The 72,089-nt window shown below is 38.3% G+C and overlaps 5 protein-coding genes across 8 annotated transcripts; 2 read left to right on the plus strand and 3 right to left on the minus strand.

Moving 5' to 3' along the window:
- Positions 1-431: 431 nt before the first annotated feature.
- Positions 432-3,963, minus strand: LOC139742163 (uncharacterized). The gene is made up of 2 exons (XM_071652732.1): positions 3,822-3,963; positions 432-1,836 (listed from the first exon to the last, which is right to left on the minus strand). The coding sequence occupies exons 1-2, from the start codon at positions 3,961-3,963 to the stop codon at positions 1,241-1,243; spliced, it is 738 nt and encodes a 245-aa protein (XP_071508833.1). The 3' UTR covers positions 432-1,240.
- Positions 3,964-10,565: 6,602 nt separating this feature from the next.
- LOC139742164 (protein C19orf12 homolog) lies at positions 10,566-34,673 on the plus strand. Of its 4 annotated transcripts, none has more exons than XM_071652735.1 (4): positions 10,566-11,079; positions 21,472-21,591; positions 28,607-28,700; positions 34,180-34,673. In XM_071652735.1, the coding sequence occupies exons 2-4, from the start codon at positions 21,526-21,528 to the stop codon at positions 34,464-34,466; spliced, it is 447 nt and encodes a 148-aa protein (XP_071508836.1). In that variant the 5' UTR covers positions 10,566-11,079; positions 21,472-21,525; the 3' UTR covers positions 34,467-34,673. The 4 variants fall into 4 exon arrangements, with proteins under 4 accessions (XP_071508836.1, XP_071508834.1, XP_071508835.1 ...); XM_071652733.1 differs by lacking the exon at positions 10,566-11,079 and adding an exon at positions 20,012-20,161 and having other exon boundaries at positions 21,468-21,591; XM_071652734.1 differs by lacking the exon at positions 10,566-11,079 and adding an exon at positions 20,012-20,161.
- A 10,787-nt stretch (positions 34,674-45,460) lies between these two features.
- LOC139742140 (uncharacterized) lies at positions 45,461-46,021 on the minus strand. Its single transcript, XM_071652707.1, has one exon. The coding sequence runs from the start codon at positions 46,019-46,021 to the stop codon at positions 45,461-45,463; it is 561 nt and encodes a 186-aa protein (XP_071508808.1).
- Positions 46,022-47,935: 1,914 nt separating this feature from the next.
- LOC139742165 (protein D2-like) lies at positions 47,936-54,396 on the plus strand. The gene is made up of 3 exons (XM_071652737.1): positions 47,936-48,086; positions 52,877-53,081; positions 53,952-54,396. The coding sequence occupies exons 1-3, from the start codon at positions 47,958-47,960 to the stop codon at positions 54,161-54,163; spliced, it is 546 nt and encodes a 181-aa protein (XP_071508838.1). The 5' UTR covers positions 47,936-47,957; the 3' UTR covers positions 54,164-54,396.
- A 7,186-nt stretch (positions 54,397-61,582) lies between these two features.
- LOC139742141 (trace amine-associated receptor 9-like) lies at positions 61,583-62,770 on the minus strand. Its single transcript, XM_071652708.1, has one exon. The coding sequence runs from the start codon at positions 62,768-62,770 to the stop codon at positions 61,583-61,585; it is 1,188 nt and encodes a 395-aa protein (XP_071508809.1).
- Positions 62,771-72,089: the final 9,319 nt, after the last annotated feature.

A 72,089-nucleotide genomic window follows, 5' to 3' on the forward strand; every position in this document is an offset into this window, starting at 1 on the left:
CACAAGTCTGGGGAAAACTAAGGTGCACACAAACACTCACGCACATTCCCAACACAAATTTTCTCTCCCAAACAAAAGATCTGAGAGTGTACTTCAGACGCGGTCAGTATTAATCCATGTGTACAGGTGTATGCCTATCTGAAATATGCAGCATTTTGAGATCATTCACAGAAAGACGTATCATTCCTATTAAATTCAGTTAAAAATCTGCGGGCAAGCCACCAGTGAGCCTTCTTTAACCCGATGAGGATGGGCTGATTTGGCTAAAACACGTATGTCCCATAGACACCTGTCGGAGTACATTCAGGACTCGTCCTCAATGGGTTAAAAGAACTACTACTGGTGCCTTTCGATATTTGCAGAGGAGGTGACTGTGAGGAGTGTTTAAGAATCACAGTGTAGCCAACACTTTCACTCTCCAGATTAGAAAATAAATATTCTGTGGCCTGTGGCCATGCGGGATGGACATTCTTAGAATAAAAATGAGCAGTAGTACATGATCTCTTCTTACTCTTTTCCATCTGCAGCACAGCAGGTACACACGTACCATGGAAAGAAAGGCAGCACGTCCATTACGAAACTTTCTGCCAACCATGGGGACAGAATTATTTTTCATGGGGTTGCCTCTAATAATCAACTTTAAGTGTCAGGCTTGAACAGAAACGTCCTTGAATGTACTCTGCTCTAGGAGAAGGGACTGTGTTCCTCATGCTATGCTTTTGGATTGTTGTCCATACACAAATGATGGACATAAGCTATTAAATTTCATACCTGTGAGATATTCATATACACTGTTATATGCGTGGGCCGCTTCATTATTAGTATTATTTTTTAAATTCCGCACTGATCACATAACCAGGTGATCTTCATGAAAGTTATTTCAAGAATGAACACATGTCCCAGTTTGTGTCTGGTGTAACAGCAGGTCTGAATAATCATGCAATCACCAAAATTTACTATTTTTTTTGTTATGTTTTAATACTTATTCTCTGTTTTTGTGTGTGTGGACAAACATATAATCCACACAGTTTTTTTTTTTATTTCCTAAAATATTCACCAACAATTTTAGGTAAGACTCTTATACATTTGATATTGAAGTTTCTCTATCATAAATATATCTACAAATATGAATAAAAGAGACCAAAAAAAATCTGCTCTATTAAAAAAAGCATGACTATACTATAAAATTGATATCTAGCTATAAGAGGTGCTCGTGCCGTGCAAGCGACCAGTGCGTGCATCAACGGGGCTGCTTGTAGATGGCGCCAGAGTGGCGTCCACTGCTGAGGGAGTTGTGCCGGTAGTGACGGCGGGAAGAGGCACTCTGTTGGTGGTGCGCCTTGTTGTGGCGCTCCAGCTTGCTGCGGCTCACCAGGCGCTGCTGGTGCCGCCTGGCCTGCTGCTGTTCCTGCATGGCGGCCGCATTGGCCGACTGCTCTATGCCAACACGGGCCGCCACCGCAGCTGCGCGTCGCGGAGGCTTGGCATTGCGCACCCGCAGGTTGTGGGAGCGTTTGGCAACAGTTCTGGTGGGTTTCGGCCGTTGGTTGTGGTGGTGGTGGTGGTGGTGCAGCTGCCTCCTGATGACAACACCTCGTTGACTGGGCTGGTGGTAGACCGACATACTGGGGTGCTCTATAAGGAGATCCTCCATGGGGCTAGTCGCCAGCTGTTGGGGAGAGTGACCCCCCGCAGTGAAGCACGGGGGTGGGGTGATGAACCAGCTCTCCTCCATTCGATGGGGCTTGCTGGGTATCGGCTGGGGGCGGGATTGGAAGCCATCTTTGGCCCCTGCCCTCCTTGGAGACCTTCGGGGACTAGGAGAATCACCCTCATCTGCATCACACATGAAAGAAAGGAGGCAGGGGATACTTCAATGTATGATCACAGAGGTACAAATCTGCTCTCTGGGATGTTCTACGGTAAGTTCAATTTTATGAGTGGCCCACATCCCTACAAGCTTGTCGTTCACGTGGGCCCCTCTTTTCCAATAATTCAATGATTTTAAACGATAAGTTTCACACATGTATGTTATTATACTGCTGTAATATTGTTTGATTGTTTTTGTTGAAATTGTATCAAAAAACAAAAATGCGATATTGGAAATAAAATCTGAATTGAAGAGTGAAGAGTGGAGCACTTCCATGTAAGTGTTGTGAAAGATAAAATGCGGGATGTCAAAACAAGATCATACCCAATTACAGGAAAGGTCAAAACTTAAAAAGCTAAATCTTTTGAAAAATACCAGATATAATGCTCTCCCCTTTTCAAATCACATAGGCCTATTTACATTTTTGCATTCTTTGTGATCACAAGACCTATACAGGGGCCGCAGAACATTTTTTCAGTGGTCAAGGTCATTGGTGCGCATCAAACCCCCCCCCCCCCAATTTTTTTTTCTGTTATTTTTTTGACATGCCAAAGTGTGTGTGTGTGTACAGGGGGGATGGGGGGCGCTGCAGCCCTTGATATAGAGCATCCCTTTGAGAAGCTTTCCAAATGAACCAAATAAAATTGGCTTCGGCTGCCTAGTATACTGTATACGCCGAATATTTCGCGAGGTTTTTATTTTCGCGAATTTCGCAAGTCGGGTGCTATTCGCGAAATTAAAGACACACGAAAATATTGACTCTGATCGCGTGTACATTTCTTCGTTCAGTACAGGACTCCACGATCGCGAATTTAAGCACTCGCAAAACTGTCGGGAATTCCCAATGCGAAATATATGGCATATACAGTATATAGCAGATAAAGTTGATATATTGTACGAAGAAATATGATGGGAAATGTGTACTTAAGGCAGCTTTTGACAAAATATTCCCCTGGAAAATTTGTTCAAATCAGGTTCCTTCTCATGGAATATTTGAATGCAGTTTTGTGAAAAAGTGTTGTCACAGCTTCATACCAGAAGCGATACAAAAAGTATTTTCTATGACTGATCTGTAGTTGCTTATATACTTCAGGGTTTACTTGTAATGAGTTGAGCAGTTAATTGCTTACCTATTATAGTCTTAGTTTCATTTTCATTTCATTTATTTCATTTCCAACAACATTTTCATACACAAAATAGCACAACATCAATACAATGTAGTAACAAAGAAAAATATGTGACGTTAACAATACTACGCATTACGAATGGAAATGAAAACTGAATTAAAACTAAAGTTGCAGGAAACGGAGGAGACATGCTAAAAAGCTAAGCTTGTATTTTGCAGTCTCCTCGTGGACAAAAAGACTAAATAACATCAAAAGTAATTAGCTAGACATAAAAGGTGCACAACACATACAGACCTATACAAACAAACAAACAAACAAACAGACGGACAAACAAACACAAGCAACCTCTCTTATAAAGAGAAAGAGAGAGAAAAAGAAAACAGGGAAGGAAAAAGAGGAAAAGAGGTTACACTAATAGCTACACTAATAATCTTAATGTTTTTATAAAGATCAAAAGCAAACTGCAAGAAATTCACCCTTCACAGCATAACATCACATCAATTTTCATTTTCTCCCCCCCCCCCCCCAATCATATGTTTTGGTGTTATTATCATTACAATCTGCTTTTCAAAAAGGCTGGAAACAACTAGGGATCTGCAAAATGGACAATGAAGAGTTTACATCCATGCAGGTGACTACTGTACATGCTGTAAATACTTTTTTTTTTCTTTTAAATGTCAAACTAATAATTCTTGCTATTATTTCTCTGTACTTTGTTTGTAACAAGAAAACACCACTGGCAATTTGGAAGGTGTAATAGGGACTGTTGTAACACCGTATCCCTCTTCCGGCGCGGCAAATGAAATGTCAAGGCACAGACTTACTGGTGACATCGACGAGCACCCAATCGTCGTCAGTCTCCGTCTCCTGGATGGGGCCGCCTTGCCTCACGTCTGTTGCCGAGGACTGATCCAAGGTGCTGCTGCTGCTGCTCCCAAACAGGTACTCACTCAGACCACTGAACATCTTGACTGTCACTTTCTTGCGCGGTTGTGGTAAAGAGAGCTTGGAAGCACTGGATGAAGCGATGAATTCCCTTTGGTTTCCTGATTATTATCTTTTTGCTGCTGAGACAAGACAATTCACAACAAAAATGGTGATAAAAAACAAACAAAAATTGTGGCAGTGCAGAAGCAAAGGCTGTGCAAAAGAAAATATGCAAGACAAAGGAAAATTAAGGAAAACTACAACACCCCCCCCCCAAAAAAAAAAAAAAAATATTGGCATCTCATATTCTGTTATAGAAGAGTACACATTTCCTTCACTTGTTACTGATAATATGTTACGGTACATACATGTATCATTCTTCATATCTTCAGCAGGGGTACCCTTTTCATGTTCATTTAAAATATGCATTTTGATAAATTTTTCCTATGGTATCTTTTTATGGCAGTCTATCTACAGGTGCCACGGAACGTTAAAAGAGAGGGAGAGGGCTGTGGGCTGGTGAGGAGGGTTATGGGTCACTCAAAGCCCCCCCCCCCCCCCAAAAAAAAGAAGGTTGTATTCCTTGTTCTATACTATACAGTACCATACTATGTACAACACATACTTTTGAAGGTTTTTCCAAGTTTCCTAGAATTTTCACTGAGTGTTTCATCAATCTTCCTGCATTCCTGGAATCTACGAAAGTACTTGTACATGTTTATGGAAACTTTCCCTTCAAGGACACTGTGACATAAACAGCACTATATTCTGGATTATGGCTGTCCGGAAATCATGTGCATTGATTTGTAAATAGTGCATCATGCATTCAACTGTGGTATTTAATATTTCAGACATTTTTTTCCCTCCATGTATGGAAAGGGCATATCGTCGCTGGGGCGACAACTTGCAAGACCTCGTACAATGTATCTACAAAATGTCAGATGTTCAGGAGAGCCAAAAAACATGGCAGCCAAAGTACTGTGGCGAATGGGATAGCCTTTCCTTTGACATGCCGTGGTGGCTTCGTTTTTGGAGTAAGACAGTTGGGATTTGGACAGGATATCACTTAACCCATTATTTGACCATTAATCAAAAAAAGTCATTTTCACCAAAATTTCAGATACAAGGTCTTGTCACCCCAGCAACGATATATTTTTTCTCTTTTGTCAATCTTAATGTCCTCTCAATTTGGCACTAATAAGATATAGACGAACAAGTTGAACTTTTGTGCATGTACTCTATGGCATGTTGGGCATCTTCACATACAAATCTAGTTGGCAAAACAGTTAGAGAAAACAACTTTATTAAAAAGTTAATGTTAACCTAGTAGATTTTGTCTTAGAGTTGACCAATTAACCACTGCATGATTACGATATCTGTATACTGCTTATGGTTTATCATCACAATGCACGATCTGCGCTGTTGAGGAGCTAACTTTTGTATGTTCAAAGAATATCACAGAGCAAGTCAAGGATGAGGAATCCTTATACAACATGTGCAATGGTGACAATGTTTGACAACAAAGTGGCTTTGAAATAGTCTCTCTAACATCTTACCTTAATATCTGAGATTGAGCTGATATTCAAACAGCAGCAGCACAATTCTCAGGATATGCTTATATCAGGCTGGCTGACAGGAATTGGTGATAGAAGAAGAAAAATATACCAGGGTACATATATATATCTTGCAGCCGGGTGATGATGGTGCTATTTTCTTCTGACCGACTTATAACAGGAAGGACGCCGATTTAAAACTCCTGTCTGTCCGTTGACTCATCTATCCAGATTTGGGCCACAGTTACAACACTCTCTGTCGATGTATTTATCTGTGAAGAGAGAGAGAGGGAGAGAGATAAAGACATAGAGTATAATATGAATTTAACATGTGTCATTTATAACAAAACTACACATGTATGTGAAGCAGCATCATTCACATTCGATGCTGCTATAGTGCTCTCAAAACTGCAGGGTCTACTCTGCAGGGACGTAGGCAGATACTTACATAAGCCTCAGCTATGACGCAGCAGCTACACCTAAATTGTTCATCTCAGGAATATAATGGACAGTGCGATTCTGTATTCATCCAGGAGCAGTTCAGTGTAACAGAACAAGCTGATGACAGACATTTGGCTAATTCATAGCGCATTGGAAAAATGAGTGTCTTCAAATTTCTAGTCTACATATCATCAAGGCACACCAAAGACAGAAAATGACTTGGAATTGGCATATCATGCTAATACTCTATGCAGTTACTTCTTTCTTTAACCGAACAGACGTGCAGCCAAATCAGTTTTGAAGGAAAATGCTTCTCCACTCCTCAACCAGAGAGGTGACGAAATAACACTGGCATATTGCAACACAGTTCAGAAATCTTATTCCCCATCACCACCCCCCCCCCCCCCCACCTCCCCCACCAAACTGACTTCTTTAAAATGAAGTCTGCAATCCCCCTTAAATCATTATAATTGTCTTCTTCATTATGATCAATTGGAACACTCTTAACCTTTCTTCCTGGTTTTTTTTTTTCTAGAAGATCAACCCTAAGAACATCCTGGACGACAGACTGCATCGCAAGCACCAGTGTGGAAAGAGAGTGAGTATTTGAATTAACAGACTCTTCAGGTGTTTGGCAAAAACACAATTGATGTGCATGCACCAAAACATTGCATCTTGTGTTGCAACCTTTTCTCGTGATCTCCCAGCCCCCCCCCCCCCTCCTTTTGTGTCCCTGTTTATGTGTATGTGTGTGTTCACTGTACAGCTATCAAAGTCACCTATCCGTATAATGCATTCGGCTACTGTACAGACTCACACAGTACTGGCAGCCCAGTTGTTTGTTTTTGTTGTAAATGTCACTCACAAAGAGATATTCCCTTCCACTATATGAGTACAGAGTGGGTGGGGGTCTATAGATGGATGGAATAGGCAGTGTGCAGGAAAAAGGTCAGGGAGACAAAAATTGATTGAGCTTAGCAGACTCTGTATAATGCCAGGCTGCAGGCAATTAGATCGTTAGCTGGACAAGTGACCAGTCACTCAGAATGGCCACATATAGCACCTACAGCATGCATTATGTCTGCACTGTAATATCACAGATGTACAGCTGCAGGCATTGCATTTCTGATGGCAAGACCCATTGTAAAAAGTGAACTGAGCTTATAAACACCATGCTATATTTTACATTTTGAGTTGTATTGTTGGAGACAGGCATATTACATACCTGTTATAGACCTACATATAGTGTACTTACGATGTCAGAAATGAAATGGTACAGAAATATGTATGAATGAGTGGCAGGTGCAATTGATTTTGACATCGGCATTTATATATTACATGTACCACTGCACATTGCAGAATATGCTGGCTGAAAAATACACATGAATATGCTGTTAGCGTTTAATAAAGAGACAACTCGATTGCGGGATTTGATAAATCATGAGTCCCTAAAGCAGACATTTATGTCTGAGCCAAGCATACTCCATGAGGTCAATTTCAGCCAGTCCCTTTTAATGAATATTAATCAAATTCTAACACTTAAACTTCTGCTTTTAAACTGACCATGGATTGCTCTTGGAAAAGATTTCTTAAAGGGAAGGTAAACCCAAAGAGCAATGTGGATTGAGTGAAAGCAGCAACATTAGTAGAACACATCAGTGAAAGTTTGAGGAAAATCAGACAATCGATGCAAAAGTTATGAATTTTTAAAGTTTTGGTGTTGGAACCGCTGGATGAGGAGACTACTAGAGGATATGACGTATGAGTGGACAACAATACAAAGAAAATATAAAGGAAATTCAACAAAAATTCACTTTTCTAGAATTATGAAAGAGCAGTGGACCAACCGCTTTCAGAAAGCAGGGGGAATAATTGCTACCCTTAACATATGTCAATATCAAGTTGATGGAATTTGTAATTTTCATGAAAATTTGATTTTTGTAGTATTTTCTTTATATTTTCTTGGTATTGTTGTCCACTCATACATCATAACCTCCAGTAGTCTCCTCATCCAGCGGTTCCAACATAAAAACTTTAAAAATTCATAACTTTTGCATCGCTTGTCCGATTTTCTTCAAACTTTCACTGATGTGTTCTAATAATGTTGCTGCTTTCACTCAATCCACATTGTTCTGGGGTTTATCTTCCCTTTAATGTGCAAATCCTGTTTTCTTGGGCTGTGTGGACAGGAAAATACTTTTGAGACAGATAAAAACTCACTTGACAGATTCCAGTGAATTTTCGAACTACACTTGTATATATTTAAATATAGATTGATTCAGAGAGCAAGCTTTACAATCATTTTCGTAAAACACCCTCCTCAATAAGATTTCAGCTGTAAGCTTAAGTATGAATCTTTCATACATTTAGAACTTATTAACACTGATCACTAAAAAACATTCTATATGTACTCAAAACAAACATTTTGTAGCACTACTCCGTAATGAGAAAACGTGAAGCATCAGTAGCAATCTGACAGAAACTATATCTCACAATCTACAAATAATGATAGTACATGTACAATGTATTTTGATAATCCTGCATTCCAGGAGACTGTGATTAAAACAACATCTGGTATGCCATGACAGGTGCTTATCTCCTTCACATTCAATATTTATATTCAACTTAATTGAATATTTCCCTTAACTTTGACTGACAAACTGAACAGCTCCAAGATAATTTCAAATTCAGTGGCATGAACCCAAATTTACACGCTCACACACCGTACAATGCCCTGGCAAAGTTTTAAACCTACCCAGACCTTGAGTACAATTAAGTTGTGCACTTCTCTAGCAATTACTGGATTTTTTGCTAAATAATTGCCTGTCTCTTTGTTTGTTCATCTGTCAGCAATACTACTTTGTACTTCCATGAATTTGTCAGGATTTAAATCAGTCCATTGTGAAAAGAGCAACAGGTGCCTAAATGGTTATTGATAGTGATCTGCATTCATGATTTTCTTAAATGATGCATGCACAGTACAATGGCATTTATATAGGGACCCTTTCCATTCGGTAGAGCTCTGAGATACTGTACAGCCTGAAATGTTTGCGTACATTTTAATTATGCGAATTTAGTGTTAGCCAAAATTTCGCAAAATAAAATGTGTAGACATGAATGTAGACAGTAAAATGAAATGCCTGCCTCTTGTCTGCACTATACAGTAAAACGAGGAATTTTCGCATGCATTTTAATTTCGCAAATTTCGCGAGCGCCAAGATTTGCGAAATTAAAATGCACGCGAAAGTTCTTGTCTACACTATATGCATTGAATGCCAGTGGCAGTTCACGAAAATTTCGTGCCGCAAAAAAAAGGCCGTCGGCTCCAATTTGCGAAAAATTCATGCCGCGAATATATCATGTTTTACAGTAATGCATTGGATGCCAGTGGCAATTCACACACACAAACAAAATTCATGCCACAAAAATCACGCCGTCAGCTCCCATTTACGAAAATTTCACGCCACAAATATTTCTTGCTTTGCAGTACAGTATAATATGCCTTACAAGGGCTTCTAGTGTCTATTGTAGCCATCTCATGGCACATTGTGGAATTCTGGAAAATGAAAGGCGAAATAGATGGGGGCATGGCCGTGGAATTAATTATCAAATAGGTAATCATTTTAAAGTCAAATAAGAATCACAGCTGGACATAACTTCACAGTTATATGATACAGAGGAGCTGCTGTGTATTTAAAGTGTACAGTCAGGAAGAGAGAGAGAGAATGAATGTGAATGACAAAGTTGCATGTCAGTTAAGTTCAGATGAAAAAGTCACCTTTAAATAGTAGTAGCAGTAATAATGATAATGATAATAATAATAATAATAATAAAAATAGTAATAATAATAATAATAATGATAATAATAATAATAATAATCCCAATGATAATAATGATAACAATGATAATAATAGTGATAATCGAACATAATCAAGATGCAAAATAACTTATTATCAAAATGACATATACCTACTAAAATGAGATTCTTCTGTAGAACTAAACTGTTATGAGCCCTTGAAAATCATCTGGTTTACGGTAAAAATATTATGGATGAACTGCTGACATCAACGCTCTTTAGGGGAAACAAAACAATGACAAAAAACCAAACAGCCCTCACCACAAAGCACAACAAAGACCAAAGGTGTTTTTTTTTTGGGGGGGGGGGGGAGGGGAGTATGGAGTGCAACTGTCAGGCAGAATCAATATAACCTTGGCTGCATTTTCATTGTCTAAACAGAGTAAATGATACTAACAGTAATTTTCCATTCCTCTAGAATGTTCATGAATAAGCCAAAATGTCAGGCAGTGGGCATAGACCTGAATGATCATGCATGGCATGGATGCTTGATTTTACTTGTATATGATGACTATTTCTACCACGGAAGTGGGGGCTTCAGCATGCCCAAAAAAAAAAAAAAAAAATAATAATAAAAAATGCTTGATCTGACAAAGCAATGCAGCCAACTCATTGCATAGCCCATTGAATTATCTTTTCTTCTTCATTTTGGAAGCCCCCATGCTATGGTCAATTACATTGGGTGTTACAGTGTTTTGAAACTGAGTACAACCCTTTGTAGGTCCAGCCAGCCAGCACGTAATAGCAGCATTTCACTTGGGTAACTTAGCACATATAATAAACTATCATTGAGCAGAAAAGAGGGTATATTTGAGTGATTGATTACATCATTGCAGAGGCCCAGACAACAAAAGCAAAGAATGGACAAAAAATGAAGATAGTTACTGTATACGCTATAATTTTCGCGTACATAAATTTTCGCGAATTGCCGCTGTCACACATTTTCGCGAGTGGTTAAATTCGCGATTGGGGGACCAGAGAAAATATGAAGTGGCAAAGAAAGTGTGAATTTTCAACTTACTAGCAAATAAGAATGATACTAGTTATACACTGCATGAAAAAGACTTGCCAAACTCTGCAAACTAGTAAGTTAGAATTCAACATTTTTGAAGCGGTTAAGTCCATCGCGCTAGATTTCTGACGAGTGGTCCCCTTGCGATAATGGATTGGCTCTCTACAGTATTCGTAAGTAGACGTGGACGTGCGTAAACAAGCTTAGCCAGTATGGTCTGTTCAGTAAGCCGTGACATGGTATACTAGTACTGAAATGTTTGTATCATCAAGGCAAGGGATTCATTTTGGAAGGTAATATTTTCGCGTGTTGTTGATTTCGCGAATAGCTCCCGACTCGCGAAATTCGCGAAAATAAAACCCCCGCGAAATATATAGCGTATACAAGTAACTGATTCTTTAAACTGGTGTTGCAATGCTCTCATGTATTTTGATAGGCAAAGATTGGCAAAGTGTCGGTCTACTACCCAAATCCAAGGTAAATTGGTAAGTGAGCTATATTATTGATGATGATGATGATGATGATGATGATGAAATTGACCAGATATGATACCATCCCCCCCCCCCCCCTCAAAAGAGGAAAAACCTGGGGATCAGCAGACTTCTTCTTGAAAAATTGCTCAAGGGCAGCACAATTTGTTGTGAACTGTGCACGGTACATGAACTAATATTTATACAGTTGCTCAGGGGTCTAGGAGCTCAAGACTAGGCAGCATCCACTTATATCCACACATTGCGTACATCTGGCAGGCACCCAAAACAAGAGTTATTCAATCCAGGGGTTGAGATTAAGCAGGGATCATGGCAAGATTATCAAAGTCAATGGAAGTGCAAAATGAGATCAAAAAAAAAAAAAGAAAGAAAAGAAAAAGAAAAAGAAATAGAAAAAGAATGATATACTCCTGACCTACTCATCCCCAAACAACTTTGTCCCACAAGACTTATTTTTACAATGTATGTAAGTAGCTATAAATACACCATGCACGGGTTCAGCTATACTTACAGTGTGTACAGGAGAACACTAACACTGTACATAATGCTTGAATTAAGGAAATACATATACTTCTCGTGGTGTTACATGCAACTGAATCCCTGCTGTCAAAATGTTGATTTGCGGTATGGCAGCATGCCACAAAATCTATTTTTCTCACATGGTGCAGGACTGGAACATTGGGATCTTTTTCTCTTGTTTTGTTTTGTCTTCTTCTCTTTCTTCCTGAAATGGGTTGTGTGAACTTAAAGTTCATATCAAATCACAAACAAATGACACAAACAATTAATCGATTACCTGGGTGCACAGTACATTCGATACAATTTCAGTGGCCACCTCGTCAGAGAGAATGCATGTCTAAAGAAGCAACTTCAAACTATATTTACTCTTCAAAATAATTTACGCATTTCATAACCGAATCTGTCTATAAATACCACATGCTCACGAAGACCTTTTCACCTATTTTTCCCTTTGTTTTTTTTTCTGGCTTCTTTTTCAACAGGGTGCTTTTGATTACTGTAACAGGTTTCACTGCTCTTGGACCGTGGAATCAATTTCCCTTAGCCAGTCCGGCTTGGCCCATTCCCTTGAGGCTTGCACGAAACTGCTGTCATCACAACTTGTATCAAAATTTGTAGAGCACTGTCAAACCTCATGCATTTAAAAGATCTCAATACAGAGTACAGTAAGATGACTGAATGATATTTCTGTCCTTAGTCAAGATATTTCAGTAAATATAACTCCTATGATATGTCAACAGCTCTCATTGAACAGGTCATGTCATCCACAGGCCTACTCTTGAAATTAATAGGAACATTGTATTTGCCTGGAGGTTTGGTCTATACATACCTGTATCTCCCTCTCTCTCTCTCTCTCTCTCTCTCTCTCTCTCACTCTCTCTATCTACTGTATGAACTGATAATTTTGCATGCAGTTATTTTTGCGAATGGAGAACCAAGGCTATCCTATGCACCACTACCCTAGCGCATGGCGACATTTCAGTGTGTTGTTGAATTTGTGGTCTAATTATGATTCGCAAAGTTCCTGAAAATTAAACTCTTGCGAAAAAAAGAGCATATGATACATTATCTAATATGTACCTATTAGGGCAAGTATAATACTTTGCACAGAATGATATTTGAAAACAGTTGAGAAATCAAGTCAATCCATATGAGGCAAATTTGGCTATACTGCACAAGCATGGAGCATCAAACACATCAAAGCTCCTTGGGGCAAGGAAGCTACATGTACGCAAGCAGTTTACAGGAAAAAAAGGCAAAAAATGGTCCATAATTACATCCTTGTAGTGAGTGAACATCGTAAAAGTGTGCCATTTCTGCAAATCGTCCATTTTAACATTGTACGGTATCCATTCAGGATGCATTATCTTCATCAAAAGTTGAAGAGTTTGTTCGCAAAAACCGATAAGTCCATTTTTGATGATTTTGAAGTACGGTCTCTGTCATAAAGTACAAAATAATACCTTTTTAAATGATATATTGGTCACTTCATATAAAGGTACATTTTTGAAGTTATGGTGAAAAGAAGCAAAAATGTTCTTATTATTCTCTTTATTTTTCTTGACCTTTATACGCAATATCTCCATTTTTTCAAATATGGACATATCGGTTTTTGTACAAACAAACTTTTCAGTTCTTCTACACTGTACATGTACATTGTGCAACAAACTTTACAATTTTACATGCCCTTGCATTATTAGTACTCGTAGCAAATGAAAGAGATCAAAATACACAGTCCTGTATAATGTCAGTTTGGCAGTGTATAATGTTTAAAAAATGACCCATTTGTGTGTGTGCTACATTCATTATTTTGTATAGATAGGCTCTATTGACTGACATATGGAATTTAAAGTTACAAGTCTACATTTTAAGTGTAGGCCTACAAGGGAGTAATCTCACAGGCAAATGCCCCAATTGGCAACAACAGAAAAATCAAGACAAGCTTTTAGCAAATTATGCCCAAGGAACTACCTTTCTGTGTTTAATGCTGACACTTTTTCAATCAAATTTTTGTCATTTACATGGTTAGTGTTCCAAGCGGTAGAGCTATCTAGAGTAAAAAATTATCTTTCCTTTGAACCCTTGTTGTTCATATATTTATATACATCTAGAATTTAACAATTTTTAGAAACATGAAAATAATGAAAAGTAGAAAGAGAATAATAGAAAGTCTCTATATTGCTGACTTTACAGCTGATTCTTGAACAGGCAACACATTTCAGAAGATTTAAGTTTCTGTTTCTCTCTTAAACTGGCTTTAAAAAAGAAAAAGAGAAAAAAAGTTTTACTTTGTGCAGACTAGTATGAATTAAATATGGCCTTAGAACATTTCTCCAATATCATATAGGTAGGCCTATGCATTGATTTAATGACGAGAAATGATAATTTCTGAAGAAAAAAAATTCAACCCAGGAGTTCATCAGCTCCTTGGAAGGAAAATATTGCCTGGCCCTGTATCAAGTGTCACATATTGTATAAGTAGCTGTAAACAAGGTCTCTTCCTATCACCAGACGGTAACCTGTCAACTGCATGACCCAAACCCTTGGGAAATCCTGATTATAATCTATGCAGGAGGCTGCAAATTTCCCAACATTAACTTATTGCTGGGAATGAAAAGAATAAAACCAAAACTAAAAAGCAAGCTGCCATCTTGGCAAGAGTGAGTGTGGCAAAGTTCAAGTTGCACAAGGACCCCCGATATCTGGTACTTGCACCCCCAGCAAAGACTTGACAGCCAATAGTTCACAGCTAGTGCTAAGGCATTACATATGTTTTCACTGACGAAGAATTTAAGTACAGTAATTCCTCCAACCGAAGGAACTTATTTTCCCACTGATCTGGGTCCATTCTGCCATCCCCAAATATGGCTCAATAACCATGACTTCTGGGGGGTGTTTCATCAATGTTTGTCAGTGCTGACAATTTCAGCGAAATCCTTCATTTTAATTGGATGAGATGCTCTGGTCACTGACTGTTACTATGGTGATTGTCAGCGATGACAACTTGTCAGCACTGACAAATGTTGATGAAACACCCCCCAGATTTTAATGTACAAGTATGTCAACTCTGAAACAATGACAGAAACCCTACATAGAGCATCTTATCCAATTGAACAATTTTCTTTCTGAACTGGACAAAGAAAATCGGGTAAATTGTCAGACGCTTTTAATACATTTATCCCTTCCTCCCATACATCCCATATAAAGTATAGAGTGTGTTATGTGCATAATATGTGTTCAAATCAACATTATCTCAATATGAAAATGATTCAAAACATGAAAATAAGATCTTTTTAATTAAAAAAAAATCATCTATAACAAAGAAAATCCTGCATTTCTTATGGATTGATAAGGGAGATTGATTTCACAGAGGGAATAAGCTGGAAATTTTCTATTCTAATTTGTAATTTGTAGATCTCTTTTATTCATTATCATATTTTTCCTCAAGAGCTAACTGTCAATCCAGTTTTTTTTTTCCACAGACAAAAAAATAAGAACAAAGAAACAATACGACGTTTGAACCCCCATACACAAAATGAATCTGGCCAAATGCAAATGCCAGTGTGTTGTTCCACCTCAGTGCACATTTCACATAACAAACCTGTCAGTGCTCGCCCGAGACAGTCCTCATAAAGCCACACACAACACACACACACAGGCTCCATACACGGGCATTACATGTGACGTCCTTGGGCAAAGGGCGGAAGGTCACCTTGAGTGCGCAGTTGCTCGTCGCTTCCCCCCCCCCCCCCCCCACGCTAATTATAATATTCATGAAGGGCCCTCTTGAGAGGACCTACCACACACACACACACACAACACACACACACACACGCAACCTATTAGGATCACAGAACAAACAACACACACATACACACACCCAAAAGGGCCTGATCACGTACCACAGATTGTGTGTAATGTAGTGCACGTTGTGTAACACGCAACAGACAAAAATAGTGGAGAACGCCTGGTCTTGACACATCAGACCCCTATTGATATTATGCACAGACAAGCAAAAGGATCTACATAAATTTCATAGAAATTCCTATCATTGTATGTTGGTAGCACAAATCAGAAAATCAGCCACAAAGTGACGTGAACACATTTATCTTGAATATTGTCAGCAAAAGAAATAGTCCTAAGAAAACTAAATATGTATGTCATTCAAAACTAAGACTAATCGTGAGACAGCTTCAAGCTTCACTGGTCAGCCGTTGTTGATGTTTATTCTCCAACATTCCCTTGTATTTTGACTGCAAGCTGGTTACACACTGACACACCCACCTCTACTCTCCACACATTAATATCCCAGATTTCAAATACAATACTCAGCACCCAAATATAATGTCAAAAGGCATTGCATGTGATTGTACACTATTTGAAGATACTAATTAGAACTTATACTAATCCACACAATCTACAGGAAGTGAAATGTGCATACACACACTCCCTTTCAAACAAACTTCTTTAGGCCTACTTCAAGTAGTTTTGACCAAGCTCTATGCAGAACCAGTTTGTTGATGTATGTTATAATGTTATCCAGGGGTCTGTTGCATTAAAAAGGGTCTTTTCCTGGAGAAAAAACTCAGGTTAACTTTTAACAGAATTTTTCCTGCATGAATTCAAAGGCAGAATCATGCCAACCAGAGTTGTCATTTCTTAACAGAGCTTTTCTCAGGTTAAACATTTTATACAACAGGTCACAGCCTGGTCTCCATGTATGTACACTGTAAGTCGATCATCTTTATAGGTCACATTCCACAGTAGTATTGGGTCCTCTTGCATTGAAATCAGTGAATGGAAAATAAATATTCCATCAACTGATTCAAATGAAAGGACAGAAAATGCTATGCCTAGAAATGCCGAAGCATAGGCCTATATCAGTTGCACTTTGTCTGCAACTGGCATTCAAGTGTTTGGTCAGCAGACCAAAAACTTGACAATTCCAGCCATTCTAAACCTTCGAGTTTCAACATAGATGGGAGATGAAAAATTCAGTATTACTTCCCTACACAGCTGACTTTATCATGAACATAAACTTGTTCATGAACAAATTCCTTTGGATAAATTCCCATATCATAACACATGACACTGAATGCAACTCTTAACGCTTTATTATATATAGATACGTGTCATGCCGATTAGGGTTTGTAATACCTGCTCTAATTCTAGAAAAAAAAATATATACTGGTAGTGGTAGATAATTTTACTTGGTATAATTTAATGTTTCTGCTTGATTCTTGACATAAGAAACAAAGCTTTCAACTGGCTGGTTTTGAGACTGATCCGAGTACTGGTACTTTCTTGCGTTGCTTGACCTCAGTTCACAGCCTACAAACCAATGAATAACAGCAAAATATGCAAACGAAAGAAAAACTGACGGTTTGATACATGGCAACATTCATGTCAGCACCGGGTCGAGGCGAGGTCACTTGGAGCGCAGCGTCCGCGCCCAACTGCCCAACCGCCGTACAGCCAACAGCCGTAGCTACAACACATCTTTGCGCTCGCAATCGCGTCTACAAGCAGCCGCCGTATTGCTATAACACAAAAGGGCCAGAAAAACGTAAACATACCGGTAGCAGAAAATACCACGAACAAACGAAACAAAATAAGGCAGATATTTCACTAATAAAGGTATGAGATGAGAGCATTCGAAAGAACTTACATCGTCCCACAAAATTTCCACGATTTTTTCGCAAGGCTTGCTGGAAATTGCAGTTAAACCGTTGACGATGACCTTTCTTTCCCCGGCAAATTCTCTGCACCGTTTGTTGACAAGCTACTAGTATGCTGCTCTGTCACTCGGCCGCGCAGCTGATGCGTGATGCTAGACTGCCAGCTGATTCCCATGACGTCACATACTGGAGCGTAGATCACGAAGGGCTTCCCATTTTCTTAGAGGGGTGCAATTCACATTTTCTCTAAATTCTGTAATACTGTTTTTATCACTGTTTGCTGTCAATATGGAATTAGGTATATCGACCAGCTATTATCATTTTGCCATCATTCTACAGCTGTATGTTGAGCTTTGATCATGATTTCTTGACAATCACATAAATTTCTGCCATTGTCGATGATACTAGTGATATGAATTATTCATAAGATGAATGATTCAAATCTACCTTTGCTACTGTTTACATTTTGATGACACTGCATAGGACCACGGTCTGATGTAAAATAGACGGCAAAATTACAATTTTCGTCTTGGAAATCAGTGGTGTTCGTAGGGTTTGTACTTTAGTGCTATAATATTACCATGTCGTCAGAATAAACCAGTTCCCTGAGTTGAGCCGATTCGTGTCGAGCAAGTAAGAGCTCGTCTCGAATCTCCACGGATCCGAGATGGGCCTACGTTACGACAATCAGCGAGAGCTCGAGCGTCGACATCATAGAGATGTATACTATAATATACTAGAGCGCGGACTGCGTGTTGCGCGTACGCAGTGCTCGTGTGCCGAGATGAAGAGGCCGCGCGCCATCTTTGTCCGGGCAAAAACAAACATCGCGTCCGGGCAGCGCAGTAGTGGTGGACACGTGAACACGTATACAACAAGCGCTCAAACACGTACTAGTATTGGCTTTCAGAAAGAAGATGAGGGGGTCGGAGATGAGAGAAGGAAACAACTCAAAATTTTAAGTTGCTAGCAATCTCTTATTATGAGTGGTTAAGAAAATGAAAATGAAACAAAATTTTACTTTATTCTCAACGAGGTAATACTTTCAAGCCGACCAACACGACCATGGTCCATGCAATACAAAGGGTTCTCTTGCATGGTCTCTAGACAGCCGGATGCCCCTTGTGATACATTACTGCGTCAATTTTTGTATTTTCTTTTTTTGCAATTATATTTTTTTCTGTATGAGGGGACTGCATTCTATAGTCCTATCTGTGTATACGAGTGTTTCATTGTATTTCTATTTTTTTTTTTTGTGGTGGTGGTGGAAATGGAAATGAAATCAATCATTTTTATAAGTACGTGTAGGCATATTGGTTCCATGACATTATGTTCAAGCTCGAAATGCTAATGTTGAAGCTTATATAAACCCTAACCAAAATCATAACACCTATCCTAATCCTCACCCTGTCTTGAACCAAAAGCCCAATCAGACCCATGATGCTAATTCTATTTTCAGAAAGATATCAATGCCGGAGCATAATATGTCCTGTCACCAGGCATTAGCCTACGTATTCTGAGCTTTTCTCACATCACCATAGTGAAATTAACTGCTGGTATAGCAAAGGGTGGAGGATTGATTTTTTTTTTTTTTTTTTTTTTGGGGGGGGGGGGCTCAAGGGCCAAATAGGGCACTTAGAAAAGAGCACTTTTTAAACTTAAAAAGGGGATGGTTTTTGGTGTTTTTTTTTTTTTGGAAATGGGGCAAATTCCCCCCCCCCCCCCCCCCGTTCCGCCGACCTTGCATAATATATGTACTGTATTAGCTATCTATATTAGCAATAGATCGAGAACAGCTGAGGGAGGGCGGAGTGCCCCTGACGAATTTTGCAAGACCTTCTCTTTTCTTTTCTTTTTTGTCTTGAATCAATCTGTTTAACACACACTATAAATGTAATTTTAGTTACTTGTGAAAGGAAACTCCGCTCCCCTTCTTTTCTCCTGTTTCTACATCCAAAAGCAGCACATGAACCAGGCATTTTGCATCATAGATCCATGCTACTTTAAGTAAAATTTGCGAATTTAAGAACATTTTCGATTTCCAAACTCCGATGGAGACCTTGGCATAGATGCTAGCCTACTGCCGTTGCATCCCGTCGTCGATCTCCCTGCATGCTCCGCTAGCGCTACACGTTATCGGTACGGTCGCTAGTCGAAATTTGCCCGGACCAAAATGGCGAACGCCTCCTTCAGTTCCTTCTATCGGTCACAGGGATTTTACGGAGTCCGCCCTCTAGTGTTCTTAGTATATATCTCTATGGTCGACATTAATCTGCCAAGGCACCAACCCGGAAGAGAATAAGATCACATACGGAAATGACCCCTTGCTGCCAGCGCGTCTACCACGTCAACACACAGCTACAGCGCAGCAGAGCGCCAACGAGTTCCCATAGTTTACGACCCAGTCCAGTCGTAGTCGCGAGTCAGGTTACTGAAGTACTAGTATGTCGTAGATCTGCTAAATTTTCACGTAGGCCCTAGCCAGTAGCTTGCACTGCTGCTCGACCAGTCGTATGTAGCATGCAGGACGACTGAGAGATTGTTCGCGTGGCATCCAGATAAGACAGCGTTGGACCAACTGTCAGAATCTACTGACATAGAAAAACTCTGTTTTTAGTCTCTTGTGGCTAGCTTCCGTGGATGGTAGTGACCACCTCTCTGAGCTGAGGTGACGTGTGTTCAGTGGTGTAACCAGTACTGTAAGTATAGAAAATGAATCAAATTTACTTTGATTTTGTTATTTTCCAAACATACCGGTACCAACTCATCTGTTTTCATAAACAATGCCATTGTCAGACTGTATTTGAATTGAAACTGTAGACAGTGTAGTGACTACCAGTGACAGTGTATGTTGTAGTGTAGGTTCAAAAGTAATGTAAATTACTCTGTAGTGTATCCATTGTTGCATGCTGTTAACTTTTGTTAGTTACAGTTATTATTAGTGTTATAAATTGAAATCACTGTGTTGATTTGCCACCTTGTCCAATTAATAATTTGACACTATCATCATGATCATAATGACAGAAAGTTCAGCCAACTAACAATATTTACTTAGCCTACAAGTACCAACAGTAACACATTTATTGAAGGGCCTACCTTGTCTTGGTGGGTCCTAAACTACCTAACGGTAGGTCGCTGTCGTACTCCTTGACTTGTCCTAGCCGAAGCCAGCTGTTATCAATGGCTCGGACTCGATATCGATCATCATGCAGCTTGCTTGCACTGCAAGTGTCCGTCGTGTGCTTTGGCCTTTGTGGCATGAGCTGCCATTAAAATAAAAATTAATGTTAATGATATTTCAACTGCAACTGCGACCAGCCCAAACACAAAGCGTTCCGCAGTAAACTGAGTATACTATATAGTTGGACCTACTACTCATCAACCACTTTTTGATGAAATACAGTACCAAGTGTATCGTAGAAAATATCCCTCAGTTTCACCCTTATTTCATTCCACTAGAGGCAGAAAATAGTGCAGATTCATATCCCAGGCTCAGATTGGTTCTACCGTATGCGCGGAGTTATTGGCGTCAAAAACAAGTGACATTTTTTACTTTTAATTGCACTGTCGCAAGCTCATCATTTTAACCGACTGCCTGTTTTCCCACTGAAAAGCACATAAATCTAGTGAATAAAGTCGACAATAATTACGTGTATTACTAAATGAGGATTTTCTTCAATTCTTTTCCCGTCCTGTTTCCTGAGGTTATTTACCTGTATCCCCCTAATATTTCCTGATCTGTATTCATGTTCGAATGTTCCAGCGTACTGCGCCCCGTCCCACGCATACTTTTTATATGCGAGAAAGCCATTGCACGAGGGTGGTCGATGCAGCGAGTTGTCTAGGTTCTAATTGAAATATTAATTTTTATTTTAATGTACTGTGTTTCCTTCTATTGACTGGAACTTTTGGGGATTAAATTTTCTATAGACTAGCTGTTGAATTGTGCAAACAATTTCATTGTTTCCCTCTTCTTGATCACTTGACACAAAGACAGGGGGACAGCTTCTTCTTTCACGTGTCAGCAGGCAGGACAGCCCATCGTCTCACAATGCCGATTTCAGCGGAAGAATTGGTCAGATTGCTGGCCTTGCTCTCGGAGGAAGAGAGTATGAAGGTAAAGCTCCCCCACCCAAAAAAAAAAAAAAAAAAAAGAGTTCACTTGGATAAATTCAGCCGGACTGTCATAATCTACATTAGGGCAAGTCCAAGATAAGGTCCCCTCAGAAGGCAAAATTTCATCTTTGCTCAATATTGACATGTTTGGTATCATTTTGAAGCTTATGAGTTGAAGTTTTGATTTCCATGGAGGAAAAAATGATGTTATGTAAATTTATGCAAATTTCAAGGGCTTCATTAGCATGAATGTGAAATTCACCGTTACGTATGGGACATTTATAAAAATTCATATTTATTCAAAGGAAAGCAAATGATATTTGATTAATATGTGAACATAGGAAGTTCATCAAGTAGTTTAACTTGTAATGAAAATTTAGGGATTATGCAAATGATTATGCAAATTAGCTCATGTCCTATCGTGAGATGTCCCATATGTAACAAATTGAGGTCATTATTTTAGGTTTTCTCTGAAATTTTTAAGGTCATTTGAATGCCCTTTTGGAAAGTTCTAATTTATTGTTTAGAGAAGTTAAATACCATAGAAAGAAGAAAAAATAGTAAAAGAAATATTTTTTATTAGGCAATTAAATAATGTTACATATGGGACAAATGCGTTACGTATGGGACATCCTCATACATATTGCATGTGAATGCATGGAGCTAGCTGGGAGGGTCTCTCAGTACACAAATGGTCAATCATCCTGAAGAAAGCATCCCAACTTTGCAGCTAGTTTTGAGTTATAGACACTTGAAACAATACATGTACTGACTGAACAATTTTCAGAAAGGGGGAGGGGGAGATGGCAAAATACACAATGAAAATCAACATCAAAGGGATGTTATAGTTTTTTGTAGAAATGGGGATTCAGTTTTCAACATTTTACAAGATGATTGGAAACCAATTATATGAATTATCAAAGAGCATACAAATCTCAGAGTAGAGGAATTCAAAGTTTATTTGATGGAGATCCAATTTGAAATGGCTGAGATATCAAAAAACAAGCAAATACAAAGTAAAATGAAGTGGTCCTAATAATAAATGTGACCCACCTTTTGTTAGGACACCATGTTTTTGGATATCTCAGCCATTTTAAAACAGATTTTTGTCATGTTGACTTTGAATTCCTCTTAGAATTGTATGCCATTTAAATATTTCATAAAAGAAGTGCTAACTATCTTGTAAAAGTTGAAATCAGAATTCCCATCTGAACCAGAACTACACAGTCCCTTTAAGTAGAGACCTCTGATTTAAAGGTACTGAAACCGAATGTTACACACAAGCAGATTGAAAAATTGCAGTTCAACTACTAGTATATTGGGTAATGTTCACCACTCAATGTAGAGCTCTAGCTACATTGTATAACACATGTATGTGATGATAATGAAGATGTTACAAGGTGTGTACTTCAAATTAGTGTTTTTTGTATCCTTTTTTTTTTGCAAGTGATAAACAAATTGTCCTTATTCAGTTTTCAGTAGTAGCCATGACAAAAATCATGGGTTTACATACTGAGATATGACTTGAATCAATGACCTGATTGCTAGACAAGACATCATCTACACAATTACTAGGGTTCCATGCAGCAGGTATTGCATATTTATTAAAATTAATATTTCTTGTGTCAAGTTTTTTATTGAAACTGAATGGCAATTGTCCTTCATCAATGGAAGTAAACACTTTACTATTCAATTTTTGGTAGTGACTATCCTGATAAAAATACAGGTCATACATACACTGTGCTCAGGTTGGTCATAAAAATAGAATATGATTACAGATTATGATTGTAAATATTTGGGGAATATTGTTCCCCTGACAATCTGGATCAGTATTTGAGTAATTTCAACTGATTCTACCTCAATTACTATGCAAAAATTTGTTTATTGGTATTTTGCAAAATTATTTTGCAAAATACCCATAAACATGGTTCTCCACACACTAAACGAATGGGGGACAAAGGGCATGCATACTCAGGTTGGTCATAAAAATATAGAAATATGATTGAATATGATTATGATGGTAAATATTTGGGTAATATTGCTACCTTGACAATCTGGATCAATATTTGAGTAGTTTCAACTGATTTTACTTCAATAATTATGCAAAATACCCATAAACATGGTTCTCCACACACTAAATGAATGGGGGACAAAGTGTCCCATACGTAACAGTCCCATACGTAACACGTCATGTCTGTCTTTAATTGGAACCTGTAATTAGAGCTTTTTGCTTCATGACACAAAACTTTACCTCTAATAATCTTGAGTGTTGTGGCTTTCATCACAGTGAGTTTATACCAACAAGTTGTAGAATAAAATACTTTCAGAGAGTTTTGAGGTTGAAAAAAATGTTCAAAAAAACAATTTTTCTGGTCCCATACGTAACGGCACACATTTTCTTTTCTAGAATATAATTGTGAAGGTCATTTTTCTCCATTTTTTACATGATTATACTTCTAGATATCAATCACCATGAGAAAGTTCAATATGATCAAAGGTCATTAAAGGACAAGTTCACCTTCATAAACATAAGGATTGAGAGAATGTAGCAATATTAGTAGAACACATCATTGAAAGTTTGAGGAAAATCAGACAATCCGTTCAAAAGTTATGAATTTTTGAAGTTTTTGTGCAGTAACCGCTGGATGAGAAGACTACTGCAGTGTATGAATAACTTAGATGTCACATGCGTACAACAATATAAGGAAAATATAAAGAGAATTTCACAAAATGCCATCTTTTGAAAAAAAGTACACATTCCCCTGACTCGTTACCGACAAATGTTATGGGTAATATTATTCCCCCTGACTTTAGAAAGAGGCAAGTCAAGAGCTCTTTTATTATGCGAAAAAAATGAAAATATGTTGAATTTTCTTTTACATTTTCTTTATACTGTCGTACGCATATGACTCACAAGCTGTAGTAGTCTCCTCATCCAGCGGTTCCAACACAAACATTTTAAAACTTCATAACTTTTGCATCGATTGTCCAATTATCCTCAAACTTTCACTGATGTGTTCTACTAATATTGTTGCATTCGCTCAATCCTTATGTTCATGAAGGTGAACTTGTCCTTTAAAGTGAAAACTAAGTTTCGGTAAGTGCTCGAGAACCCGTCTAGCACCATTTCATTTTTGCTTGCAATATACCGAAAGAGTCCACTAAGAAACTTACCTGGCTGACGCGGTTTGCCGGAATGATGAGTCGTTTTGGAGTATTTTGAGAAAAATAATAATAGTAGGAAAACCGACTTTTATTCCAGAAGGCTCCAGACTAACTCGGTCTCGGGAAAAATTCGACCCTACTTCAGACAATTCACACGCAGTAAGTGATCGCCACATTCTACTGGCCACTGCATAATACCAAATGAGGCCTAACTGAATGGACAGGAAAGTGCGTGCTAACGTAATCCTGTACAAAACAAAACAAAAATGACAGCGCGCGGTCCTCAGTTGCTGAGACGCGCGGTCTTTGGAGTTTTTGTTGTTGTTTATCAAGCGCCTTTCGGCGCACACTAATTTTGCATGCGCGCAAAAGAGGTTTTTGATGCGCGCGTTGTAACAACTCGGACCATTATACTGCGAGTAGCCAGAACACGAAGCGCTAGTTTATACACGCCACTCCCATAGGACAATCAGAGGGACAACCATTATAACTCATCCCGCCGTCAAAGCGAAGCCGAGTTATCCCCGAGTCCGAGTTTAGCCTGACCCCGTTCGGGTAAGTTCTGAGACTGAACCTTTTTGGTTAATATTTCGCATTTTCGTCGTTACCCATCGAATATCTTGTAATAACATCGTTATCCTGCACATTTCCTAAGCATACGTTCACATTTAGGAGCGAAATTTGACAACTTTTGCAGGCGTACCAGAACTTTGTTTGGGCTTTAACACTATTTTTCAGGTCATAAAAGTCTCTGAATGTCCCATACGTAACGCATGCGTTATCTTGGACTTGCCCATTACCAAAACAGAGATCTGAGAAAAAATGATGACTCAAACTACTAGTTTATAAAGTTTATAAACTAGTTTTGGTAAACATTCATATTCTTCTAACCCATCTTGCATTGGAATATATTTGGATGTGACTACTCTATTCGATTTAGGAAAAAATGGAGTCACGCTAAATTGGATGTGCTATGGCATACAGTAGTTGGGTGTTTTATAGTCACTGAATATAAACTCATGAAGATTTGTAAGCTACACTGTACATTCAAGTTGCATAGGGTGATAAGCACAATCAGGGTATGCAATCATGACTTATCTCACTTTAAAAAATTGTAACTTCTAAAAGAATGCACCAACTGACTTAAAAATTCACATGCAGCATGCTAAGACATCAGTAATCACATGTGGTAAGACAATAGCTAATTTCTTCTCATTTACTGTTAATTATTAAAGATTGATTACCAAAAAGTCCCCCAAAACCCATGTAATGCGTCAAAAAAAGCGTTTTACAACTTACGTAAAATATTGATTTGAGGTCCATATTTTAAGTCTACCCCTATGTATTTGGTATCAAATTAATGGATTTTTTTCTTGGCATTGCTTGCATGCAATAAAAAACAGTGGTTCTTTCAGCTGGAGAAAGTTATGAGGTCTGAAGTCCCGTCCTGGTAGGAGTGTAATACAGCTATACATGGAGAAACAGCTTATTTTTCTGCTTTTCCTTAAAGTACTGAAGACACACTACAATATGGTGTGCTGTTTGCCAATAAATGTTCAGCCAGTTTTGAGTTTTGAGCCATTTTCAAATGCTGAGGAAAATAAGTGCAGCCGTTTTTCAGTATTTTCAGTGAGGTATATCCTAATTTGACTACTTAAAAGAATCTTTTCCCCTTATTGAAATCCTTGTTTTTTTAGCCATGAATTGTACATATTGTAGAAATCTATTGTGTGAAAATTTGAGCAAATTTGAGCAATAAGAACTTAGTTTTTGATATTTTTACAAATTGCTGAGGAAAAAAAAGACCGATCCACGCCCATGTTATACTGCATGAAGGTCATATGATAAGTGTTCAGTGTTCATATTTCAATGCTTGTTCAATTTCTAAAGATATCATAAGCAAAAACATAGTATTTTGGCTTAATATGTCATTGTTTGAGTGTCACAGCTTGGATATCAACTCAAGTCATCATAAATCTCACATTCATTCTTCTATCTGTGTTTACAAATATGACAATGGATCCAAACACTGTGCGCACATTCAAGGTCAAACTGTACATATAATTTTTTGATGAAAAATATCATATCTTCCAAAGTACCGGCCCTAATTTCATAAAACTTTGTAATAATGGCCAGTAAATGTCTCTTACCTATTCCTGAAAGTTTTACCTCTTCACTCTTTGGCAAAAGTGAAATATGATAAAATATGTTAAAGTGGTTTTATTTGAATTCAAAATAATGCCTACAAAATTGATCATCCATTTTGAGAAGTGAAAATATGACATTTATTCATATTTTGTGATATGTCATGGCTATGTGCTGGTGGTGAATGAAAGGGATATTTATCAGGAACATCTAACAGCAATATCAGAGGAAAAAAAATTCTCCTTTTTTTAAATGAATTTTTCCAATATATTAGTCATTTCAATGTAATTCGACACCCTAATCAAAATGCTAATTTATGCACAGTTTAATGCAAACTTTTGACTCTTTCTTTACATGAAATGAAAATTTGAACACTCAGCTACAACAAACAGCAAAAAAAGCGTTTTCACCAAGTTTTTTCATTTTTTTTCCCTGTTACACAATTGCATACCCTGATTGTGCTATTGACCATAGATTCTATGAGCCATTTCAATTTGCTTCTTATCATTTTACAATGTACTTGCCTTTGCTGTAAGTGTATCCACTGACTTATGAAAAATGTAGAAATGGTCAATGAATGTGCATACGCTGCCCTCCTATGTGACCTAATCAATTTGTGATTGCTAAGAATCAACTTTGGTTTATGTGATGTCTGCTGGTATTTGATCATTTAATCTATAAACCTGAGCACCACAATCTATTAGGGCGATTATTCCAACATGTGATATGTTTGTCAGAACAGTAGTGATAATAACAGCGAGGTGAAGACATAATTGCATTGTCTCATAGTAACTTATAAATGAGATGACTACCAATAATGTGATGTACAAAACATTTAACCCGTTGAGGACAAGCTGATTTTGCTACAACATGCACTTCCCATTGACACTTACCTGAGTATACTCTGATATTGAACCAACATCCATTGTGTTGACAGGGACTTACTCTATTTGTTCAAAGTAACATGAACTCAAAGAGACATAAAGAGTATAAACACATACAGGGTATCCAGAAGCCCATCCTACTTCATACCCAACATAACTTTTAAAGAGTACCCAGTACTGAAGCAAGCAGATGAGCTCAAACTGCAGTAAACTTGAATGACATAAAGACAAAATGTGTACAAAAATTGAATGCAATTTCATAATCAAAACTGATTTCCACTTTGTATGGATGCCTGAAAAATTACCCATTCTTTGGACAGATACATTTGTGTGTATTGTTCCAACAATTTAGCAATTCTGACAAGTCTGTACATTCAAACAAGAAGAATATGAATAGAGAAAGATAAAATACCCAAGTTCAGATATGTTACCTATACAGGGAATAATTTTCCTGGTATTGCATCCCAATTTGCTACACATTTTTACACAAATGCTACACAAACTAGCATTTGTGTAGCAGTTTTCTTCCATAGTAGTCTACACGATATCATTTGAAATATTGTTCATCAGTTGAAATCGCTAATCAAATTTGAGTTTGTAAATTTTTGCAAGGAACTGATAAAGGGCAACTTTCAAAGCTTTGCAGTAAAGGAGTCACATGCTGACGGTTTAGTTTCTAGTTCCTTTGCAACTGAAAAGAGAGGGAAAAACATGTTTGATTCCAGCCTTTCATGTGACTGATTTACTTCATGGTAGAGTGTTTCCTAACAAAGGATTTCTCAGACCATCTGCATTCATGCCAGGGAACTCTTAATTTTACAGGTGACCGTCAAGGAGACACTTAAGGGTGGAGCCATGGCAGGAGCGGGTGCTGTGATTGGTGGAATGTGTGGGGGTCCTGTTGGCATAGCTGTTGGTGAGTTACTGGCCACACCCACTGATAAGCAAGCCTTGTGCACAAAGGCCCAAATTCACAAAGGTGGTTTAGATTTAGACCATGGTTTGAACTTGTACCATGGTCTAAAATAAGCATGAAATAGGCCTACCTTTTACATGCGTGTATTAATCCACGTTTGTTTACGTACATGTATGCTATCTGTCTGTCGTTTTTTATGTAGAAAATAAATTTGCATAAACCATGGTCTAAATCAAAACAGCCTTCATGAATTTGGGCCAAAAAGATTCTCTGAACAATAATGCTTAAATGACAAGTTGTCTTTGTTTTACCTTTCCTGTCATTTTTTCCCACCAGTATTTAAGATGGACCGTTCTGTCACTGAAATAAAGAAAATCAAGTGAAACGCTGTATATGACCTAATCTGGAAAGATGCAAGCTCTAATAATGTGATAAAGTATGGTAGTGAAAACTTGTACACAATGTAAATAGCAAGTAAAAATAATATGAGGTCAGAGCCCTTTACGATATGCCAATGCTTCCACAGCAATGCTGTATAATGCATTCATATGAAGAGTTGTACTTTTTTCTTCAGTTTTTCAAATTTCATGTTGTTGTTTTTTATTGATCATCGCTCAATGCCTGAAATTTCATACAGTGGCAATAGCATTTTAAACTCAGAGCTATGTTTCAACCTAGTAATTTTTAGATTAATAGTCGTGTTGGGTACAAGAAGAAAAAAAAAAACGTACAATCTTCAGCAGTATATTTATGTACTGAAGTATCTTTAGGGGATGAAGAAGTAACTGTACAACTGTTCTCAGATAATTATCAGTTAGGCCTTGGCCATTATTTTTATAATTATTGCTAATTATGGCCACTCACATTTAAGCAACCGAGAAGATTAACCGTGGTTACTGGGGGTAACAGTGAATACATTTCCTAGTCCCAATTAGATGTTGGAGTTTTTGGACACCAAGTTTCCACTCTAGTAAACAGCATTTGAACTTCAGAAGTTTTATTCATTGTATCATCTTTCTAGGTGTATATGTTGTTTTTTTACAGTTTTTCTGCTGTTGTGGAAAATGCCTGGCTTTGTGATTTGGACAGTGCATGTGTGTTTTATTATTATTTTTCCCCACTTCCTTGAGATACTGTATGTTCTTATTTCCAATGTTTCAGTGAGAATGCCTGTCTGGATGTCTCATGGTCCAATGGTTATTCAGTGCCATATTTGTACCCTCTGGCTTTGTTCAGTTTCAGTTTTCAGCTCAAGTGCAGCATTTTGTCTGGGACCATCTGTCTATAGAAGTGTTTTTATGTTTGCTCAATGCTGTGTCTTTCAACCCCTCCTTCCTCCCCCCCCCCCCCCTTGTGCCTTTCATAGTCCATTCACAACTGTGTATACATTTTATCTTGAACATTTTGTCTTGCCATTTATTTTTTTTAAATTTGGGGTGGGGGGTTGGAGTTTGCAGCAAAAACAGCAGATATCTTACCAAATATCATTCAAACATCAGTGAAACGTGCAATGTTTGTTCATGTGTAAACTTGTTTTCATGTTAGTTTGTCTGCAGTGTGTGTGTGTGTGTGCATACCTGTTGATTCTATAGCTCTCCATGTCAAGTTTAAGGCAGCAAGAAACCATTATATTTCCAAGTTTCCTTTGTGTTTTCATTTTCTTGGTGATGTGCTGTTGTATTTAATTGAAATGTCTGTCGTCAAGGGTTTGAACTAAAGTGAGAAGAACGCACTCACAAAAGACGAACAGGGTGATTGCAACCAAAGTGTAGTAGCTGGATGTATTACATACACTTGTAAGTGACACATGAGTGCTCATTCAAACATTTATATGTACACCTAATCACGTTTCCGCAATAATAGCCTTCCATGAGTCTCTTGACGGTGAAGCATTTATTCAGGGCAGTTGCAGATTAATTTGCTATCATACCGGCCCATTAGATGCAGTTTAGATTGAAACAGTAATGCAGTGCACTCATACAGCATATAATTGTACTGTGTGAAAGTAACTACTTTGTACCGGTACTAATGTAAAAGTGGATATTTTCGCGTTACTAATTTTTCGCGCTCGGCTGGTTAAGAAGAGTTTCACATTTTTTTAATTCCACAGAATCAAGACATTAACTACTGGAACATCATGTCAAGCATAAATATTTGGGTACTTTTAATTTTTGCGCTAGCTTCTGGTTGCACGAAGTGTGTGAAAATTTCAACACCACAAAAATTTCAACTTTTGCAGAACTGTATGTGAGGCACTTTACGAAAGTAAGGAGACCAAGAGAAAGGAAAATATCGGGCTACACACCAGTACAAAGGTGGATTGAACTTCTGTACTGAGTGTCTTTGCAAGAAATAGACATTAAAAGGACTGTGTCCAGATTATATTGAAAAGATCCCCAATCTTCTTTTGAACGAACTTGAACCGATAACTGGTACCATTCATACAATAATATGTGTTGGTTTCAACAGCTGAGAAAGCTTGGACCCCAAAAGACAACTTTGTTCTCTGAACCATGAGTACAGATCTTACTCACTTTAACAGATATTACAGAAATTACTAGAAATAAGATTTTCATTCAAAGAGGATCCAGACTGTGTGATGTCTTCAAATTTCTTTCTAGAACCATAGTGTTTGTAGCTTGTTGAGGTTTCAGTTCCATGTCATTTGCTTATGATGCCATTTATGCTCCCATGAAACATAACTGCGCTCTAAGCTAAACATGAATTCTACCCACAACCATAACCCTATCTCTAACCCTAATCCTTGCTTCAAACTAAACCTAAAACCCCATCACAACCCTTTCCTTAATTCCTTGGAGATAAAATACCAGAGCAATTGCCGCAGGAGCAAGTGTTGTGTCGTCACCATGGTTTTCTACATGTCATGTGTTTCTTTTGTTGGCTGATATCACATTTGCCATATGAAGTTCGAATAGGCTGTGCCTCGATAGAGTGTAACAGTTCAGCTATATTTGAACAGCCTGTCATGGCAGATCGCTATGAAAATCTCATACAAAAAAATTCTGCAGTGATTTCTCTGTATTTTCTAGCCTGAGTTGGTATGAGTTTAGGGGAATCCATTCCAAACACCCATTGCATCTACTGTGATATAGACCTTAGACCCCGATGGAAAACGTTGGACACCATGTGGTGAAACATCTTGTCCGTCTTTAGTCATTTGTTCTCACCTCGTCGTTATGCAAGTGTAACTTCTTGAAAGCAGCCTCTTGTTTTGCTTGCCAAGTGTCTCCTTTGTCAACTCTGTATGTGCAGCACTGTGATTACGACTGGAGACAGCAGTGTGCAACCTGAGAACTGTGACATTCACACTGTACCAGTACCAATAGTTGATCCACAGTACTTTACAAAGTTCGTGGTTGTTTTGTTTGTTTGTGGTTTCATTTTGTTCTTATTTTTATTTTGATACAGCATGGACATCTTTTACAGAGAAGATGGAGTGTTGCTTCTGCCTGAAGAGATTGAAACAAACCCTGCATGTATTTGCATGAGTGTTTTTTGCTTGTTGTGATAATATATGTTGCCTTCAACCATTGTAAATGAATGCTGTTCCCCCCACCCCCACCTCCTTGTTTTAGTGTTAAAGCATGAAATCATGATCTCTATTATTGTCTCAGGTTTAGCCAGATTAGTTGGCTGTTGATGGATATTGCCTTTCTTTGCATGCTCCTCTCTTAATGTGATTGTGTTATATTTATCATGGTATTTCATTTATTTATTTTTTATTTTGTGTGTAGTTTTTTTTTCCTCTGTTTTACTAATTCCTTTATCGCGAGTCACTGCACAACTTTAAATCGCCATTAACAGAGTACGAGAAGAGTTTGACACTGATGTTGATTGGTATACTAAATACTTACAGAGGTTATCCTTGGTAACTGTTAGGACACATGAGCCCTGATGTATTTGGAGCTGTCATGCCAATCTTGCATTCTTCTTCTCCTTCTTTTTTTAACTGCTGACCAGTAGTCTTGTCGTTGAAACACACTTCCAGTTTTTACTATCTTAAAGCAAAGTTAATGAAGTGAATTGAGACAAAACAAAGTTTTCCTTACATCTACATTCACTAGAGACATGGATAACTACCAATGATTTGAGTAGGATTTCTCCGTATAATTCTTTTAATTTTCATTCAGATTTAGAGCCTTGAATGTAATTATGCCTTTTCTATGGAAACAAGCAAAATAAAACTAACTTAATGATGAATTGTAAATACAGTGGCCCACAAACGGAAGCAGACCTGTTTGAATATCAACATTTTCGTATGGAATGGAAGCCTGTTGGCTGTCAAACTAAATGCACTGTTCCTTGTAGAATGTTGACATTGCTTGTGATATGCACTCAACATCTCTGTGCACACACTTTGCTGTGAAGTTCTTGTGCAGCGAATGACTTCATATTACTACTTGCATGTCGCATTGTGTTTGAATTGCATGCATCCTCCAGCTCAGAATAACCCCTTCCCCTGTTTCACTGTCTGTGTCACTAATCCCTTCAAAAACCTGTGTGTCCCTCTCTCTCAGGTGGTGCGGTAGGGGGCGCAGTTGGGGCGTGGATGACCAAGGGCAAATTCAGATCCGTGCCCGAGATCCTGCTGGCGATGAACCACGAGCAGCGGGAGGCCCTCCAGAACTACTTCCGCTCGGTTTTCTCGGATGTGGAAGCGGGGGACTTTGACAAGCTGAGCAGGCTTGTGGCGGAGAACTCATCCATCAGGCAGATGGCTCTCAATGGTCTGCGCGGATTCATCAATGACCAGTTGAAGATGCAGGTCTTGGATTGAGCATCAGCCCCAGTGAATCCTGTCTTGTTAAGACTAACTGACACGCTAAAATCACTGATTATTCCTTAATATGTCGGGAAATACTGATCATGACCATGGTGACACGTATCTTTGCATCATCACATCCTACTGGTACAGTGCAAGCCAACGCGGAGACAGCGTACCGGCTTTGCACTCTTTTAAGGCTGAATCAACTCTTCATGGTGACATTTAATGTGTACTTCAGAGCAGGAGCAGTTGCAATATCGTGGTCTGCGGCCAGTTTTTCAGTCTCCTCTGCTGTGTCTATTCTGTGGCCAAAGGTGTTCTTGCACTCTCTTCTTCTGCATCCACTCTTGTGACAGTCAGTAACCGCTGAATTTGGATGAATTTGGAATGGATGTCATCGGACCCAGTGCTGCATTACCCAGCCTGTCTGACTTCACTTACCTTTATGTGGTTCATATCTTTCAATATTGGTTATCTGCAAAGATTTTTATTTTTCTCAGTTTTTTTTTTTAAATTCAAGAGATGACATTCTTCTCCCCCACACTTTCCTCTTCTCAAACAGGCACACACACACACACACACACACACACATGCTTAAAAGAGGTCGCAATGTTGTGACTGACAGCCCAACAGAGATAAGTATCATTGACATCTCCATCTTGTCCGACCCCGCTTTTCTCTAAAATCCTCTAGGGGGCGCCCTGGGCGGTGCATACGCGAGGTGGAAGTATAGGGGAAAGCACGACATGGTGGCAGACCTCCTCCGCAATCTGGACGAGAAGCAGCGCGACGAGCTGCGGGAACAGTTTGCCGACATCGTCGCGGACTACCCCGAGGACGACGGCATGACGATGACGCGGAGGTTGGGCGAGGACGGGGAGCTCAGGGAGCGGATGAGGCTAAAGCTGAAGTCCTTCGTCACGGACACACTCAAGAGGCAGCTCATAGAGGAGTATAAGCAGAGGGGAAAAGCCGACTAGTGGTTGGAAGGTAGAGATCTAGAATGTAGGGCTGTAGGACCAACGAATAGATTTTTATGTCCTATGTCTTTTTCTTGTAGTGACAGCCATCAATCAAATACTAACAGACATTTTCTGTTGGTATTTGTTAGCCATTTTGATAATTTTTTTCACACATCACAGGGGAAACAGAGAAGTCTCATATATTGCCAGGCACTAAAAAAATCAAGTAAGTTAGCAATTTGAAAGTGTTCTTCACATGGTTCTGAAGGGCAGACTCTATGCTCTGAAATGAGTGACAACTTGGTTAGTAGAACAGAACCGGTCAAAGCATTTTTTTATGCCTCCGCCAACGAAGTGGCCGGAGGCATTATGTTTTCAGGTCGTCCGTCCGTCCGTACGTCCGTCCCGTTTTGTTTTTGTCGATATCTCAAGAACAGTGTGGTGGTTTTACATCACACTTGGTATGAGGGTATATCCTGGGGGGATAATACTTTGTTTGAATTTAAGGGTCACGGGGTCAAAGGTCAAAGGTCACAGGTTATTTTGTGAAAAAAAAGGTTGAAAATTCATGTTTTTCTCCATATCTCGCAAATGGTTCAAGGTATCTTCATGGAACTTAGTATATATGCTTGTTCCAATGGGCAGTGATTATCTAGGGAAATTGGGGGTCATGGTTCAAAGGTCAGGGGGTCAAAGGTCAAGGTGAACTCATAATATCACTACTTTTCTTATATTTATGCAATGCGTAAAGGTTTTTGGTTTTTTTTTTAACTTGATGTATGCATGTATTACCCAATACATATTCTGTGGGAAGTTTCTTGCCAAAAGGTCAAAGGTCAGAAGGTCAAAGGTCAAGTGAAAGTGCTGAATTGCACTTTTCCTCCATATCTCAAAAGTAACTCAAGGTATCATCATGAAACTTACATATTTATGCATGTTCAACCTAACAGTGATTCTCTTTGGAACTGTGAGGTCAAAGGTCAAAGGCCAGGTTTAGATAATGCTATTTTCCCATTTGATACTGAAATTATACTTTTTCTCAATACCTTGAAAATTACTCAATGCATAAACTTATAAAAGGGTCAAAAGTCAAGTAAAAATCATCAGTTCCCCAAATACCTGCACTCTGACATTTTAATCATTCATCCAATTGAACCTAGTTCTAGGAAAGTGAACATTCAGCACATTTGTGGCAAACTTGTCATTTTGATATTTTGCCAATTGTGTGAAACTGTCATCACACATTGTCAAGACATTGTACTATAGACCTATTAGGAGAACCATGCACTATGGCGGAGGCATATCAGTCGCCGTAGCGATATATCTAGTTTTTTTAAGTTTCGACTCCTGTTGAAGCTGTTGATGTGGAAGAGAGAGAAAGGCGGTCTCAATGTTTTTGACCAGTCAAGGGTAATACCAGAATCAGTTATCTACAGGTGTTAATATGATGCACCGGAAGAAAGGATGGGATCAAAATTTATGTAGCAATTATTATGAAAGGTTAGATTAATCTGAAATTTGAAATGCTTTGTCATTACATCCTGTTCTTTCATTCTGCCAGAGTGAGAGGTCTATCTCTTGAGTCAGGCAAACTTACTTACTGTACGGTGTCCAATACCTTGAATTTAAGGCAAGCATGTTCACCATGTTGGCCATTCTCTACGCACATCCGTCTCTCGAAAGCAGGGCCAGATGGCATTTTTGAGTAAGGGTAGACACCGTTCTACGCAAAGAATTAGGTCACAACATACCTGAGGAGCAGATACTCATAGTCATTGTCATCATTAGACTCTCAGAAGAGAACTCTCATCATTATAGGACGTATGAAACTGCATCACCGAACCATAGGGAATCGTGCTCTAAAGATGCAGTGTTTCACAGGGTCAAAAACATATTTAGTTAAAGAATTTCTACCTACACTTGTACTTTTTATTTTAAGTAGGGAAGAAGAGATCAATGCATACAAGCCCCCCAAAATAGGCCCTTCGCAAAACTTACAAGTCTATTATACTTTCTTCCACTTCCACTCCTTCTGTTTTTGGTCAGTAATTGGCTGAAAATTGAAATTTTGTCATATCATGCGCTACGTCTTTCCCCCACTTCTTTGTTTGTTGATAAATTGCCATATTTCAATCAACTCAGCTTGATTTATCTGATAAGGAAAGGAAACTAAACTGCCAGCATTCTTGTTATTTGTTATTACAAAAATTGCTTGTTTTCAAAAACTTTAAGTTTAAATGTACATGTAATGTATTATTTTATTGATTTTTTTTATTTATTATTATTATTTTTTTTTTTTGGTAATGTGTCTAATCAGAATTATCCACATCATTGGACTTCAATTTACAGAAAAATTCCAAAATTCCATACAGCAAGGTTTCATCATGTATTACATATTTTTGGAATATAGATGGATGATTATGCGCATAACGCGTTGGAAGAGTACAGCTTGTAGTAATACATGCCAACCCTGTTATAACAAACAAGGGTATGATATGATTTTGGTAGAACAAGAGGATTTGTCCATGTAAATGCCATTATTTCCTCATTTGCAAAGTCCATTTTTTTTTTAATGAGAATTCATTATCACAAGTAAATTCTTGCAGCCCCCACTGTGTCGCTATAACAAGCTTCACCTGTACATCAAACTGCCAAACACTGCCTATGACGAAATGACATTCAGTCTTAAGTTTTCTATTGGTCCCTGTCTGAGGGCCTAAGTTTTGTTTGAAAAAATGTGAAGCTAGGTACAATGTTTTCTTAAATGTTTAAAGATTTGTGTCATCCAAAACTTAGAAACAAAGTGAAATGCATTGGTCAGGTTGAACATGAGTGTGATTAACTTACAGTTTTATTGCTCTAGCACCAATCTCCATGGTCACATATAGCTAAATTCTTTGTCATGTACACTTGCCCTTTTACATATTCATGAATTCAGGATATCTCATGTATAAAACTTGGCATGTAGAACACTGGGAATATAATGCATACAGACCTGTAGTCATTTTTTTTTTTTTCACACAAGAGTTATGGATGTGAATACAATGTATTTCTCTCTCCCCACTCTATGGTAGATATTTAGTAGTTTGTGCCATGTTTACATATATAGGTTTCAGGTTTCTCTTCTATTTCTCTCTTATTTCTTATTTTACTATGCCTCTCTTAGTAGTACAAGAGGATTTCAATATCTCTGTGACATTTTATTAAATGCTTGCCAGTATTTAACCTGTGTGTTTCATGTGTGTATGTGTGTGTGTGCCTAAGAGGTGTATTGCTAAAAACTGGAACAAGAACAGGAGTGGAAACAGATCTCAGAAAAAACAGAAAAACTAGTGGAATGATTATAAGAGTGTAAACACCAATCCTTAGAAACCAATACAGAGCATAGTTAGTTTGTTCGTATGTATGAGTCCTAAGTGATTTATCGAAAAATAAGAATTGGAATTGTTTGTCAGCATTGCATTGTTATTGTACCACATGGCGGCGTCAGATTCAAGCAGTTGGTAAGGGTTTGCTTTTACTTTAGCTGTTTTGAGGTGGTCTTGTGTATGTATCGTTCGTAAAGGCGGTATCGGTGCACACTTACTTTATTTGGCTGATGCTTCAAGAACCAAATACAAGAACAAAAGGGTTTATTTGTATCTATTGCCATTTGTAGATAAGTATATTTTCTCTGCTGAAAACTTCATGACAGACATAACAAAAATATTTGTCTGTCAAAGACTGTGAAGAAATAATGCAATTTAGTTTTGAGGCTACCATATACAAGTATGTACATGTGTATGTAGAACACAGTTCTAGAATACATTTAGGTAAAAAGATTAGAGAAAGAGAATGGTCTCTTTGAAATGTATCATAGCAAAGAAAAGGATAGTGAAATTTGATAATATTTCATGACATGTGTACGACTTTGAGTACTGTAAGAAGTAGAATGTACTTAATGCTTATTGATCTCCAAAGATGGCTTGTCTAATATTTAACACACCATTTCCATCGGGTACGTAATGATTTTCCAACATTTGCCCAAGGATTTTCCTCTTTATTTTCCATATGCTTCTATGAAACGAGAAACAAGTTCCTTTCATACGCCACATTTTTTCCTTAGACTACCACAAGTGCCTGTAATAAAATTGAACAGATATATGAAAATACCTGCGTTTATTTTGTATGAAGAGGAGGACATTTTTGGCATACTTAGAAATTACTCGCATGATTTTGATGAAGGCAATACATGGTGATCAAATAATGTAAACTGCTAAGTAGGTTTCTTCTGAAGGTTATGGGTAAGTTGCTCTAGAACTGCAATAATAGTATTTCTAGTGAAATTTCAAAAAGGAAACAGCTCGTTATTAACTTACTATCATTGAAACAAACTTGTGCATTTCAGACACATTGTTTGTTACATGATTTTTAACATTTTTTTTCCCCCAGTGCTCTTTTTCATGTGACCTGGTACAGCAGTGACAGATTGTAGTTGTGAAATCACATTATTGGTGTATGTGATATTAAATGCACATACCAATGAAAAGAAGATAACTTTTATGGTACGATTTTGTTTGTGAAACTGTCAATATTGATGCCTTGTTTGTGGAGATATTTGTGTAACACAAATGTCATCATGCATTTGAATTTTGAATGGCAGTTGTGACACAATATGATTTCGAATGATTAGTGGAGTCTCTTGCACAGGATGTTCCATTGATGTAAGCAACTGACATCATGATTTGAGCTACTGTAGTATAATTCTGTTGTGTAGTGCCATTGGCATATATCAAATGTCAGAATTATCTTATTTGGACTGATAATGACTAACGTAATGTAATAATTGCCCATATGCAGAAAAGCCTTGTATCAAATAAGCTGTCCTAGTTAATTAGTTACGCACTCAGTGTCTGTTAGAGGTTTCGTGTCATTGCTCTTGCGACAATTGCTCCCATGAAATATGTAGACATGAAGCCAAACATTAATTCTACCCTCAAACATAACCCTACCCCAAATCCTAATCCTCACATCAAACCGGGACTAAAACCCTATCACAACCCTTATCCTAAACATAAGTCCTTTGAGAAAATAAGACTGAAGCAATCGTCGCAGGAGAAAATGTCATGCCTCCCTGATAGATACACAGAATCTATTGTGTTGGGTTTAATATGTGCTCCATATAGTTTGTTTGTCTAGCCAGTGGAAGAGGAGCCTAAAATAAAGCATTGTACAAAAAGGAAGGACAACTCTGGTGGTGTTATGATTATTAGTTTTGTATCTTCATTGTCAAGTACAAGATAATGTAGTGTAAAGTACCATCAAAACTGGAACGTGATGCATCTATTCAAGATTGTGAGAGATGTATAGTGTACATGTACATGATAATTATGATGACAATTCACAGCATTTGTATGGCGTAGTATGCATGTTTTTATCTGATTTTAAAAAAAAAAATCAAAGGCACAGACTCCGAGTTAGTAAGTGAATGTCTGCTGAAAAATGTGAGCCTTGAGTGAAGCTCTGAAGTGCTTCAAAGTGTCAATTTCATAGAGAAATGACAAGAGGGAGTTCTGTAGGTGAGGAGTGATAGAGGAAAATGCCTGGTCTTCATATCACTCAACACACCAGGGCCCTGTTTTATCAAAAGATATACAGTGGACTCCCATTATAACAGAGTCCTCGGGACAGGCAGTTTTCTTTCATTTTATCAAAATTTTGTTATAACCGAACAAATGAACAATAATAAACATGGCGCAGATATTCTTGCGGCCTGAATTTTTTCTTCGTTGTAACCGGAATTTTGTTTTAACCGTGTTCGTTATGACAGGAGTGCACTGTAATTAGATTTCCTTACCACACAGGCTGCCATAGACTTACTACAATAGAAATCAACTACATGGTGTATATAATCAATTATAACTCTTCATAAAACAGGGCCCTGGAGAGTAAGACCACATGAACAAATGTAGACATTTCTCTTACACTCTCACTACTACTATTCTACTGTAGACTCTTGTCATGAGGAAAACCACATTCTTTATTATAACCAAATCTCATGAGAAAAGCGATTCTTAAGTTCTGGAAGTTGCGAATTTGTTAATTTCATTGATTCGTTGCCACATCTCATGAAATTTTCATTTATTTTATAAAACAACTAATTCCCCCATCTTATCGAATTAATTACAAGAGTCTACCGTAGCATAGTAACCTTGATCTCTGTTGAAAGACAGCTCCAAAATACGTCTCTGAGATTGATTTCCTTACTCTAGAATCATGTACTGTTATCCTTGTAGATCTAATACTATATTTTTGAACTTCATGTACTCTACATGTAAGATGATTGTCAATTGTTTTTCCTGCCATATGTCGTATTGTATGCTGATATGAAACAAAAATAAATATTCCACATTTTCTATTAAGATGCCAGTTTATACTTGTCTTATACATTTTACTGACCTTAGAAATTATTTGTTTGTTCTGGAATTGTTTCTGACTAGGATATAATGAATGGGGAACCACTGATACAATATTCAAGGCATACATGTACATACAATACACACACACACACACACACACACACACACACATATACATATATATATATATATAAATGTTCATCTTGGAACTTTCCACATGTTGGACTTCGAATGTTATGAAAAGAATGAGTCCCGAATACGCCATTGTAGATCCAACAAGAAGGTTTTTATATACACACACAAAAAAAACCCTTGTGAATAAAAACCTTGTTGGATCTACAAATGGCATATTCGAGATTCCTTCTTCTTTAAATATATATATATATATATATATATATATATATATATATATATATACATATATATATATGTGTGTGTGTGTGTGTGTGTGTATATAGATTAAATACTGTATGCCCCCCCCCAAAAAAAAAAAAAAAAAAAAATGACAACGGTACCCTCCGCAATGATAACTTTAAAAATAGGGAATCAGTCCAAATACAATTTCAGGGTATGAAACTATAACTCATTGCCCACATCTTACAGAAAACCCCATTTGATTTGCTTCAGTGATCAAAGAGGAATTTTGTAGAGCATGTAGGAAATCTCTTCCCTCCAAGTTATTGTGTTCACACATTAATTTGCATTTCCAAGAGCATCCAAGTGCTAAACTTTGAAGAATCAAACTCATGCCATGCTTTACAACAATCCACATTTCTCTGTGACCGCTTAACCAAATTGAATGGGGTTTTCTGCAAAATAGAGCTAAGATGTTATATTTTAAGGCTCTGAAGTAGCATTCAGATAGTTAAATCATATTGAGTGTCATCAGTGCAAAAAGTGGATTGTAATTTTTTGGGGGGACATACTGTATAGTATATTTTGTAACACACGAGGTTCTTTCACTTGTAGCTAATGCCTTCACAGAAATGCCCTGCATATGTCATTGAACAATGAGGGCACAATAGCCTGGTTGTAATCTATGTCTGCAGTAAAAAAACAAAATAAACTAAAGCAAGCAAAAACAAGATTAAAATGCTTTTTTTTTTAAATATAAGACTTGGCGATGGGCTTAAAATTTTTGTAAGAAAGATAACTTGGTGTCAGTATTTTGGAAAAACCTCAAAAACAGACAGATTTGCATGTGTACAAGTGAAAAACTCGCTTTTTTATTATTGATAATTGCTTTATGTTGAATTTTTACATTTCCTATAATACACACACAAAACTGATATTTGCATTTCAAAGAAGAAAAATAGATTAGGGCCTATTGTTTCTTTTTACATTTTAGTGAATACATGATTTGCTGATCTGCAGCTGGGTCTAATTTCATGAAAGATGATGGGATAGCAATTCTTGCTAGAATTACAACTTCTCGCAGCAGCAGTCAGTCAGTCGGTCAGTCAGAGAGCAGGATTCTTGTCAATACGTGACCACTTGCCACTGCAGCTTGTTGCTATCATAACAATTCTATAAAAATGAGTCCAGGGTCCCATTTCATAAAAGATGTTAGGATAGCAATTCTTGCTGGAACGGCAACTTCCAATAGCAACATCCAACCAGAAGTGTCAATGTTTTTGAAATCGGGCCCAGATGTTTTTTGTACAATTTATTGTTGGCGACCTATATGCACCTGAGGTAATACAACAGGTAAATGTCCATCAAAGCAACCAACCAAAGATTAAACAAATTTGTAAAAAAAAAAAAACAAAACCAAACAAACTTGGAAAAAAAACTTGCATACGTTGTAATTATTGGTCATATACAGTTGTACTAAGTAATCACGGATGAAATGGTATAGAAAATGTATTCCATATAATTATATACACGTACATGTTGATAGAAGAGCAATCGCAAAATGAGTTCTCTCCATTCTTGTTAAGTTGAGATATTGCGATAAAAGCTTCTAAATATCAAAGAAAATTACAAGAAAATATTGGATATCTTTAATCATAACATATTCCCTGTTATTCTACAAATGAAGTATCACTGGAAAGGTTTTATTTTGCTCTATCCGATGATAAACTTATTTCAAAATGTTTAAAATGGTACTTTTAGCCCATTTTGTGATCAAACTGTCCATGTTCATACCCAGGAAACAGAATTTTACAAAGATTTTCTGAGATCAAGAGACTCTACATTTATCTTGAGCAAGATTACAAAAGAAAAAAAGAGAGAATAGAACACGTGCAACTCCTGTGATATCAGTGTTAGAGGATGATTTGTCATTGAAATGCATGTGTATGGAAAGAGTGACATGAATTGAAATGTGCTTTTCATGTACTTAAATCTTTCGGGCGGTGTCATGGAACCTATGTATAAATTTGCACATTATTACTGTGAAGAGATTCCTCTCCTGTAACACCTCCCTGGCTAAGCGCAGGTTCTAGACGTTGCTTTTTGGTGGGTTTTTTTTTTTTCTTCTTCTTCTTCTTCTTCTTCTTCTTCTTCTTCTTCTTCTTCTTCTTCTTCTTCTTCTTCTTCTTCTTCTTCTTCTTCTTCTTAGCGCTGGACTAACCTGGGAGCGGGAAGCGTTTTTTTTTTAAGACGGCACAGATTGGGGCATGGCGCGTGTTAAACCTATGGGAAAAAAACGTTGGGTTAGGGTTTTTGGTTAGGGTTAGGGTTAGGGTTAGGGTTTGATGGTTAGGGTTAGGGTTTGATGGTTAGGGTTAGGATTAGGATTAGGGTTAGGTTTAGGGATAGGGTCCCCGATAGATTTTTAGTTTCCCCAATCTGTGCCGTCTAAAAAAAACACGCGAGCGGGAAGAGGGAAATTCCCTCCGTAACCCGGAAGTGTAACTAGTGTTTTGTTGTCGCTAGCGGAACATGTGCGTGTGCCCCGACGCATAGCGACTGTACCTCCCAGGGACGTCCCTGCCTGACCCGCGCCCTTCGCCGAAGTCCGATCCTCTGGATTCTATAGTCTTACTGGGTTGTTTGGGTAAGTGTTTGTCACACAATTTATTTGCTACGCCCTATTTCAGTGAAATTTGTAAGTATAGCCTAATTAGTGTACCTGTTATGCCAATAGAGTGAACAACTAGTAGCGAGCCAACTGAGCTGTCCGGCATTGATTCACAAGGGTGGCTCGATCCTCGATTCATATTATACGTACGACGCTCCGCCACTTGTAACTAGTAACGCGTTCGTAGGCTCCTAGGCCTACACAACGGGATCGGGAGAGCTTCGGACGGCGTGTTGTGGTGATGAGGCTACGGTAATTCAATAAATAACTGCACTTTGGGTAGGCCTATAGACATGATAGACTAACTATCTATTGTTAGGGCCTAATTGTCGGCATCATGATCGACGTAAATCAAATGTTGTCAGGTTGTTTTCAACACTACTCACTAGTCACTGCACTATGATAGTCTACTACACGTAGTACTACAAATACAATAGATCTAGTAGATCTAGACCCTCTCTACGCAACAGGGGCCGTATTCTGAGAGCTAATTAAGTGTCTGATTAGCACTTGATTAATTACCGAATTGGTATTCTGAGAGCATGATTAAGTAGGGGGTATATTAACTACCATAGCAACAAGCGTTTTGGCGGGAAGGACCTACGCGGTTGCGCGTATCAATGCGCGTGCACCTCTGGGAGGACTTAATCACAGAGTTAATTACGAATCGGTATTCTGAGGGTGTAATTAAGTATGGAAGTTAATGGGAAACTTAATGATACCAAAGAGTGTCATTAACTACTCCGATATCACGCATTACATCGTATTTTCTCTGCCACAACAATGCTTACCGTCTTCGGTAACCGAGGAGCGGTTGAATCTTGTTATCATGGTATCCGTGGAATTCAGAGAAAAAAAGAAATTTATATTGCCGATCTTCGAGGAATTTGTCATTTTATGTGAGTAAAGAGGTTGAGATATTCGCGTGCGTAGGTGAGGGGTTGTAATCAAATACCGAAGTGTGCGCACGGAGCTCTTGGGTTGTAATTACAGGGGGCGTGCAGGAGCGCGCATTGAGGGCATATTTGCGCGTGTAATCATCATTTTGGCTTCTAACAACGCGTCTGATTGGATGGAATAACAATTAGATGGGAGGGACCTAAGATAATTACAGGGGACTTAATCATACCTTAATTACGTCCTCAGAATACCAATTTTGCCCATGATTAAGGGCCTATAATAACTTCACGACTTAATCACGAAGTTAATTACAGACTTAATTACGACCTCAGAATACCACCCCAGTGCGTTTTCTACATGTTCTACTAACAACTGAAAGATCCGTCTGTCCGGAGGAGTCTTTCTTTTTTTTTTTTTTTTAAACGTTATCACTCTCCTCCGGAGACAATTGAGGGGATCCATGAAGCCAGACGCAGTCTTCGCAGAACATATCCCCGACGACCAGATACAAACCGATCTTTCGGTCAATGCGTTTTCTAGATATCTTCTTCTTCTTCTTCTTCCAGTCTGGTACAGTCCGCCTCTGGCGTATTATCGTACCTTGTGCTTGTCAAGTGCTGGGTGTACAGTGTGCAGGTAAAAATCCTCTACAAAAATTTCTATGTGCAGCTAAAAAACAAGATGAGAGCTCATCGGAGCTTTACAAGTTGCACCTCCTTCTTGAAGCTCTCCAAGGAGGTGCAGCTAATGGTGGAAGGTGGTAGGGAATTCCACAGACGAATAGCATCTGGATAGAACGTGGACTGAAACAAGTGAGTTCTGGCAAATGGAACTTGGAGCTTATATGGGTTTCCACGTGTTGACGGTCCTGCAACTGGTATGAAGTAGGTGACTGGAAGATCTACCAGACCATTAAGAATGCTATACATCATGTAGACTCTTTGCTGTGCTCTCCTTTCTTGAAGAGTGCCCCACTGTAGTTTATTGAGCATGGCAGTAACACTACTTTCTCTGTGGTAGTCACCTAGGATGAAACGTGCACATCGGCGTTGCACCATCTCCAGTTTCCTGATGTTCTCTTGTGAGGATGGGTCCCAGACTGCCGAGGCATATTCCAACACAGGGCGAACTAGGGTCTTGTATAGTAATGCCTTTGTCTTTGGTGGGCAGGCTCTCACATTTCTCTGCAAGAAGCCCCGTACTGAGTTGGCTTTCTTGGTGGTGGCATTTACATGGTGATTCCATTTCATGTTGTTTTGGATGTTAAAGTGAAAACTAAGTTTCGGTAAGTGCTCGAGAACCCGTCTAGCACCATTTCATTTTTGCTTGCAATATACCGAAAGAGTCCACTAAGAAACTTACCTGGCTGACGCGGTTTGCCGGAATGATGAGTCGTTTTGGAGTATTTTGAGAAAAATAATAATAGTAGGAAAACCGACTTTTATTCCAGAAGGCTCCAGACTAACTCGGGCTCGGGAAAAATTCGACCCTACTTCAGACAATTCACACGCAGTAAGTGATCGCCACATTCTACTGGCCACTGCATAATACCAAATGAGGCCTAACTGAATGGACAGGAAAGTGCGTGCTAACGTAATCCTGTACAAAACAAAACAAAAATGACAGCGCGCGGTCCTCAGTTGCTGAGACGCGCGGTCTTTGGAGTTTTTGTTGTTTATCAAGCGCCTTTCGGCGCACACTAATTTTGCATGCGCGCAAAAGAGGTTTTTGATGCGCGCGTTGTAACAACTCGGACCATTACTGCGAGTAGCCAGAACACGAAGCGCTAGTTTATACAGGCCGCTCCCATAGGACAACACTGTACAATCAGAGGGACAACCATTATAACTCACCCCGCCGTCAAAGCGAAGCCGAGTTATCCCCGAGTCCGAGTTTAGCCTGACCCCGTTCGGGTAAGTTCTGAGACTGAACCTTTTTGGTTAATATTTCGCATTTTCGTCGTTACCCATCGAATATCTTGTAATAACATCGTTATCCTGCACATTTCCTAAGCATACGTTCACATTTGGGAGCGAAATTTGACAACTTTTGCAGGCGTACCAGAACTTTGTTTGGGCTTTAACCCCCAAGTACTTTGCAGTTTCTGAGACTTGTAGACGCTCTCCATGAATGAAGTATGGAAAGGAGGTTCTGGATGATGCTCTTTTATTATCTTGTGAAGTTGTGATGATCTTGCTTTAATTTATTCAGTAAACAAACTAAAATTAGTAAGAATAGGTACGACTGGTACCTCAGGGATCACAAGCATGAAATTGATGTATTTATTTATCCACTTTAATGTTCGATGAGAGGACAGTCTAAATAGTATCCAGTAACTATCAGCAATATAGAGCTCGTCTGTCTTGGTGCAGTTAATCCACCAAATGCTAATATTAAATAATGCCAATAACAGTTGCATGTATTTACAGGGCAGGGGGTTGGGTAACTGCGACCATAGCCTGAACGCGAAGCGAAACACGAAACAGCTCATATAACTGCATGTGTACAGCAGAGGAGCTCAATAGGGTTAGGGCTGGGACGAAGTTGTACTAGTTAACTACATTACCAAAGCCCATAGTTTGATGATGTATCATTGTTGATAACAAAGCCATGATATGATCTCGTCTTAGCTATTAATGAGAACTTCCCATTTGCCCTTTGGCTTTGCCAAAACTTGAATTAAATAAGAGTTTTACAGAGAATTAGATTGTGATGATTTGTAAGAATTACCAAGATATGAGGGTATCCATTATATAAAAGTAAGGGTGGAAAGCTAGGGATCCTCTAGTCCACTCGTTTGGCATGATCACATGTTTGAAAACTGCTTTTAGACACTCTTTCTTGTAGCACTGACATCTAAAAAAAAAAAAAAGGCCAAAGTTCAACCGTGTGCAATATAGGTTTCTACATGTAGCAGGCGGTCAAATTTTGGACGGCGTTATGGTCGAATCATGGGCGGCTTGCATTATCATATGACTCTGCTTTCATTTAGCATTTAACTGAATTGCAAAGTTTGTGGCACTAGTAGTTTGTGTTGATGTATTGATTGATGAGTTATTGTATATTATTAACCATGTCACTGTATGACAAAAGAAGATCTGATGAACTAATGTTTGTGAAATCTTCCTGTGTGCTTTGATCAATCAGTTGTCTGAACCTGCTAGTTGAACTGTTTGCTGACTGAAGATGTCTGCCAAGTTTGCCGAACACGCCGTTGTGCCCGACGTCATTGACCAGGCACCTGCTGCTGTCGCTGAGGTCAGCTGGTCGAGTGGGGTCAAGTGTGAGCTTGGAAACGTTCTCACTCCAACAGCAGTAAGTAATGAAGTTAAACTCAAACAGCCATACCACCAAATTCATCTCTAAATTTTCCCAAAATTACACCTTTGTGCAATGTCCTAGAAGGCATGTGGGCTCATAGTTGTAGAACCGGTTTTTATAATTTTTTTTAGCACTGTCTGGAGGAACTATTTAGCTGTCACAAAGAATGCAGATCTAATCTTTGTCGTGGGCTGAATGAAACTCGTTGAAAAAAAAGGCATTTTTCCCAGTACAGTTGAACCTCTCTTATCCAGCCTCCCTTTATCCGGATCTCTCTATTATACGGACGCAATCTCGCCGTGATCTTTTTTTTTTAATTTTTATAATTACGGGAGGAAAGGGGGATTCCCAACTCCTTGAGAACTCCTACACAAACACATATGAATTACATATTACTTCCAACATTATTAACATACATTACATCAAATTTCCTTCCAAATTGCTTACCTTCAGACATTTTAACATCCCCAAACATTCCCAAATCATCGCAAGAACATGGACAGATTATGCGCTCGCGTCCTCTCATATCGCATTGCCACATATAGGTCCATACACAGCCGTCGATATGACTAGATAGACATGCATTGTTTTGAGTCATTGGCTGAGCAACGAATGATATTGAACACTCAAAAATTGCTCACACACAGTACACACACAAAGAGAGAGAGGGAGACCATCTAACAATGGCGACCTACAGTCGACTTTGCCGAGCCGTGATGATCGAATTTTGAAGCGTACTGCGTAGTTTCGTCGACTCGTACTGTTTATTTTCAAGATCTACTTGATACATTTCTTGATAATTATTTAGGTAAATCATCCCAAGAATTTATAAAAGAATATGATTTCATTCTTGCAAACACGAACCTCTATTTTGGGGTCTGTTACTGAGTGTAACAATGAAAAGGTTGCAGTATACACATTACTACATGTGGTACTACAATGGGCTACATCAGTGCATGTGTATGTATATGTACATGTATAAAGCATTGAGTCTCCCGTATCCGGCCAAATCCCTTATCCGGATGAGCCGCGGTCCCGACTTGTCCGGATACGAGAGGTTCAACTGCATCATGTTTTGCGCCACAAAATTTCTTCCTACGGTTCACCTACAGTCCTCACTATTCAGATCAAACTGTTTAAGAGTGCAGTCTTTAATACTGCCTCAGAAATCATAGAATCATTTTCATCCAATGGATATCAGGTTTCTAGCACCTTCCCTGACAGAAGGGCACTAAGGCTGATTGCCCATGAAGCTTATGGCCAATTTAAATTCTAGTGTTACGTTAATTTAGTGGTTCAAATATGCATCAATGTGATCCCTACCTTCTACAAAAGCTGGTAATTTGGAACCTATTTAGTGGAGGTATGCAGAGATGCCAACTATCACTTTTTTGTAATATTTTTTACTGCCTCTTGGCAAAAATACTGCAGGTTTCGTGGAAAATACTTTTATCCTGGAATTGCATACACTGTAGCTACACATGTCTATTTCAGGGAAAGTGAAATACTGTTTTAAAAAAAGAATACTCCTTTTCAGCCCTGCTAATGCTGTTAACAAGGTTAAAATCCCTGGGGAGGAGACCGACAGATCATATCTTCCTCTAACCTAGAACTGATTGTATTCTCCAACTGGATTTTCAGCTTGAGTAATTCTAGGCTTTTGCCAAGGCCCTCTCGCAGAGTGGTGGCGGGCTAATGGAGGCGAATGAAGGGCAAGTCCAAGATAAGGTCCCCTCAGAAGGCAGAATTTCATCTTTGCTCAATATTGACATGCTTGGTATCATTTTGAAGCTTATGAGTTGAAGTTTTGATTTCCGTGGAAGAAAAAATGATATTATGTAAATTTATGCAAATTTCAAGGGCTTCATTTACATAAATGTGAAACACAGTGTTACGTATGGGACATTTATAAAAATTCATATTAATTCAAAGGAAAGCAAATGATATTTGATTAATATGTGGACATAAGAAGTTCATCACATAGTTTAACTTGGTATGACAATTTAGGGATTATGCAAATGATTATGCAAATTAGCTCGTGTCCTATCATGAGATGTCCCATACGTAACAAAATGAGGTCATTTTTTTAGGTTTTCTCTGAAATTGCTAAGGTTATTTTAATGCCCTTTTGGAAAGTTCTAATTTATTGTTTAGAGAAATTAAATACCAGAGAAAAAAGAAAAAAAAGTAAAAGAAATATTTTTTATTAGGCATTGAAATAATGTTACGTATGGGACAAATGCGTTACGTATGGGACATCCTCATACATATTGCATGTGAATGCATGTAGCTAGCTGGGAAGGTCTCTCAGTACACAAATGGTCAATCATCCTGAAGAAAACATCCCAACATTGCAGCTACTTTTTTGAGTTATAGACACTTGAAACAATACATGAACTTGACTGAACAATTTTCAGAAAGGGGGAGGGGGAAATGGCAAAATACACAATGAAAAATCAGCATCAAAGGGATGGTATAGTTTTTTTTTGTAGAAATGGGGATTCAGTTTTCAACATTTAAAGAGATGATTGGAAACCAATTATTGAATTACTTAAGAGCTTAAAATCCTAAGACTAGAGGAATTCAAAGTTTATGTGATGGAGATCCAATTTGAAATGGTTGTGATATAGTATAGAAAAAAAAAGTAAAATGATTTTTTTTTTTTTAATTGCAAGTGATGCACAAATTTTCCGTATTCAGTTTTCAGTAGTAGCCACACAACAAACTTCATGGGTATACATATACTGAGGTGTGACTCGAATCAATGACCTGACTGCTAGACAGACATCATATATCCACTCGATCACTGGGGTTCCACGCAGCAGGTATTGCTTATTCATTAAACTAATAATATCTCTTGTGTCAAGTTGTTTTTTATTGAAACTAAACGGCAAACTGCCCTTCATCAATGGAAGTAAACACTTTAAACTATTCAATTTTTCAGTAGTAACTATCCTGATAGAAATAGGGCATACATACTCAGGTTGGTCATAAAAAATATAGAATATGATTGAATGTGATTATGATGGTAAATATCTGGGGAATATTGTTCCCTTGTCAATCTGGATCAGTATTTAAGTAATTTCAACTGATTCCACCTCAATAATTATGCAAAAATTTGTTTATGGGTATTTTGCAAAATTGTTTTGCAAAATACCCATAAACATGGTTCTTCACACACTAAACGAATGGGGGACAAAGGGCATGCATACCCAGGTTGGTCATAAAAATATAAAAATATGATTGAATATAATTATGATGGTGAATATTTGGGGAATATTGTTTCCTTGACAATTTGAATCAGTATTTGAGTAGTTTCTACTGATTTTACTTCAATAATTATGCAAAATACCCATAAACATGGTTCTTCACACACTAAATGAATGGGGGACAAACTGTCCCATACGTAACACGTCATGTCTGTCTTTAATTAGAACCTGTAATTAGAGCTTTTTGCCTAATGACATGAAACTTACATGTGATAATCTTGAGTGTTGTGACTTTCATCACAGTGAGTTACAAGTTGTAGAATGATATACTTTCAGAGAGTTTTGAGGTTGAAAAAAATGTTCAAAAAAACAAAATTTTTCTGGTCCCATACGTAACAGCACATATTTTCTCTTCTAGAATATAATTGTCCGGGTCGTTTTTCTCAATTTTTTACATGATTATACTTCTTCTAGATATCAATCACCATGATGAAGTTCAATATGATCAAAGGCCATTAACACTATTTTTCAGGTCATAAAAGTCTCTGAATGTCCCATACGTAACGTGCGCGTTATCTTGGACTTGCCCTGAAGCAAGCCCGGCCAAGCAGTACAGCACGATGGGCATTTGAGATCCGATTTGCATCCTTATGTTATAGCCATCACTCAGTGAGAGGGCCTTGTCGAAAGGCTAGAGTAGTTCCTGCTCCGCTTTCACCCTTTCACAGTCCTCCACTCCTTTCAGCTCTTTCTCGATCTCTCTCTTCCTTTGCTCACATACACATTTTGCCTCCATGAACTTTTGTAATTCACTTCCTTTGAGAACCCAATGATTCACAGACACGCATGAGCTTCTCGAACGCTATCTTAAATTCTCATGTAGTTACTCTGCTCACATAAAGAGCAGAAGGACAGACTTGTCGAAAAGAGTGGACTCCCAAGTCTAGGTAGAGTGGAATCAGGAGAGCAGGACAGCAGGATTCCTTGAGATGCTAACAAAGGTCAGAGGTCACTGACACAATGTGACCCTGAACTTCTGCTATGAAGGAGTGTTTTTTTCTTTTTTCTTTTTCTTTTTTGATTGAGCAGCTCTGCTATGTATTCATTTCCGAACATGTCTAGTGTGTGTTTGTTTGTTGCATGCATTGTCGGTACGTACTACAGTAAAGCACAATATTTTTGCAGCATGAAATTTTCGCAAATTGGAGCTGCCGACCTTTTTCGCTGCATGAAATTTTTGTGAGTTGCCTCTAGCATTTGATACGTATAGTGTAGACAAGAACTTTCACATGCATTTTAATTTTGCGAATCTTGGCTCTCGCAAAATTAAAATGCACGCGAACATTCCTCGTTTTACAGTTTGTGAAGTTTCTTTTCCTGGACCACGTCATTCCTGTATCTCCCTACTGTGCCATTCAATTTCCAATGATATTGGAATATTAGTTTCCAATTATTGCCAGTAATTATGGCATATGCTTTAGTGAGGAGTCCAGGCTGACAATACCAGAAACCTCCAGAGTACTGACAGTCTCTTACTTATGTGCAATGTTTTGTCATGCCATGATTCCTTACCAGGTCAAAGATGTGCCGACAGTGACCTGGCCAGCTGAAGATGGCGCTTTCTACACTGTCATCATGACGGATCCCGACGCTCCCAGTCGGCAGAATCCCAAAGCCCGGGAGTGGAGGCACTGGCTGGTGGTCAATGTTCGGGGAAACGACATCAGCAAGGGCCTCCTGGTGGCGCCCTATGTTGGTTCGGGTCCTCCGAAGGACACAGGTAAATATATGCAAGTTCCCTAGTGGTCCATTTTTCTTGCGTAAAAATTATAACAATGGCCAGGCCTTACATGGTGCTGTACAAACCGATGTAGGAGAAAATACACATGTTTTGACTGCTATGCATATAGGTACCAACTTTAACCAGAAGTAGGACCAATTGCAAATCATGGCAAGACAAGATGATGGTAACATCAGCCCTTCTGTGTTCGCTCACCAAGAACTGCAGAAAGTGTGGGAGATTGTAAGTTGGTAGCGGCCACCTCCAGATATATCTTTGGTCTCCAGACATGATACCTGCATGGTAATCTTGTAGCAGAGAATGAACTTCAGACTGGACGCAACATGACATTCAATCAACTCTTTATTGGTAAAATGTAAAGCTGATGTACACATTATTTCGTAGCCAACACAATGGAAAGAGTGTAATTTTAACTTCATGACATTCTTAGGTATGGCAAACAACATTATCATGCTTTGAAGAAAGATACATTGAGGCACCCACTGAAAAGCATACTTTTTAAAAGTCAATCCCTCACTACTGTGCTGAATCCACAACCATGGCATAGCATGCAAAGGAGAAAGTAAATATGTCCATCAATGCAACTGAATGGAGCTGTAGCACTCAAGAGAATATTTGATTTTTATCTAATGATGACACCATGTTTGCACAGTGTTCTGCCATTTTAAACACCTATCAAGGGTGTGGGGAATGTTAGTGGCTCAACCCTTCAGTTCTTCTGCTGGAGGGTACAGCTGTAGGCACATCTTTTTCCTTCATGCCATCTGCTCTTACTGTGTTTTATTTTGATAATGATCTTTTCTATCTATTTGTTCTTGTGTGTTTTCTTATTGTCAATGTTTGTGGCAGGGTTGCATCGCTACTGCTTCCTGGTCTACAAGCAGCCAGGTGAGATCCAGTACCAGGACCCGATCCTGAAGAGGGACTTCAATGGCCGCGCCTCCACCAAGGCCCGGGATGTGGCCGCAAAGTACAACCTGGGTGACCCCGTCGCCGGCAACTTCTTCCAGGCTGAATGGGACGACTATGTTCCCCAGCTCATGAAAGAGCTCTCAAGTTAAAGATTAAGTGTGAATCAGATTCTCCAGTTTTGGAAAGTTTCAGATTATGACCCAAGTGAGTAGTCATTAATGCACATAATGGGATTATGAGCCAGATGTATTTGATGCATATAATTATTACCTGGGATGTCATAACTAAGAGATGCTTTTAAAGGTTTATGTTCAGATGTCAGTGTACACTCTTAAACTGAATGCCCACTGGGCGACTTGAGCCTGTGAGCTGGTGCGAGCTGTATGGGGCGCCAAGTGTTGCATGGCCTATTTTGTTACGAAATCAGTCATTTCATTGATGAAATGTTCATTTCATGGCGAAATGACTGATTTCGTAACAAAATAGGCCATGTGACACTTGGCACCCCATACAGCTCGCACCAGCTTGGAGGCTCATAACAGGTCGCACAGTGGCCATTCGGCTTTAAAAATACTGTTTGTCTCTCTAATGAGTTGAATTAGAAATGAAAGATAAATTATGTGTTTGAGATTTAGATATTGGCTGTCCTACAAAGAGGTCTGAACTATTATGAATAATGTCAAAATTTGTGAAGGATATTGGTTCATGGGGCAGATTGCTCTTTATTTGTCATCTGAAACTCCGCCCAAGTTGAGTGCCATTATTATATTTTCTGGAATTTTCAATGTTTGGCATTCTGATACTTGATATTTGGCATATATGTTAGCATGTTTTAAATAAAGAGTATCATTGTAACTAAGCTCGCTCATTTCATTCATTCAAATTGAAGATTTAAAAAAAGAGGAAGAAATAACTGCCTAGGTGATTGGACAGTGCACAAGATTATTGTATTTGTATATAGAAGGTTGCCTTCTTTTATTAGCATTATTTTTATACATTATGCGGCAATCACCTTTTATGTGTACCTTGACGGTTCTGTTTATAAACTGAAATGAAAGCACATGTGATTAAAGGTCTTCAGTAGCCAAAGAAGCAGTTTTTAATGTTGTTAGCATATACGATACGTATTTCTTTGAGCATGTGCGTGTGTACATGTGTGTGTGTGGTCCAACTGTCTCAAAGGAATCAGTCTGTCGGTAGAAATCACACAAGCCGGCTTTGTACCACCAAGGAGGTTCAAGAGAATGGAGTCACATCCATCTTATTACCTTAGCTAGATGTTCGAAGCTGCCACTCGAAAATATTTGAAGCATGTTCCAAACAGGATCTGCCTCGCAGATAGGAAGACAATTGACTCGTGTCTCATTGCATAATCACCAGCCACTTTCTAAGGAAGATATGTCTTTGTGATGTTAATTACTTTTTGCTATCCCTTCTTATAAACGGTAGGTGGTACAGACACGAGGATGCTCGAATAAAAATTGCACAAAAAATGATGAAATAAAGATGAAAATTGCTCGACTGGGCATACCTGGGCAGTAATCTCATATATCTGTCAATAAAGAATTGTACTTGTATAATGTATTCCATATTAGCTTTATTTGAAGAAATTAAGCGGAAAAGTGATAAAACCGGCTTACCAGGATGGTACAGTTTTCAACATTTTCACATGATACAGCTCTGATTTACACTTTTGCACAGATTTCTGGACGGGATTGACTTTTGTTTTACTGCTTTATCATTAAGTAAAATTTCATTTTATGTAATGAATAAATAAGCAAAATGTAGCCAACATTATTTTAACGTTCAAAATGAATCTTCAGATTGCTCAGCAAGATGGCAGCGTCGAACATCGATCACCAAAGGCACAAATGCACCTGTGGAATTCTTTTGTACATCAATAGAAATCTGACAACTGTTTGAATAATTACAACCAGTTGGAACTCCAACTCTTAAACATCCTTGGTACCACACTGTTTAGTTAAATCCTAAATGGACTGCAAAGCAGCATTGACTTTGATACAATGTACTAAACAAAGGAAAACTAGGTTTTATATATAATTTGAAAAATTCCGCCACCCATCTGTCCACTGATCATTCAGATGTAGTTTCCTCTGTCTGTCTGTTTGTCAATATATCCTAGTGATCACCTTTCAGCTTGTCTTTCCATAGATTTGTACGTTTTGTATGTCTATCATCTCTGATAACAAGTTACACATATCAGATCAGGTCTTAAGTGGATGACACTAGACAGACATCAGTCATCATAATTATTTATTTCCTTTGTTAAAGAGGGATCCTCACGAAACAAAAGTACAAATGTTATACTTTCCTAGATGAATATGAAGAAAAATGATATCTGATGAAACAAATATACTCTTCTGGAATTTTACGATTGGCAAAAAAGCGATGTCTTCTTATTGCCTCATTTTCACCCCCCCCCCCCCCCCCCAATGCACACCTCAAAATTAAAAGTCTTCTAGAAGGTGTAAAAAGAGACTTGGGGTTACTTTGATTGCTCTTTTACAGTTTATAAACCTCTCATAAGTTGAGATTTGTGGGTTAACCTAATGTTGATGTCCATTTAATGGCGCTTTTTTTTTTTTTGGGGGGGGGGTACCCAAAATGTCCACCTACTAGTAATAGCACGTGTAGGGATATGTATATGTATATATATATATATATATATATATATATATATATATATACACACACATATATATATATATATATATATATACATATACATATACATATACATATATATATATATATATATATATACATATATATATATATATATACATGTATATACACGCAAATATATTATACCATATACAGTATGTGCACCAACAAACATATCGTTATATGATATATTTTGGTGTTCTCCCGCGTGCAAAGGACCATTTGCGTTTGAAATCAACAGTGCTTATCACACGTTCAATCGAATTACAGGCGTATGACTTGCGTGTCTGTTTTCTACAAAGATTCTTCACTGAATGACAGCGTACCGCAAGTGTCTTAATAATAGGCACTTTGAGTCTAATTAGGTGACAATTGGATGTCTCGTGAGGGATTTTGTATTCATTTGATATACTAATTAGGCCGGGCCACAGTACATTTACCCCTTTTCATACGACGGATTTCACCGTATGATGACTGAGCCATGTAATATCTAGCTGTCGACGTACTATAACACGCCCCCCCCCCCCCCAAAAAAAAAAAAAATAATAATAATAATAATAATAATAAAAAAATGAATAAAATAGAATGAAATAAAATAAAATAACGCAGAATCAAATCAAAGGCGAGGGGGTGGGGGGAGGCTTCGAATGCCCATTGCGACATCCATGGAGGGATAAGTGAAAGGACGCAATTTGCGATCACGAAATACCCAGAAGACTGCGGAAGGACAGCATGAAAATCTAGAAAGTGAATGAATATTGTTATCGTATTCCGTAGAGGTTTTTGTAGACAGTAGGCAGCATTATCTATTTTAATTGGACCTTTTTCTATTCTAAGGTGGCACAGCACGGACTTGGTCAACAACAAAGGAGGTTATTTGAATTCATGAGATTTTTCGTCGATTTGTTTGCATTGCAACTGATTAACAAATTGCAGTATACATCGACGTAAATATTATTTACGTGGATGTAGGGCAATTTGTTAAGCAGTTGCATTAAAGGACGTCTTCCCTATAGACTTCCCCCATGAGTGATTATCAGAATGACCCTCGTGCACATCGTATAATGTCACTTAAGAGAAGATCGGACACGTTAAAGGATTAAAAGATAGATTCAAGCGTTCATCTCTTTTTTTTCTATATTGTAATATAATTTTCTGGCTTCTGTTTGTAATTTTCTGTACACTGTATTATATTTTTGTAAGTAAGTTTCGTCAACAGATTAGTTTTGAGGGAACCACAGATACACGCAATCTCTTTACTTTCCAGTGGCTCCCTTCATTTTCGCAGAATTTGCACTGTGACGAGTTTGCCCAGTACAAATATCTCTGCTTGTTGTCAATCATTACCTTTATCTGTACTGACGTACATTGTATATTCAAATCACCGTGGTGTTTTTATTTTGTATCGTGTATGGAAAAAAAGACGATGAAATCAAATTGAGTAAAATCGAATCTTAAGAGTGAAAACAATAACAACAACAACAACAACAACAACAAAAAATCAACCTGTGTGTCGCAAACAATTACCACTGTCTCTTGCAGGACTGACACTCGACCCATTGCATAAGACTCGATGTACACCATCCGGGCCAAAAAGAGGCGTCGTCATCTTGAAGAAAACATTTGCAAACCAAGCCAAGGACTTGATATGGAAAGAAATGATAGATCCGTGCCATCAAAATGTATATTGAGCTCTCTCGATGTCTTTTGGTCTGTACATAACCGAATCAATAAGTACTTTATGAAAATATGCGTCAAATGTTTTTAAACATTAAACCCTTCATCAATACGTCAAAAATGTATCAAAAACGCTTGCAAAAAAAGGGACATCTGATGCTATTGTGTTTAAGTGCAGGCAGTATAACAATGAGTGAAAAGGCACATAACTGTATCTATTCCTGAGCTTAAGTCTTACAGAAGGATGGTGTCACAGCTCGATATGGATAAAGATAATTTGGAGGATTTTCTTTTTTTTTTTTTTTTTTGAAGTGGGGGTTAATAGGGTGGAGGACAAAATAAGAAAAATATATATATATATATGATGCAAATTTTTTCACGAAGTTTGTAGTGATTTTTTTTTTAATGTACGGACGAAAGTCATCAAAAGACATCAACATACATTTTAATTGCAGGGACTTCTTAAAGAGAGCGATGAAAATGCTCTCTGTAAGGTTGCGTTTAAATAATTACACAAAAAGTAACCACTTTTTAACCAATTCTTGGAAATGCAGACATGAAAGCTTTATTCATCATCACTAATAAAGTCTTATTACGTGTATCACCGTCGTTTATCATTTTCTGCATCATTATTATTGTTATTATCTTTATTGTTATAATTATAGTTGTAGGCCTATATTGCTCCGTGGTTATCATAAACAGACATATTGCCCAACTGGTTATGAATTTCAGTTTAGACAATTTTGCCCCATTCCTTGTGCCAATTCTACGCTCTGTTAGGTAAACTTTGAAATTATCCCTCAAAATAGAGCCAAAATATATAATGGTAATCAATTTTTCTTGTCATATCTTTAAAGTTTTATTTTAGGATGATCCCTCAAGATACAACCAAAATTTTCACTGGTAATATTTCTTATTTTCTCACTACAAATGTATTACTTTTAATTGACAAATGAATTTTACCCAACATTGAAAGAGGACTCGGTGAGAGAAACACACATATATATCATAACACACGCGCATATACATATGAAAACGATAGAAAGAGGGCTCCAAACGCCTGCTTATGTACAAATATTACTGGTATACCCAGGGAATATTTACAGAGCGAAAGATCTCGTAACCGTGACAATGTTGAAAGAAAAAAATTAGATAAGAATTTTCTCGTCAATATTGCACAAAACATGTCATATACAACAACAAAGCTTTCACAGCATGATTGTCATGCCGATCATATAGCGTACCAAATGTGTATTTTAATGGTGCTTCCCTGCAATATCGATAAAATATTCGCTTTGGTATATAATCCATCTTAGAAGCACTATAAATTAAAATGATCCAAAACGGTTTGTGAGCGACATTTTCGTATCGTGATCAGAATTTAAGAATACTTATAATTATTGTAATGATGACGATAATTATGATTCTTTTAAACATAATATTGGAACAATAATGATTTTGCATGTTATATCCGCAACTTCATATAATGCAAAGCTGAATTTTATGTTCAATTTTAATTTGATAGCTAGATAAATATTTAACAATAGGATAACAGTTTCATCAAAATCGACCATGAAATAAGAAACACAAACAGTAAACGCTCACTGTCACATGATTGATTATGCAAAAGAGGCGGGAGGATAAAGCTATACCTCACAGGTATATACTATTGACTTGTACCTTATGATCAAGAAGGTATTAGTCTCGCCAAGTAAACATCCTTGATTATATCTTCACATGAATTTTTGTTTTGAACTAAATACTTATACTTATTTGCATGTAAATTATGTATATATATATATATATATATATATATGATATATATGTGTATATATATATATACATGTATATACTTATATCTGTATATCCCACGCCTCAAACCGTAATAACATTATGGTAACTCAGCAATCACAAAGATACACGTGGTACTAGAAGATACTGCACTACTTCAAGACGAACTTTAAGGAGAAGTAAAAACGAGGGCTGCTGTTATATAGATATTTTCTCTTTGTACTGCAATGGAGACATCATCGACACTTAATCGTTTATCGAGATTTTACATTCTAATACATATATTGTGCATGAATATTAAAACTTTGTATGAGGCCTTTTCTCAGACCTGCCAACATTGCGTCGTTTATAATGTTTTGTTTAATGTCTAATGACTGTTCACATAGAGCATGTTGAAACTATTGCATATAGTGATAACATCATTTAATGTATACCACCCAGAATGAAACTGACGTTCTTTAAGAATGAAATATACATACATATAGGGCTCCATCGAATTTCCAAAAAGGTTCTCTTTTGGTGGCCCAGTTGGACAGTTAAAATTTGAAATAAATTTATATATTTGCTTTTATTTCGGGCCACCATGCAGAGAAAGACAGTGTTGAGCCCGGATGTATGTGTACATTATGTAATATATATATATATATATATATATATATATATATATATATATATATATCATATTCATTTAATCTATTTATTTATATATTTGATATGTGTTAGCTATATAGCACGCACCTAATTTCGTAAAAGCGTGACTCACAAAAGATGATCTTATCAACGTATAGAATGAATGAAAATGAAAGTAATCTTTGAGCTGCATTGCTTACTTATACGTTAATTATTTCAAAGACCTCCCTGCAACATTATTATACATAATTATGCTGCAGTTAGGTAGTATCTTTGCTAATATTTTTAGAAACAAATCAGCGAGATTGATATATTGATATTATTCTTCCTACTTTTTAAACAGATATCATATGAACTTGGGTAGACACAATCATGATGCATATTGTCTATATATTAGTCATGTATGATCAATTGTTATATTATCATCATTTATGTTATTAAAACACTTGCTCACTGCATTTAAAATTCCTGATTAAGACTCTTAACCGTTCAATCTAAATATATGTGAAAGTATAAGTGTTTCAGTTTCATCAACATCTAACCATGTAAGAGAAAACAAAAATCATTAAGACTCAAGTGATGTGATGAATATATAAATATGCAAAATCACCATCCACTTGATTTGTATTGTGTTGATTCATAATGGTCGATTGTTCAAGTACATATCTTAGGGCCTGTTTTTTTAATTTATTTTCCTGTATGTTTGTTTGTTTGTTTGTTTTTGTTTGTTTGTTTGTTTGTTTGTTTGTTTGCTCGCTTTTCTTTTTTCCTTACCCCATGAGAGACTATGACTCCTTCATAAATACCGGTGTCTTTGAAGCTTCCTTGCTTCCGGTGAATAGGGCCTTAATGGCATTTCGAAACTGGCGGTGTTGAATGGTATAGATGATGGGATTTGCACAGGAGTTGCAGAAGGCAAGGACTACAAGTGCCCTGTCAAACGGACCGTACAGAAAGGATGGGCCGAGGAGACCCAGATTGAAGGCCAGATAGGCCGACTGGTTGGGGGCCCAGCAGATGATGAACGTGGCGTTGATGATGAAGAGAAGCTTGATGACTCTCTTCTTGGCGAGGATAAGACGGAAGGATGGCTGAGATTTCATCTTTTGCAGCGTCTCCCCCTGGAAACGCTTGGCCTCGACGTGGAGCTGGTAGGCGGTCAGACCCTGCGTAGTGAGCATGACGACGATCGGAATGACAAGGACCAGGAAGAACGACACGATGCCAAGCACTTCGCCGCCGTTGGCCGTAGGAAAGATGATGACGCACCGGTGGGCGTCCGCGTCCACGTGGAAAATGAAGAAGGCGAAGCTGTTCATGATGACAGCAAGGAGCCACACGATCAGAATGTAGGTCACCGTCAGCTGTCTGGAGAAAAGGGTCTTGAACCGGAACGGGTAGGCTACGGCTACGAAACGCTCCACAGAAATCAGGGTTAAAGTGAATACAGACGCGCTGACGGAAATCCACATGAAACGAGCAGTGTACATCACCTTGCAGTAGAGCTCACCCAGCCACGTAGAGGGTATGTTGATGACATCCGGAACGGGGACCAAGAAGAGAGAGGTCAGGAAATCGGCTACCGCCAGCGACCCTATGAGCTTGTCGGTCGAGTTCCGCTTCGCCTTCCTCTGGAAAACAACCAGCATGACGAGACCGTTGCCGAAGAAGCCTATGAATGCCGAGGCAAGCTGGAGTATAGACCACCACATGAAGGCGACTGGCTGCCATTGCCAATAATCTATCGAATCCGATTCCTCCAGAGGCATCGTAAAAGTGGAAGACTCGGTGTAGTTGCCATCTTCCGCGACGAGATAATCGACATCAGTAGCAACCGCTTCATTGGTGCTCGTGAGGAACGTTGTGCCGATGTCGATGTCGAACTCGGTAACTTCTGTCATGCATTGTTGGAGTAAGAGACAGGCGATGAACAACCCCGCAAGGTTCATCCTCGATCTGCAATTCAGCGCCATGTATACGTTTTCCAACGAAGTGAGAATTCTAGATAAGGTATTGGAAGACAGGTAAAACAATATCAATTTACCATAGACTGAGCTTTGAGGGATAACAAGCGATTGGAATGCTACTGCTTAGTTGTTATGGCTTCTTATGATTTGCAGCAATTACTCATAGTTTCATGATAATGACTAATTTCACTTATATCGTGAATCATAGCGTTCAGCAAACACAAAGTGTATCATGTCAATATGCGCTCAAGATAGGTAAGAGAAAAATGCAAGATCATTATCACAGTACCCAGTGTCACGTTTACTTAAACTGCACAGAAATGCGTTCTCAAAGCAGATTTGAATTTATGAATGTTGGGAATTGTCAGATAGAAGCATCACATAAAACTTATCGTTCTCCATTTAACTTTATTTTTCTGTTTAAGAAAAATAAATCTTTGCTTTCTGATTGAAAATTCTCTTCTAGTGAGTGAATTTGAAGTAGTGCTCTCGAACAATACCGAGCAAAGCAAATAAAACCATTTAATTGCTTGTAGAGATATCTTAAACTGTATATAAATTTGGACTGGAATAAAGTGTGATATGCTTCTTAAAACTAGTGAATTTTGTTCATGTTTTTTAATTTTGAATAAAAACTCTTGCAGCATGCTGAGTTTTGCATAGCCTGTGATATCTATATCTGTTTGACCAGCAATCCACAGAATCCATTACAAAAATCAGCATAGCACATGAAGAAAGCAAAACTCAATCGTTCTGCTGTGTGTTTGATATCAACGATTTTTTTTTGTGGACATTTACTTATTTCTTGTAGTAAAAATGAGGTAGAAAGGCATTTTGTCATTCAGAAAAAATAGATTAATTTCTACAATGCTTTGCTGCTTGAATTGAAGGAACGTCTAAATCAAGATACTATTATGGATTTTACTAACCAAAAACTCAAGGAGAAGCAGAGATAGTAAATAATTCTGTTTTTGGCACTATTAGTATTGAACGAGTCCATTGAATATCGACTAATTCTCTGTCGCTTTGATACAAGGTACAACATGTGAGATTCTATCCATGACTTCAGAGCTTGTTTAAACTATTACTTGGGCATCATCCCCATAAAATTTCTTCTTCGTTTTCTAGGAATGATTTTACAAGCACTTGCCCTTTCTGAAGTATACGAGTAATACACTTTGGGACACTTAAATCGCAAATGCCTGACAGGAATATTAAATAGAATTTATGAAGATTAAATGTTTACCAGAAAATCCGATTATCAAAAAAAAAAATGAATGTATTATAAAAATGACAACTTAACATTTGACTCGGCGCTTCTAAAACCATCCATAAATATTGTGATGCAAAATCATTCGTAATCAGTCTGGAATTTATTGACTCAATGAAATGGTAACTTGATGACATCCAAAGCACGAGAAGGATATTCATTCCTACAATATCATTATATTATTCATGATAAAAAGAAATGTAAACGTATATGTATGCTAATCATATGCATAAATCTAACTATTAAAACTCATTCTTAGAAAACATGTTTTTCTCGAAAATGAAATAGATATTCAAAATTGATATACTCTACCTCTCTTCGGTGCCTTCAGCGGCTCTGCTCCTGACGAATAAGCACTCCTGGCCTTTGACGCACTTTGATCCGGAACTGTCTCGGCTGCAAAGAAAAGATGGTTCAAGATGCTTCGACGAAGACGCGCATGCGAATTTGAGTGGGTTTCAGAGATGGAGGAGAGTCTTTATAGAACGATCATCTGTAAAGTTTTTGTAGTATTTCAATCGCCGTCCTTTCTGGTGCATTCTTCAGCCATTTCCGCCGGTACCGTGAGGGCGCTATTTTTTTAGGGGGGGGGGGGGGGGAAGGGGTGGCGTTGACCTAGGACTGGATATGCTTTGTCCGGTTGACGCACATGCACAGACACGATGCTTTTATTTTTCTTCCAAATGATTCTCCCAGAAAGAATCACCGACCAGCAAAATGTGAAGAACAAAAGGGGATATAGTTAGCGAGAGTGATCATTAACCTCGTCAACCCGTTCGCTCTTCCCCCATTTCGTCATCATGAGTCAATCCTGCTAATGATGCCCTCCGGACCATACCCCCCCCCCCCCCCCCTTCTCCTCATATGGCACTTTCCACTCCATCTTGATATCTCTCCGTACTTTCATCCTTCAATTCTTTCCATTCTCATCTTCTTCCCTTTTCCTTCTGTCATTCTTTGCAATTGCTTCTCTTTCCCTTCTTCACTGTTTTGTAACATAAGCACTTCATGGCTGATCTCTGCAGCGTTGTACATCATTCTTTCTTTTAGTTGTATACATAATAATTATTGTGTGTCCATAGCAGGATCATGTGGGCTCGTAATTGTCTGTTTGCTTAAGTATGTTTGTGTGTGTGTATGTGTGTGTGCGTGTGCGCAAGATCCATCTCAAGGTTAGTGGTTGTTCTTCCTTGCCTCTGCCAGCTAAGTAATGAAATGGGGAGGGTGTATGGAACGACAGACAATAGAACCTGGAGCGAAATTGTTAGGTATTGAAGAAAAGACCTCCATCAGGACCTCATAATTATTACTCTATGATACACCTACTAATGCCCACCATCCCAATCCCTTTACTTGCGTGCTGCCAAGGCGTTTCTCTGTTGTCGTCGATTGTTGTTGTTGCTTTTACGACATTTTGACACTACCCTGTATCAATGGAAACACATGTTGTTGTTTGTTTGTTTTTTTCAAAATAAATTCTTCTTTTACAAATTAGGAGGCATAGAGAACATCCGCAGAACATCGCAGGCATCATGAAGATAAGGTACTTTGATATTGATTATTTTATGTCATAAGTTTACCAGGTTGGGATATCATTCTAGTCATGCTAGTCAAGCTCTGCTTACGAAGGTGTTTCTGCACGTCTAAATTTTATACAACATGTATATTAATTTCTCTCTCAAAACTTACTATTCGAAGTGTTCCCTTTGGTATAATAGTGTGCCTTGAATATTGCATTGCTTTATATTTTCCCCTTTGTTTGTTTTCCTCTTTTCGATTGAACTCCTTAACGTACATCGATGCGTAGAACAGTGAATACAATTTATGACATTAAATTAAATTCTCTTACTGTATTGAAAAGGGAATGAAAAAAAAAATCGATGGAACTGAACACTATCTCTAAGACTTCACAAGTTTTACTCTTCATTGGGATAAAGATAGTTATCCTATAAATAGATTTCATGTTATTTTTTTAAAGTTGTTTTGTGCTAAACATACTTTCTCGGGGACTCGACCTTCACCAAGTGACGTCATCAACAGATCCCAAGGCTGCCACGTCGACACGGGTGCTCTATAATATGCCGACAGACTTTCTGATATTCCAACTGTCACGTCATTTGAAAGAATGGTATGATAATGTAAATAGGTGAGAATTCAACTTTTAACTTTTTGAAACCACTTTATGAAATGTTAAAAGTCATTTAATTCTATTAAAGAGGAATTCAAATTTCATTGGATGAAAATTGTTTTTGAAATGACTGAGATATTAAAAAACAAAGGGAAACACAATGATTCTAATATTATGTCTGTCTCACCTTTTATCAGGACTGCTTTGTTTTGGATATCTCAGCCATTTCAAAGAGATATCAGGACTGCTTTGTTTTGGATATCTCGGCCATTTCAAAGAGGTTTCTCATTATCTAAAAAAAAAAAAAAAATCATCATAAAAAAAGTTGTAAACCTCAATCCCCATGTCAACCGAAACTGTACTATGTCTGTAATATCGATATTTTCATACAATACGCAGTGGGGACCACAATCCTTATGTAAGGGCAGCAATAAAATCAAGGAAAGCATGCACGCGTACATTTGATATCCATTATAATTTTGTTGGTGGGTATTTTTTGGTCTTCATTTTTTCCTCTTTTTCTTTGCTATGTAGTTTCTAATGTCAGAAAGACTGCATTAGTGTTTTTTTATGAGTAAGGCAACAGCAAAATAGAGAGTTATAACCAATATTCAAGATTTCCTTATTCACATGTTTATAAATTTAACGAGAGTGATTAAACTGGATTTGGTGATGGATCGTCCAAGACATTCGCTCAATTCTTATTACCATTATAATTTTTCTTTTTTTTTTTTGGGGGGGGGGGGGGCGATGGGGTGTCCCACTGATGCATTTCCATAGATAGACAAAACCTCATCAGAAAATAAAACCAGCTCAACGGTGTCCGGAATGGCGTTGAATTCAGATTCCATTTATCAATGCTGGGAAGACAGTCCTATGGTATCCAAGTGAGATGATCAAAACGCTTTGCGCTAATGACTAAAATTTCCTTCGGCGATGCACGACTTCATAGTCCACTGCAACACTGCATTCTAGCTGTATACAGCTCTTCTTTTTTTTTTCACCCCCTCAAAAGAAAAAAAAAAGTTTTATATTCATCTCATTTCTTCTCTCCTTGTGTGTGTGTGTGTGTGTGCGCGCGCGCGCGCCGCGTTTTCAGTCGTTGTAACAGGCAAAGAAGAGCTACTTTAAGCGTACTCCGCTTTTTAGCCTCAAGGCCAATGGACGATACTCTTATACATTTATGTCCAATGTTATAAAATAAAACGACATGTTCACCATAGGTGGACTGAAGAAAACGTTCCCACGTAGTAATTATAATTCTACAATAACAAGAATGAATCATTCTTTGATGCATTTCTATTGCTCTATCTATGTTTTGCTTCTTCTTCTCTTCTTTAGTAAAGGCCGTTGCTTCTGCAGAAATTTGACGAACATAGATCACAGTCACAAGCGTCTCATTGCCATCGGTTTTTGTTGTTGTTGTTGCTGTTGTTTTTGTTTGATTTGATGACCACTAAAGTCTGCCATCAATTTATTTCTTTATTATACAAAATGTTGCATAGACATTATTATCATTGAAATAAATGAGCTCAATTCGGATCATGATGTATCGTGGTGATTAGCAAAAGATTACTGAAAAAAAAAAACAATGACGCGCCTGAGATCAAGTTATCAAGACAATGGATTAAACTCGGCGAAATACAGCATATTCCCACTTGTGTAATGACGGTATACTTTCATTCTTCTGGGACAACACCCAAAAACTTATCGGCATCAAAAAGCATTGCGCATTGTTTGGCAACATGCATGGGAGAAAAGAGGTGAATATACTTCCATGGTAATTAGCGCGTCTCTCGCGAAACACTTGAGATCGCTCATCAGAGACGAATAGTCTTCATAGATTATTTCCCTGTCCACTGTTTACTGTGTCTCCACGAGTAAGTTTTTCCCGTATTGTCTGTGTCAACAATAGTGCCCTGATCTCTTTTGCGGTTCATTAGAGTCTAAGTCGAAAACGAATAGTCAGCCAAGAGGGAATAATGCTCCGAAGGCATAACTTCTGAAAAGAAACAGTCCATTGGGAACCAATTACTTAGTAAATCATCTCCAAACGAAGTTAGTTTCGTGAAGAGAGAGAGAGATGACGGATGAGTTTTACCTAATTGAAATGCTGTAGTGAATCTTTATTTTTCCTATTTTGCATTTTCCTTGGATCCTTCTTTTTACTTTGTTCCTATAATCAATATTCCCTGAGACATCGCTGTCGTAAGTAACGTTAGTTCAGCAGCCAAACCAGCTTTTTTCTTCTTCTCCTCCTCCTCCCCTCCTTCTTCTTCTATAATTTTTCTCTGCCTGTTCGCTATACTTCCTTATATCTTCTGCTTATCTTTATAATTTTTCCTTGCTCTTCCTCTCCGTCTTCATCATCTTCTTCTTCTTCTCCTCATTATCATCATTATTCTACTGTTTCTTTTGACCTCTGCCTCTTCGCTTTAATGCTCCATCTTCTGCTTTTCTTTATTGTTTTTCAATTTCCTTTTTCTCCTCCTCCATCTTTTTTTTCTTGTCCTTATACAACTATTGCAGACACAACTGCTATTTCTAACTCTTCCTGTATCCGCTTCCTTCTTTGGTTGTCTTCCCTTCCTCTACTCCTTCAACTACGTACCTTGTTCTTTCTACATATTTTTTTCTTCTTTACCATCATCTCCGAGAGTTTCAAATTACTTCACAGGTTCACCTTGGTCAACGCCCGCATCACCATCATCATAATATTATTTTTCTTTCTTTCTTTTTCCTCTCTTGTTCTTCCATAATCTCTCTTTATCTTCTTTCATTCTTCTTCCTCTTCTTCAACGTGTTTCTTTCTTTCTTCTCCTTGTTTATAGATTCTTCTGCTTGTGTTTTTTCTCTCCAAAGTCTTCTTCATATACTCCTCTCTTTTTTTTTCTTTACTTTCCGCCTCCTCATTGTGAGACCTTCATCGATCGTGATATCTTTTCTTATGATGATACCTATACAGTCATATGGATTATGTACTATAAACCGTAACAAAAACAAAATGTACGCTATGTCGTATACCTGACGTCCTTATACTCACTCGCGTGAGAAGATGAATTGTCAAAGGTGACGATGAAGCTACTGAGATTGCTAACTACTTCTGAGGAGTGGTCTCTGCATGACGTCCTTCATCTCGGAAATGGCTTGCACGAATGCAACCTCGTTATCAAAGCACTCCGCCTCGGAGGACGTTGAGAAATGATATACCAAAATGGTATCTACATTTGAATACAACGAAAGATCATTATACACAATGAGTATATGATAACCAAAAGATCTCTACTGTAACAGTTGAATAATCGATAACTGTATCACCTTGTATCGCGTATTTAATTTCATTCATGAAAGTAGAGAAATGATTGAATTTGAAATGAATTGTGAAGGATTTCTAGTCTTCATTTTTCCCCTCTGTATAATGTTTCAAGTGATGCATTGTTTTCCTGCTTTGTATTCAATAAGGGGATCCTTTATGTATAAGGGGATTAAGGGGGAATCATTATCACTCCATCAGTCCATCAGCTTGTATTTGGAACCATTTCAGTCTCATCTCATAGAAATCGAGAAACAGCCGCATTGTGATATATAAATGTACGAAGTCGATGTACGACAACGATACGAAAAACGATAATTTGAGGATACCTGCAGAGACATCATAAACACATTTTTGTCTAAGGGTGCGTTCGAGCGCTCTAAAAGCGAACCAAAGCGAACTGAACTAAAGCGTACCGTACCGTACCATGCCAGTGTTGGAGCGTTCTTGTAGCGTACCCTAAGCCCCCGTTCCACTATGCCGTTCTCGCTACGATTTGACAATTTTCTCAGGTCGGGAAGGATCGGGTAAAACCTGAGCCGATCTGGACACAGTACGTTGTTAGAACGCTCTAAGTACGCTGCAGTTACGACTACCAAGTGCTTGCTACGCTCTTACTACGATGATCGGGAATTAGACATTGCGATCTCTGCCGCTGCCGGTACGCTTTAGAACGATGTAGCTACGCTGTTAGTGCGATGTTGCCGATGTTATCCGATCAATGCACGCTGTATCTACGCTCTGAACGATCTATACGATCTTATCACGCTGTTACCCCGTTCAGAGAGCTGAAAAGTGCCCGATGTGCCCCGATGTACCTTGATTCGACTGTGGGTCAGCAGTCAGTCAACATATTAGCATGCAGAACCGAAGAAATAGACTGTGGACCTCGAAGATTCATTCTTCTTTTTTTTTACTTTTGATTTTCAAAGTTGTTGTTGCTTCGTTATTCTCACTACTCTTTCTTCATCAGCGAGCCCGTGCTTCTGTGCCTCCAGTGCCCTGGTTATGACCCACCATTTCCCTCTCCTCTCCCCTCCTCCCCCCCCCCCCCCTTGTCCACCTCGGACTTACTACCTTCTTCACTACTATATCTTTCTATCCTCTCATCAATTTTTTCCTTACAAGAGAGCCGCCATGTGTTTGTTAATGTGCGTCCGTATGTGTGCATGTATGTGTGTATTACTCTGTCTGTCTTTTTTTTTTTGCTACCGCTTAGGGAAATTTGTTGTTGTTGTTTTTTGCAATTATATATTTTTCTCTATGAGGGGACTGCATTCTAATACTACAAACTCTGCTTTTTAGCAGTCCCGTCCATTTCCAGCAATATCTTGTATGCATTTACCACAGTGACGTAACTGTTATTTGTATCTCTGTTGATAATTTGCCTGTATCTCTTTTACAATGTTATTCTGTTCATCGCATTGTGGTACTGATTTCATGACGTCTGTGTATATGAGCGTTTCTTTGTATTTTTTATTATTTGTTTGTTGGAAGTGAAATAAATCAACTTGAACTTGAACTTGAAGAGCCTCCTCAACTCACGGTTCTTTTGCAGCAATGCATTGTATAAACAAAGACGTGCTGATTTTTCAAAGGATTTTTCTTGATGTCCTTGCTTTTATAGTCCGTCTTCCTCCAGTTGTGGATGATTTCATATTCTTCAAAATTCTGCTATGTCCTCTTCCTCCTCTTTCAGCATCACGTGCAGTCTCTCTTTCTTCGCCTTTTGGGTAGCTGCTTCGCTGCTTTCTTCTCTTCTTTTTCTTCATCTCTTCTTCTTCGAAAATTACAGCTAAAATTACTTCCCGTTCTTGTGCCGATGTTACTACGCTCAGAATGACCTTGTTACGCTCATCCCGCTGCGTTTACGCCGTCATTACGCTCTCCCCGCTGCGTTTACGCTGTCACTACGCTCTCCCCGCTTGCCGTACGATTAAAAATATGTCAATTTTGATCGGGGAGATCGGGAAGAAATTTTGAACCGGTTCAAAATTTCTTCCCGATCTGAAAAACTGCCCGCTCCAACCCCGACCTCCACACGCTGCTGCTACGATGCTTTCGATCCCCGTACGCTTTTGCCGCTCTCTCCCGATCTGCTAGATCGGGACAGATCGGGGTCCAAATCGTGATAGTGGAACGGGGGCTTGGTTGCGTTCGAGCTCTCTCCTAAAGCGAACCGTACCGTACCGTACCCATTGGCGGATCCAGGGAGGACCGCAACCAGACCGCAACCGGCGCACGCCCCCCTTTATTTTTTGTTGAAACAAAAGAAAAAAACAAAAAAAAAATGGGGGAGGGGTGCGTGCGCCCCCCCCCCCCTTTAATTTTGTAAACGCGCCCCTCTTTACGGAATTCCTGGATCCGCCCCTGGTACCCGCGCCAGAGGAGCGCTCGAACGCTCCTAAAGTGTTCCGTACCGTACTGTACAGAGCCAAAAGTGGACTACTCGTACTTCCCGATGTGCTCCAAAAGCGTACCAAAAGCGTACCAAAATTCCTTGTAAAAGCATGCGCGTATCATGCGCGTACGTCACAATGCAAAGACATCATTCTCTTTGTTCGGGACAGCTGTATTAGCGCCAGGTGAATGACAGAGCTCAACTCAACAGAGC

The sequence above is a fragment of the Diadema antillarum genome, unplaced genomic scaffold (assembly GCF_040938485.1).
Source record: "Diadema antillarum isolate AM-2024a unplaced genomic scaffold, OU_Dant_1.0 seq00000981_RagTag, whole genome shotgun sequence".
Classification (NCBI taxonomy): Eukaryota; Metazoa; Echinodermata; class Echinoidea; order Diadematoida; family Diadematidae; genus Diadema; species Diadema antillarum.

What these genes read in the sequence shown, in the direction of transcription:
- LOC139742163 (XM_071652732.1), bottom strand. Translation starts at nt 3,963, where the DNA reads ATGTTCAGTGGTCTGAGTGAGTACCTGTTTGGGAGCAGCAGCAGCAGC. An exon ending in GGTGCTCGTCGATGTCACCA is followed by an intron (nt 1,837 to 3,821) that starts GTAAGTCTGTGC and finishes TGTGTGATGCAG; the next exon opens with ATGAGGGTGATTCTCCTAGT.
- LOC139742164 (XM_071652735.1), top strand. Translation starts at nt 21,526, where the DNA reads ATGCCGATTTCAGCGGAAGAATTGGTCAGATTGCTGGCCTTGCTCTCG. An exon ending in CGGAGGAAGAGAGTATGAAG is followed by an intron (nt 21,592 to 28,606) that starts GTAAAGCTCCCC and finishes TTAATTTTACAG; the next exon opens with GTGACCGTCAAGGAGACACT. An exon ending in TCCTGTTGGCATAGCTGTTG is followed by an intron (nt 28,701 to 34,179) that starts GTGAGTTACTGG and finishes AAAATCCTCTAG; the next exon opens with GGGGCGCCCTGGGCGGTGCA.
- LOC139742140 (XM_071652707.1), bottom strand. Translation starts at nt 46,021, where the DNA reads ATGAAATGGAATCACCATGTAAATGCCACCACCAAGAAAGCCAACTCA.
- LOC139742165 (XM_071652737.1), top strand. Translation starts at nt 47,958, where the DNA reads ATGTCTGCCAAGTTTGCCGAACACGCCGTTGTGCCCGACGTCATTGAC. An exon ending in ACGTTCTCACTCCAACAGCA is followed by an intron (nt 48,087 to 52,876) that starts GTAAGTAATGAA and finishes ATTCCTTACCAG; the next exon opens with GTCAAAGATGTGCCGACAGT. An exon ending in GGGTCCTCCGAAGGACACAG is followed by an intron (nt 53,082 to 53,951) that starts GTAAATATATGC and finishes TGTTTGTGGCAG; the next exon opens with GGTTGCATCGCTACTGCTTC.
- LOC139742141 (XM_071652708.1), bottom strand. Translation starts at nt 62,770, where the DNA reads ATGGCGCTGAATTGCAGATCGAGGATGAACCTTGCGGGGTTGTTCATC.